The sequence below is a fragment of the Rosa chinensis genome, chromosome 2, assembly GCF_002994745.2.
Source record: "Rosa chinensis cultivar Old Blush chromosome 2, RchiOBHm-V2, whole genome shotgun sequence".
Taxonomy (NCBI): domain Eukaryota; kingdom Viridiplantae; phylum Streptophyta; class Magnoliopsida; order Rosales; family Rosaceae; genus Rosa; species Rosa chinensis.
Window position 1 is genome coordinate 79,927,890 of NC_037089.1, and position 69,733 is coordinate 79,997,622.

The 69,733-nt window shown below is 37.3% G+C and overlaps 8 protein-coding genes and 1 long non-coding RNA gene across 13 annotated transcripts in view; 3 read left to right on the forward strand and 6 right to left on the reverse strand.

Annotated features, from left to right (window-relative positions):
- Window positions 1-729, reverse strand: part of LOC112184031 (collagen alpha-2(IV) chain) — a 1,648-nt gene extending 919 nt beyond the window's left edge. For 2 of the 3 annotated variants that reach the window (XM_040513834.1, XM_024322327.2), the window contains exons 1-2: window positions 501-729; window positions 1-371 (exon numbers count right to left, since the gene is read on the reverse strand). The exon at window positions 1-371 is cut by the window's left edge. In XM_040513834.1, the coding sequence (XP_040369768.1) occupies window positions 1-371; window positions 501-666 (537 nt within the window). In that variant the 5' untranslated portion in view covers window positions 667-729. The remainder of the gene's footprint in view (window positions 372-500) is intronic. The other variant, XM_024322330.2, reaches the window with a different exon arrangement.
- Window positions 730-2,861: 2,132 nt separating this feature from the next.
- On the reverse strand, window positions 2,862-9,722 carry LOC112189340 (AUGMIN subunit 5). The gene is made up of 10 exons (XM_024328649.2): window positions 8,850-9,722; window positions 7,839-8,381; window positions 7,347-7,482; window positions 6,919-7,077; window positions 6,485-6,694; window positions 5,920-6,105; window positions 5,399-5,558; window positions 4,495-4,690; window positions 4,097-4,229; window positions 2,862-3,468 (listed from the first exon to the last, which is right to left on the reverse strand). Exons 1-10 carry the CDS (start codon window positions 9,362-9,364, stop codon window positions 3,340-3,342), a joined length of 2,367 nt encoding a protein of 788 aa, XP_024184417.1. The 5' UTR covers window positions 9,365-9,722; the 3' UTR covers window positions 2,862-3,339.
- Window positions 9,723-22,540: 12,818 nt separating this feature from the next.
- LOC121051500 lies at window positions 22,541-25,129 on the forward strand. Its single transcript, XR_005805901.1, has 2 exons — window positions 22,541-22,769; window positions 24,720-25,129. It is a non-coding gene; the product is annotated as an uncharacterized LOC121051500 (long non-coding RNA).
- A 9,018-nt stretch (window positions 25,130-34,147) lies between these two features.
- LOC112190716 (E3 ubiquitin-protein ligase At3g02290) lies at window positions 34,148-37,702 on the forward strand. The gene is made up of 5 exons (XM_024330189.2): window positions 34,148-34,467; window positions 35,226-35,582; window positions 35,773-36,199; window positions 36,568-36,677; window positions 37,303-37,702. Exons 2-5 carry the CDS (start codon window positions 35,463-35,465, stop codon window positions 37,327-37,329), a joined length of 684 nt encoding a protein of 227 aa, XP_024185957.1. The 5' UTR covers window positions 34,148-34,467; window positions 35,226-35,462; the 3' UTR covers window positions 37,330-37,702.
- Window positions 37,703-37,916: 214 nt separating this feature from the next.
- Window positions 37,917-40,099, reverse strand: LOC112190718 (uncharacterized protein YwbO). Its single transcript, XM_040513473.1, has 7 exons — window positions 39,719-40,099; window positions 39,318-39,615; window positions 39,160-39,209; window positions 38,892-39,017; window positions 38,717-38,801; window positions 38,338-38,391; window positions 37,917-38,240 (listed from the first exon to the last, which is right to left on the reverse strand). The coding sequence occupies exons 2-7, from the start codon at window positions 39,585-39,587 to the stop codon at window positions 38,163-38,165; spliced, it is 663 nt and encodes a 220-aa protein (XP_040369407.1). The 5' UTR covers window positions 39,588-39,615; window positions 39,719-40,099; the 3' UTR covers window positions 37,917-38,162.
- A 132-nt stretch (window positions 40,100-40,231) lies between these two features.
- Window positions 40,232-42,742, reverse strand: LOC112190717 (uncharacterized protein YwbO). 2 transcript variants are annotated; one of them, XM_024330191.2, is made up of 8 exons: window positions 42,599-42,742; window positions 42,264-42,414; window positions 42,040-42,162; window positions 41,898-41,941; window positions 41,616-41,741; window positions 40,885-40,969; window positions 40,633-40,689; window positions 40,232-40,543 (listed from the first exon to the last, which is right to left on the reverse strand). In XM_024330191.2, the coding sequence occupies exons 2-8, from the start codon at window positions 42,408-42,410 to the stop codon at window positions 40,463-40,465; spliced, it is 663 nt and encodes a 220-aa protein (XP_024185959.1). In that variant the 5' UTR covers window positions 42,411-42,414; window positions 42,599-42,742; the 3' UTR covers window positions 40,232-40,462. The 2 variants fall into 2 exon arrangements, with proteins under 2 accessions (XP_024185959.1, XP_024185960.1); XM_024330192.2 differs by having other exon boundaries at window positions 42,529-42,666.
- An 856-nt stretch (window positions 42,743-43,598) lies between these two features.
- LOC112190714 (RCC1 and BTB domain-containing protein 1) lies at window positions 43,599-47,337 on the forward strand. The gene is made up of 8 exons (XM_024330187.2): window positions 43,599-44,100; window positions 44,326-44,519; window positions 44,607-44,654; window positions 45,128-45,200; window positions 45,477-45,648; window positions 46,199-46,630; window positions 46,707-46,898; window positions 47,016-47,337. Exons 1-8 carry the CDS (start codon window positions 43,848-43,850, stop codon window positions 47,080-47,082), a joined length of 1,431 nt encoding a protein of 476 aa, XP_024185955.1. The 5' UTR covers window positions 43,599-43,847; the 3' UTR covers window positions 47,083-47,337.
- A 118-nt stretch (window positions 47,338-47,455) lies between these two features.
- Window positions 47,456-52,184, reverse strand: LOC112190715 (agamous-like MADS-box protein FUL-L). The gene is made up of 8 exons (XM_024330188.2): window positions 51,743-52,184; window positions 49,612-49,693; window positions 48,658-48,722; window positions 48,414-48,513; window positions 48,241-48,282; window positions 48,119-48,160; window positions 47,890-48,020; window positions 47,456-47,783 (listed from the first exon to the last, which is right to left on the reverse strand). The coding sequence occupies exons 1-8, from the start codon at window positions 51,925-51,927 to the stop codon at window positions 47,657-47,659; spliced, it is 774 nt and encodes a 257-aa protein (XP_024185956.1). The 5' UTR covers window positions 51,928-52,184; the 3' UTR covers window positions 47,456-47,656.
- Window positions 52,185-67,487: 15,303 nt separating this feature from the next.
- Window positions 67,488-69,733, reverse strand: part of LOC112185975 (agamous-like MADS-box protein MADS2) — a 4,532-nt gene continuing 2,286 nt past the window's right edge. The window contains exons 2-8 of one of the 2 annotated variants that reach the window (XM_024324321.2): window positions 69,179-69,257; window positions 68,943-69,007; window positions 68,693-68,792; window positions 68,541-68,582; window positions 68,419-68,460; window positions 67,952-68,097; window positions 67,488-67,855 (exon numbers count right to left, since the gene is read on the reverse strand). In XM_024324321.2, coding sequence (XP_024180089.1) covers window positions 67,765-67,855; window positions 67,952-68,097; window positions 68,419-68,460; window positions 68,541-68,582; window positions 68,693-68,792; window positions 68,943-69,007; window positions 69,179-69,257 — 565 coding nt within the window. In that variant the 3' untranslated portion in view covers window positions 67,488-67,764. The remainder of the gene's footprint in view (window positions 67,856-67,951; window positions 68,098-68,418; window positions 68,461-68,540; window positions 68,583-68,692; window positions 68,793-68,942; window positions 69,008-69,178; window positions 69,258-69,733) is intronic. The other variant, XM_024324322.2, reaches the window with a different exon arrangement.

Consider the following 69,733-nt stretch of genomic DNA (forward strand, 5'->3'; position numbering starts at 1 on the left):
AAGTCCAATTCCCAATATGTCTTGTTGTTGAATTGGTGAGGAAAATGGCAGCTTGTTGGAGCTTGATTTTTGGTTACATAGGTTGCCTTGCTTTAGGGGCTTGAAGGCAAAAAACCCAGCTGAGAAAATGTGTGTTCCTTGCTTCCTGGACTTGAGGGGAAGCGAAGATGAGGCTGCTGTTGAGGCCACAGCACAGTGGGGTTCACTGCTGCTGATTAGGTTCACAGAACACCCTTCAATTTCCTTCACATGTTTGCTTACTGAGAAAGGCAAGTGGACTTTGAACACTCCTTGGTTATCTGTTTTCACTTGTGCTTGAAAACTTGGTTTCGACGAACTCTCATCTTTGCACTCCACACCAACAGAGGCCCCTGTATAAAAATAAACCCACAATTTTTAGTACATGTTAAGGAGCTCGTGTTCTAGTATTATTAATATGCTATCATGCACATAAACAGTTTGGGTGATTAAACATATATTGAAAATTTTGAAAAGGTCACCAGAAATGAAGTGGCTAGTTTTCGCGAACCCGTCTTGGAAGCATGTATCACAGTATACTTTGCCTATAACAACGGCAGATTGAACCTTCTCCTCATGGTTACCCTCTGAAGGAGTGATAAATGCTAGACTAATAATGAGAAGGAATATGGTTAGAAACCAAGACATTATAGAATATTGTACTCTCTTCCTCCTAAGAAACTCTATGGCTTCCAAGTCTGTAAGAATGAGTTGATAGAGGTTGGCTTTTATATTAGTTGCTGAGACTCAAGTGGATAGTCTGATATATAGATATATTATATACCCTTTGGTTTCTTATGGTTGATGGGAGGTTTTTAACATAAGCTTTTACGGAGTTTGTCACTTTGTTGGTGTAAGAATGCCAAAAGGAATACTCGGGGTCCTGTTGGTTCACGAGACAAGTATAGCAACCCACAATCTCGAGCGCGCCTGAAGTGATGCAGCTAGCTATACTTGTTAACTGTTCTTAACAACAAGTTGAAGGTGCATGTTGCTGTATACACGTGACTACTTATATAGGGATATAGTTCAAACCAACACCAGTTTAACAAGTTTGATTGTTATCTGCAATAATCAAAAGTTTACAATTAAGTTCCATTTGTTTTAGAGCATGTCATTTGAGGATGGGATCTTGTTATGACCTAATGTGATAATAATACCAATTTCAAGGCTATAACAATTAGCATTGATTATTTGACTGGGGCCGTTATCCATCTATAATGGTTGCATCAAAACCGTCGATAATGTATGTCAAACGAAAACCCTCCTGTTCAGCTTCATCCTACGTGTAATAATATAAACGTAAAGAGAGAAACGTATAGTTACAACCTAGCCCAAACCAACAATAGAAATGAGAAAGGGCCATTCAAGTACTCTAGAAACTATCTAGCTTTATTTTTATTATTTTGGCCAAAACAAACTTATCATAATATCCTTTTCATTTTGGACCTAAGATCAATTTGATCCTTGCTCTTCCAATTTCATCACAAACATTCATGCACTCTCAATATTATGGCATCTCTTATTGATGTGAACTGTTAGGCCTTGAACGACACTCCCATGTGTCGGTCTTGCATCAAGATTGTCTGTTCATATATTCTACTTTTTAACAATTATAATTGTGAGGATAAGTAATGGTTGTTAGAACAATAATCCATGGAACGACACCTATTTTGGGTCCATAGTCCATTCTCCATTATACAGTTTGAGTTTTTAATATTTTATAAGCTTTTACAATTCATGAAGGGATGGTTTTGTCTACTTCGATCTTTTTCTTACATGATTTCACGGACCAGAGTAAGCCCCTGCTACTAGGGTGTTCTTCATGTCCGCTGTTGAATTACCTACCTGTGGATAAGATGTCCCATCTCAACCACTAAGATAAGATTCTCTATTGAAAATTCTTTTACACATAGGTGCAAGTGAACCAACAAATTCAGCAGATCTCAGTTGTTGATATTTATAGATAACATATTTTTTAATAAAAAAAATATATACTTAATATCATTCAATCGTTTATTTCTGTTAATACAAATGCACGTCGGTGCACTAAATACTCTATCTCAATTAAATATTAGATTTTAATTTTTTGTTTTTGCTGGTGGTAACTGGTAAATTGATAGTATGTCATGCCACCACACATGCAGCGTGATCTTCTTGCCACGATTTATAAAATTTGATTCAACTTTACATTGCTTCGATTTGTAAAATCTAGCCGACATGGTGGACCGCCTTATCGTCGTCTGGCTAGATGGAGAATTAACACGTCATTAATGTTGTTGCGCATAAAAGTTTAAGACCCCCCCCTTAATCTCAACCTTTCAATATAAGAAAAATTATCTAAACATGAGTGATTACGAAGTCTGTGGTGTTAGGTGAACATTTCCTGTTTCATAAAAGTAGTATAATTAACTGGATTGGAATGCCTGTCTCCTAGTATCTAGAGGAATAAATTCTTTTATTATAGATTCAAAGACAAAGAAGGCAAATTAATCACTACCACCTAGATAATAATTTTTTTTAATATAGATTCAAGGACAAAGAAGGCAAATTAATCACTACCACCTAGATAGTAACTTTTTTTAATATAGATTCAAAGATAAAGAAGGCAAATTAATCACTACCACCTAGATTATGCTCTCAAGCCGTTAATATTCAGTCGGTGAGGCCGTTAATATTCAGTCGGTGAGCCGTGATCTGTTAGTTAGCTAGCCCTAACTAGCTAACACTGTGGAGGTCACGGGTTCAAACCTCACTAATACCAAGAATGAGATGAGCTGGGGAGTTACATTGTCCAAGAAAAAAAAAACTGTTAATATTTAATTTTGGCAAAAAAAGAAAAATAAAAAAGCTGGTAATAATTAATTTTGGCAAAAGAAAAAAAAATCTGTTCATATTTACCAAGGACAAAATTTGAAGTATTTCTATCAACAATGGCGGCTGTCATCAAGCAGCTGCCCTTTGATTCAAATGAAAGTACAAATGAAACCAGTATAGTAACACTACCCACCATGAGAATACCCACTAGAAACCAAGCTACAAAGTTATGATACAAAGCTACAGAGCAACTAAGACCCAGAGGACCCAGACCTGTTCCTTCCGCCGGGGCTACCCTCCTCCTCTTCCCCAAGTCCAATGATGGCTGTGGTGATCTCAGTGTATGGCTCCGTTGCACTCCTAACTGTACAGTATAGATGTTACTTTCAGACAGGGCTACGGTTTACAAGGTTATTTATAGTGTCGCTAAGTGGCACAATTGAGAAAGGAAGACGGGGAGGAGGTCCAAAACACGTCTTGCTTCATTGAGTGTTCAAAGAATGTTCACAAGTGCTCCTGATCATAAAATGCAAGAAGCTGCTTCACATGATTGTGCCAAGCAGCGACATTTAATCCATCAACTAGGACCCAGTCAACAACAGTTGCCGCTGGTTGCTCCCACCATTCATCAAGCTGCACAGACATTGCAGTTCAGAAAATTAAAACGGTTAAAACCAAAAGAACTTTCAAGGATTTAGTCTTCAATGAAGGTGGCAAGATGATAAAGCTCCTATAAAGCTACTACTATACAACCAAACTACCAACCATATAACCCTTAAAGCCTTGCCATTTAGATAGGGCACATGGTAGTGGGGAACACCAATCACAACAAATAACGAACTCGAAGATCCAGGACAACTGGATGTGTGCATGGGCTGTATGTTCAGAGGCACACTATATTCTGGCTATGGTTCAGTATGTGTAGTAAGCATTGTCCCTAGTGTCACCAGGTAAATAATTTGCAGCGTGATTGCTTAAACACTAGCATTCAACTCATGTAAAATATAATGCGGGCAACACAAACTAGAAGCAAAAAGCTTGAGTTACAGATTTTATGGAAAGTAATATCTAGACATATGAATCCACCCCAACCTCCTAACCTGCAAATAAATGAAAATCTCAGTTCCATTTGTTATTTATCCAGTATTGGCATATCAACATCTGTAAAAGATGATAGACTAACTCCACCAAAATTCACATGCATGCAGGTATAGATATGCAATGTAATGACAGAAATTTAGGGTTCAGGGTAGTCTCTTACCAATCCTCTAACATAATTGCAGTCTTCCAAGCACTTCTGAGCATTCAAAATTGCAGTCTTAAGTTCTGGCAACCATTTCTCTGTGACAGTTCTCTCTTGCTCAGCAGCCAAATTTAAACAAAAACTCGTTTTCCTGCAGGGTACGTGTGTAATTATGTAAAACGTTTATTCATAGATATTATCATACATGTCGGTGTGCTTCAAAAAACAAAGAAAAAAACTGCAGAGAACAAATTTTTGTTTTGTAAAACATCTATATTCATGGATATTACATAACATCACCGACTTGGAAGGTTTAACATGTAAAATAAAATCAGAGCAATAAATCCTGAGTATTGACAGGAGATAAAGAGCAAGATGCCAATTGGCAGTTAAAACAAGGCCATGTGTAGTTTTACCTATCATATTCTTGTTGAGCTCTATAGGCATGGTTCAACAACACATGACCACTTTCAACAAGGTCCTGTCGTGTATGGACCAAATTGATTGCCTTTGCTAAGTCCTCCAACACGCTAGCCTCAGAACCACGAAGTTTCAAACAGAACTCCAGCGACTCTAACACTGATGCTAAAGCAGCATCTGAACCCTCCAGACCTGTTTATCCAGTAAAATTAGTCTGTGTAAAAGATGACAAAATGGAAAACACCCATTAAGCTGGCATACAATGTCATCCAAAAATATATCCTAAAGAAAACAACAAATGAAGTAAAACAAAATATGTCATGATAGAATGCATGCCTTAGAAGTATCTAAACTCATGCACCAAGTGTGTTTTACTAGACATCCTTGAAACTAAAGAGCAATATCCAAAACCATGCCCATACGATAATCAAAATTATCTTTTTATTTCCAAACCAAAACTCCTTGAGACCTAAGCTTCAGGAATGAGTATGTGCTGAGGACCATTTCTGTTCATGAGATAAGCATCCGCACCCACGCAGGGATGAAAGAACCAATTACAATGTTCTACTGGAGTTTGAGATTCAACAAAATAAGAGTTTTTGAGGCAGCAATGTATTAGCACCTCAATACCGATCAGCAGAAAACCAAATCAGTAAGTGGACTCTGCTAATCATTGATAAACTATTGCTTTTGGTTTTACTTTTTTCCTTCAAACTGTAATGGCAAGCCCTTATGAACACAACCAAAAGTTGAAGGCAAATGTGTTTTTTTATAGAGAGAAACCTTCTAACAGAAACTGGCCAAATGGATAGAATGTTAATTCTTCCATAACCAAGCATATTACAGATAGGCCTCTAATCTCATGCTCCTCATGTTGTCACAGATGAAATGAAGACTCACCACCAGGATACTGAAGGGCGGCTGATACACGACATATAGATGGTATTGCTGATGGATCCCTAGCACCTGCTTTTGCAGTTAATATAGCTGCATTCTTTTCTGCAGCAGCAACAGCTTCAGGTCCAGTCGAGCCGTTTGCACCCATTGACTCCAATAGTGCCTGAAACAAAAATTCATGAAGGGTTGAGTACACAGAGGACTGCATATGGACTGATTAAATCAAGGGCACTCAGGAAAGTGCACATGGAATCAAGAAAAACATAGTTTTATACTTTCTAGCCAGAAGAATCAGAAAAACTTATTGATAATCAAGATCCTAGATTATAGCATTCATATAAGTTCAAGCCATGGTCAGACTACCCTTAGTCCCTACTAAATGTAAAGACTTAAACCAATTCTCTGACTGAAGATGATAAACAGATCCATCAATATAACAATCAAATCACCAATTTAAAATCAACCTAAAGCATAGAGGTACTTAATCATGACACAGCATCCAATACTAATGCAGATAGACGAACCTGTGGAGTTGCTGGAAGCATGTAGAGACTATTATCAGGACTTTGATCAAAAGCAGATACTTCTTTTTCAATAAGATCTTTTGCATTATTTGAAAGATCCATAACTATTGTGCATGCTGGAATAATAGTGCTTGATGCATACTCCCTTGCAGCTAATGGCTGCTGATTCCAGAAGGCGGCAGCATCCTACACATTGTCGAAATCACATTAGAAATTAATTTTAAGAAAGAACTATGTAACTGGATATACATTTGTATGTGTCTTCTGCAGAATAAAATACCTCATGGCACATACATATAACCATAAATAGGGTCTTTGGCCATCATAATATCATGGTGCAAAAACAGGCACTGTCACAGTTCATTATATGAAACATACTCCACCAACTAGTTTGGGTGATAATAAAATTGTATTTGAATGACCCCATTTTAAAATTTAAATGATACCCAAGAACCATCAGGTGGAACATACAAATTTTCATGGAATGATCAAAGAAGGTCTTCATAATCAGATTATATGTAGATCATGAAGTTTTACAGGCAGTATTGAAGCTCAAAGACCTTACCATGTTAACTTTTAGTAGAGCAGTATATATGGTTTCCAGTTCAGATCTGCGGGAATCAAATTCTTCAATCTTTTTCCACTTCTTTTTCAATGAATCTTCAGCTTCTTTTCTTTCTGCACATAATTTATTCAGGCGCTGTATTTCAGACATTAGCGTATTCAAGCTAGCCCTCAAGCCAGCAACTTCTCTTTCCTTGGCCCAAACCTCCAACTACACAGAGAAAAGGGAAGAATGAAACACACCAGATGATACTGTTGAGCCAGACCAAAGAGTTCTGCTAGTTGAAGCAATAAAAACCATAGCTACAGAATTGAGTTTTACAACATTCAATATTGTTCCAAGGATCAAGACTGAGCCTCTCAACAATGGTCAATGGCACTGTTTCTTCCCAAACCATGGTAAGTTTACTTCAAAAGATATCCAATGAAATTTACCTCAAGTTGCCTAAGACTGCCTACATTCTGTGATATGCCTGAAGAAACTCCATCACTATTTCCATGCAAACGCTTTATAAGATTTTGACACAGACTCCTAGCTTCTGCAGCTTTGTTCAGTGCATCTTCAGTAGCCAAAAATTGCTGAACATGGGCTTTCTGTAAACAACATATGGCAATAAATAAACTTAAACCTACCGAAATTATGCAGATTGACCACAATAAAAGCACAAAATGTAGGGTCAAAATCAAGTCCAACCATTCTTACATTTAAACAGTATGATCTTCTATGGCATTGGGGTTTAGCCCAACTATTTTAAAGATTAAAACCAAAACAAGGCAACAAAATAAAATAACCAGTTCTTGTAGAAAGCCTTAAGAAAAATCTAACGATGATGTAAAGGCTACTATCTTGAAAAGAATATAACCTGTCTTTCAAGAAGCTGAGTTCCTCTTGATGGTGCGTCAACTCCTATCTTTCCATTACCATAAAGTTGATAGTGTAAAGGTGAACTCACATCAGGAGAAGAAACATCTATAACTTGGTTGTTTTCGTACTTGTACCTGATTAGGCAATTTAAGAATTATTAGTCAAGGGTATGACCACAGAAACAAGGCGACTTAGATGTAAACTGTCAAGGAAGCTAATCCCTATGAGAGTAGTTTTGACTATATTATCAAGGGCATATGGAGAATCCAAAAAATTTAGACATAAAAATGATCAAATGAAAAAGATACCATGCAATTGTTATCTAAATCAAGCAGCAGAAAGCATTATGCAAAGAAACTCTTAAAAGAACAACCAAGAAGGATGAGCGCATGTGAACAAGAAGTAGAAGCCCACGCAAACATAGATAGCAAATAAGAATGGTGAGATGCCAGATGAAACAAATTCCGAGTATTGACAAGAAAGTGTTTACCTTAAAGTTTCTGCATCAGCTCTTACATCTATTTTTTCTATTTCTCTGGAAATTAGAGATTTCAATCGTGATGTGTATGACGTAATTGCCTGCAGCAACTGAGGAGGACTCTTCAGGCCATTCAGAATTGCACCTCTGACCTCCTCAGGTAATTCCCCATCAAATTCAAATCCTAACTTGGCTGCTTCTAACTGAGGACTTAAATGAATACCACTTCCTTCATATGCAGGAAAGGAATTGCGAATCTTTTCAATCATATGTGCTGCAAGAGATTCACAGGCCTTCCGTATGTTTCTTTCCCGAGTGGTTTCAATAAGAAGCACATCATCTGCAGCTTTACTGCCCCTAAGTGTTGAATAAACAGCCTCCTTTTCACTGTTGGAACTAAAGCTATTAACCAATTCAAGAGACGAGTCCAGACTTAACCTTTGAGAATCCCTGGCTTGATTAACATAATAACAGAGACGTTTATGATACTCTGCAAATATTTTTTCCGCTTCCTCACACTGTAGATAGTATGCGTCCAACATCACCTGCTTATGCCTGCATTATGAACAAGTATAACAGAGTTTCTATTACTCTTCTCAAGATACTGATATATCATTTGCAGTTTATGAAAACAAATGCCTATATATCCACCTAGCAATTCATCCCAGACTTACAAAGAGGAGTGATAGCATTTTCTCGCAATGTAGGATGATCTATACTAAATTGATAGCATTCTGAAGCAACAAAGAGGAATGACATTTTAACATTTCAATGAAAATGCAGGTCTATGAGGTATACAGAGACATTAATGACCCATAAATTTTACTGCTTTAACACTCCTGATAGTCGTTTTATTATCATCACAATAACACTGTTAGTTAAATTGATGAAGCAACAATTCAGCCACCACTCTAACACTTCACACAGTTCAGTTCATTCCAGTATATGATGATCACTAACTACAAGATCATAACCAATTCTTACTCTAAAACAAAACAAACTAAACTTCCCAGAAAGCCATACCTCTTCTTTGATCTTTCATCAAGCATCCTCTTCCTCTCGGCCTCGGCCCTCGAAACCTCCAGCATTCTAGCCTTCAAATCCTTCCTCTGCCTCTTGACAATATTCCTCAACTTGTCCACCTCCTTCTCCGCCGCCTCCCTCTCCTGCAGCGCCGCCTCCCTGACCTCCGCCGCACTCGAACTCTCCCCAGCCTTCTCCTTCCTCCTCCCCCCTTTACTCCTCCCCTCCTCCTTCCCCAACTTCACCAACGACGCGCCGCCGCTGTCGCCGTGCACCGTTATATTCCTCCGAATATTCTTCACAGTACTCTCCGACTTGACGCGCGTGATCAAGAAGTTCCAAATGGGTATCATGTTCCCCCTGCAAATCTTCCTCACGGCGTCGATTGACGGCAATTGGGATTTGCTGGAGGCGGCGCCGCCGTAAGGGCCCAAGGGTCGGTACCCCATTTCCTTCTGAAGCCACTCCAGTATGGCCTCCGGCTGAGCCGCAGAGCTCGACGACGAGCCCTGCATTGTAAAGTCTGGGTCTTTGAGCTTGGTTGTGAGAAATTGAGAGGCTTTGGGATCCCTTCAAAACCCTAATTTGGGTGCATTGGTGAAACGCCGTCGTCTGGACTGAGACTGGAACTGGGTTAAGGGGTGGTCAATGCCGGTGGTATGAGAGAAATGAGTGCTGGTGTTGGTGAATTGGGTGATGTCTCTGTGTGTGTGTGGAAGATTAGGGTTTTTGGAATTGGGGGAAATTGGAGAGACGGAGCAGATCTGGAAGAAATGGCCGGCGAAGGATTATGATGCAATTTGAAAATTATATAACGGTAATTGGCACGCAACCGAAACGACTATAAAGTTTGTTCTTTTTCGCTTGAAACGACAACCAGTATTGTACAGTGTATCTCGGCCCTATTTTCATTTTTTAAATACAAGCTTTAGATCACTGTGATTTTCTTTTTTTCTTACTAGGGTAAATTAAGGTGACATTATAAAATGACGCATCCAATCAAATGGGCTACAACAATATTAAGTCATGAAAGAATACCTTAAAGTAAATATCTTAAAGCAATCTAACATAATGCAACTCTTGAGTAAAGTTGTTGCAACCAACTTCACTAATCTGCCCACTAACACCAATTACTATCTACACCCATTAGTTAATTATAGGGGCTGTGACCACTTACCCAATTTTTGGCTAAAAATTGCCCACTTACTCCACCAAAAGTTTTTTAACCTCATTTACCTAATCTAACAGTGTTTGACAGTATTACCCTTATTTTAATTAACAAATTAAACTTATATCTCTCTCTCCCCACCCTTATCGATTTCACTCTCTCTCTTTCTCTCTCTTTCTCTAACCTCGTCTCAGGCTCTCTCTCTCTCTCTCTCTCTCTCTCTGAGCCACCATGCCCACCACTCCACCGTCGATGTCGAGCTCCACCATCGCCGCTCCGTCCCACCGTCGGACCACCAGAGGATGACCCCATCTAACTCCACGATCCCAACCCCTCTGGGCGTCGCCGGTTTTGTTCGTCAGATGTCCGGGAAGCTCTCCACGCCGGAATCGGGTCTGGGCTTCCCTTGCAGGTCTCGGATGACGTCAAAACGAAGACATTATTTGGGGGCAGTAATGTGTCTACTGCCCCCCACTAAACCATTAAAACTTGCACCAGTTAAGTGAAGGGTTCTGACTTCGTATGAAGACATTATTTGGGGGCAATAATGTGTCTACTGCCCCCCAATAATCTGTCAATGATAGTTAAGTGAAGGGTTCTGACTTAAAACGAAGACATTATTTGGGGGCAGTAATGTGTCTACTGCCCCCACTAAACCATTAAAACTTGCACCAGTTAAGTGAAGGGTTCTGACTTCGTATGAAGACATTATTTGGGGGCAGTAATGTGTCTACTGCCCCCACTAAACCATTAAAACTTGCACCAGATTCAAGGATTCACAATGTATTGCACTTTATCACAAACAAATCAACAAGAGATGATTACTGTCTCCTAAGAAAGACATTATTGGGTGGCACTAATGTGTCTACTGCCCCCAATAGACCATCAAACATTACACCGCTTCCTATGTTTCACATATTATAGAAGTTATTCACACTCAAAACAACAGATACTGTCTAAAAACCCACATTTTGAGGGTCAATATTCTGTCTACTGCCCCCCACTAGACTGACACAAACCAAACAATTTTTTTCATTTATCGACTACTGCAATTTAACACTACATTTACTTTGGAATAGCAGTTTTCAGTCCGTCAATAAATAAAGCAGTCATCATTGGTCCCTAATACAAAGTCTACTGGGGGGCACTAATGTAACAAATTTTATGGTTATGACTGCACAATAGCAGATAGCAGTTTTCAGTTCGTCGTCGATTCCTTCAGAAGGTCAACCCCGGCCTCGCCGAGTTTCTAAGCGACGAGGACCGTTGGCTTAGCGTCGAGCCTGGCCGAGGAGAGCACGACGACGAGTTTCGGCGCCGCGATGGAGAGAGCAGGCGTCGTGGGCGACCTGCTGGAGGGATGGAGGGAGGGAGAGAGAAATCCGACGTCGTCTGGAGAAAGAGAGAGAGAGAGATCGGTGAGGGTGGAGGAGAGAGAAATCGGTGAGGGGGGAGAGGGCAAAAAAGTCCCCAAAATAAATAAAAAGAAGAAAAAAAGAATTAATTGGGTAAAGGGGAAATAATCCCTTAGAGTGTTTTGGGTAAACGGGGTTAAAAAACAGTTAGTGGAGCAAGTGGGCAAATTTTAAGCTAAAATTGGGTAAATGAGCATTTTCCCTTAATTATAATCTATACCCATCCACATACCAGGACCGCAAGCTAGAACAGAGACAAACTGTGTACTTGCTTTTGTATTAGATCTTAAGGCTTTATATGTGTACTTCAATGCATTACAGGAATGAGATGAATTAGTTTCTTTTGCATTTTACCTTTCTCTTAACAAAGCTCCCAACATCTGGTATCAGAGCCCCTTGATTCATGAGGGGCCTGTATGTGTCATCATCTTCACACACACCTACTCCACCCCCACATGACAACCAATTCACTTTCTTTCAAGCCTCTATAGACCTCTTACAATCCGAACAGGAGGACATTCACACAGCCATAGAGGCCGTCTCCTAGAGCTAGACCAACATGGCTCAACAATTTGCAGCATTCCAGCATTTCCTTATGAACCGTTTGCCGCCCACACAACCAAGCTCCACCACAATCCAACCATATGACTACTCCTGGCAGGTCAGTTACCCGACCTCCAACACCACCACCGGTCCTCGATCACCACCAACTCCTCTCACACAACCACAACTCTCCTTTGGCTCATTTCCACCACTCTCTGAGCCAGGCTCCAGCAACATCCATTCATCCCCTATGACTCCTAGACCACCACCTCTTTCTACCCACTATTCTACACCTCCACTATACTCCACCACCACATTCATCAACACCACCCCATTCCACAATCTCTTTTATTCCACCATACTCTTCCTCTTTCATCCCCACCAGGCTCCAGCTGAAAGTCATGTTGGCTCATTCCAACATGACTTTCAACTGTTCCGGCCTCCAAAGTGGACTTTCCACGGTTCACGGGAGAAGATGTTGTCTGTTTGCTAGCCATGGCTGAGTGATACATCTGAGCTCAACGCATTCCTCTCCACAAGCTTGTCTCATCCATTGCGTCACACTTCAGTCCCGACGCATCCATCTGGATGAATTCCTATGAGCAACGAAATTCCATTTCCTCTTGGGATAGATTCATAGTAGCATTCTTAGAACACTTTGGTGGTGGGAACTCTACTGATTTCAAGGCTACCCTTTCCCACCTCCAACATACCTCGTCGGTCGACAAATATATCAATACATTCACCAAGCTCTCATGTCGAGCACCTGATTGGTCCGACGACCAGCTTTTCTTGATTTTTCTTGGTGGTTTGAAAATGAAGCTCAAGCACGACCTCATCGCCTTGGAACCCACTAGTTTGGCCAAGGCTCAACACTTAGCTAGACTTTTCGAGACACGTTTTCTTGACCTCAGAGCCCATCGGACGTACCGTCTAACTTCATGGTCCCAACGGTCAATGACTATCCCACCCTCATCCACAACCCACACCACTTCCAACCCAAATACCTCTACCTCCAGTTTGCACCCGATAACCTTCACCCACAACTCTGCCACAAATAGTCAGCTGAATCAGCGCACAAGGCCAGATGGCCTCTTTCGCAAATGGACCACCATTAATCAACGAGAGGGCCAATAGAAAGGTTTGTGTTTCAATTGTGATGAACCTTGGTCCAATACCCATACTTGCAAAAAGCCAATCTTGGCTATATTGGAAGGCGCTACAGTGACCTATGATCAGTCTAACGCCGAGTCTCCACCATAGGACCTAAGTGAGCCTCTCGAGTTGCCACTCCACGCCATCTCAAACTCTAAAATCAGTGACATGATGCGCCTCATGGGATTGATCAATAACTTACCAATCTCAGTGTTCATCGATTGCGGCTCGGTGATAAACTTCTTGAATCCAGTCGTGGCTCATAAATTGGGACTTCCAATTACCCCACCGAGAGCACTCAGTTTCAGTACCGCCTCAAGTCACAACGTCACTCCTTCCGGAGAGGTCCACAATGTGACCGTTTGTATGCAAGATTACGGTTTCACTGGCTCCTTCTTACTTTTACCAGTGACAGGTTGCGACTTGGTCCTTGGAGCTCAGTAGCTGGACACACTTAGCTTCACTGGTTGACATTTTCTGGAGAAATTAATGGTTTTTGTCGCTAATGGTCAGAGGCATGTATTGCGTGGTTTGAGTTCCATGTGTACAGAGCTGGAAGATAAGGACATCTTGAACCTTGTCCCAGTGGACTAGTTAGACAATACGACCCAAATCCATGCGCTGGTCCCATCTGACACTCACCCTACCATTTCAACTTTACTGAACACCTATGGTTCTCTTTTTGAATCTCCAGTGGGCCTCCCTCCCTCACGGACCATTCCCAACTTAGGCCCAATCAACGTCCGCTCATATAGATATACCTATTCTTAGAAATCCGAAATTGAGGCCTAAGTTCGTGAGATGTTATCCCAAGGCATTATAAGGCCCAACTGCAACCCATTTTCTTCACCGGTCTTATTGGTTGGCAAGAAGGAAGGTCCATGGCGCTTTTGCGTCAATTATAGGGAGTTGAATGCAATTACGATCAAGGATCATTTTCCGATTCCCGCAGTGGATAAGCTTCTTAATGAGCTCTATGGATCTCGCTATTTCTCTAATCTTGAGCTTCGCTCCAATTACCACCAAATCCGAATGTGTGAAGAAGATATTCCCCAAACGGCCTTTAGAACACTTAAAGGTCACTACGAGTTCATGGTGATGCCTTTTGGTCTTTCCAACGCTCCATTAAATTTTCAAGTCTTGATGAACGTTGTTTTCAAGCCACTTCTAAGGAGGTTTGTCTTGGTCTTCTTTAATGATATTATAATTTACAATCAAGATCTTGATTCCCACTTTGCATATCTTAGAGAGGTCTTTGAGCTTTTGCATGATCATGGCTTAAAAGTTCAATTATCCAAGTGTTCTTTTGTTCAAATTCAAGTTCATTATTTGGGTCATGTGATTTCTGCAAATGGTGTTGTCATGGACCCGGAAAAAGTAGGGGTGGGCACTTGAACCCGGAAAACCGAACCCGACCCGGACCCGTCCCGTAAATTGCCGGGACGGGACGGTTTCAAAACTTAATTTTTCACTGTTTGGGCCCGTCCCGTCCCGTCCCGTTTTAACGGGACGGGTTTCGGTTTGGGTCGCTGGAATCCCTCAACGTCCCGACCCGTCCCGATGTATTAAAACTCATTTTGTTTCTTTGTTTCTGGGTTTGACACTTCGACAGTTTGACCTAGCAGATAAGCAGATAACTTTCGTTGAGTTCGCTAACTTGTTCCTGCCCATGTTGAGTTCGCTAACTTGTTCCTCTCCCATTTGGAGAAAGTCCTTGTGTTTGATTACAAACCCACTATAGTTCGTGTCTGAATCTGAAGAACAAAGGTCCCTTTCATCCTGCATTCCTGCCTATTGCTCTTAATGTAATTGAACTTATTTTCAATGTACACTTCATTCGAGTGTGTTCGATATGCTTTATGAAAATCACAATAATGAAATAGATGGGCTAATATCATTTTGTTGGTTGTGTTTCAATTTTTCACTGTGCTTCTTATTTATGATTTTGATGCTATTGAGTTTGTTTGATATTTGTTATACTCTAATATGGTGGCACTGGTCTAATTGAAGTTACAATATTTTGTGTGGTTCTTGCACTCTTGTGATTTTATTTAATCCAAACTAACTGTAAAGACATTTTCCTATTACATTTTTCATAGTAAAACTTCAGAAAAGGCTTATGTTAAGAATTAAGATCATGACAGTGCAGCTCTACATAGCAAAGATTGTATATCCTAAACCTAATGCAATGCCAATATATGGCTTCGAATCTGTCTTCACGTGCAAGGCTTACATTATAGTTACCAGACCTGACCTCTTTTTGGCTTCCTTGAGAGCAGCAATGGCTTTATTGTATGGCCTGGAACACAAGTTGTATGCATTCTTCAATTGAGGAATATTTGTTTGCTTCAAGTTGTATGGCCTGCCACTTGATTATTTGTTGGCTCGTCTTTGTAGCATTTGAACATGCAAAGTCTACTCTATAGTGTTCTTGGCAAGGCTGTGAAGAAGGGAATTGATCAAAACATGATTTGAACTAGGGGTTGATCAAAACATGATTGTATGGCCGGCGAAGCTCAAGTTGAGTGAAGTTTTTTTTTTCCTTTCGGGATGTCCCGGTCCCATCCCGATCCCGTCCCGGTCCCGTTCGGGTTCGGGATGGTCAGGATCAATTCTCAAAAAGTGCCAAACCGTCCCGTCCGGTCCCGAGATTTATTTCCGGGTCCGGGACCGGGATCACCAGAATTTCGTCCCGTCCCGTCCCATGCCCAGCCCTAGGAAAAAGTCCAGTGCATAATGGATTGGGCCAAACCACAATCTATTAAGGGCCTATGTGGTTTTTTGGGCCTGACTGGGTGCTACCACAAATTCATAAAAAATTATGGCATGATTGCAAAACCTTTAGTAGACATGTTAAAGGCCCATAACTTTTTCTGGACCCCAGAGGCAGATCAGGCTTTTTTTTACAACTCAAGCAGGCCATCACTTCAGCTCTGGTTTTATGGCTGCTAGATTTCGATGCCGCTTTTGACATAGAGACTGACGCCAGCGATGTAGGCATTGGTGCTGTTCTTTCCTAACTTCGGCATCCCATAGCATTTCTCAGCAAGAATCTCTCAACTAAAAACCAAGCCTTGTCTGTCTACGACAAAGAGATGTTGGCCATTCTTTATGCTATAGAGAAATGGAGACACTATCTATTAGGACAAGCATTCAATATCATCACAGACCATCAGACTCTCAAGCATATGCTGGATCAAAGAATCACAACACAAATGGCTTTACAAGCTATTACAGTATAACTGTACAATTCAATACTGTCCTAACTCTCAAAATACAGTAGCTGATACCTTGTCTAGATAAATGGAGTTGTGTAACATTAGGAGCGTTTCTTGCCCCATCTTTGATAACCTTCCGGCAATTAAACTCACCTGCACTAATGATCCAACAACAAGTGTCATCATCACTTCCCTACAAAATCAACAATCCACCAAGAAACACTTTGAACTATGGCAAGGCAGATTTTTTTACAAAGGAAAAGTTTTTGTTCCACTTACATCAGATTGGTGTTGCAAAGTATTGGTTGAGTTCCACTCTTCTCTTCATGCCGGTCACTCGAGCTACCTCAGAACTTACTTACGCTTGGCTAGTAATTTTGCTTGGCCCAGAATACGGAAGGATGTCAAGCAATTTGTAGCACCTTGTGATCAATGCCAATGACATAATTATGAGGCTATCAATCCCTGTGGATTGCTCCAACCACTACCCATTCCCGAAAACGTCTGGGCTGACATCTCCATGGATTTCGTAGAAAGCCTTCCCACTTCTAATGGCAAGAATGCAATCATGGTGGTTGTCGACAGATTGACCAAATCCGACCATTTTCTTGTTGTCTCACACCCATATACAGCTTCTCACATAGCTGACTTCTTTGTGCATGAGATCTTTTGCCTCCATGGCATACCCAGAATCATCACCAATGATTAAGATCCAATCTTTGTCAGCAAATTTTAGGAAGCTTTATTCAATCTTCAAGGAACCAAGCTCTGCCGTAGCTCGGCCTACCACCCACAATCATATGGCCAGATCGAAGTGGTTAATCACTGCCTGGAATACTACCTCCGGTGTTTTGATGCTGATCGACAAACCTAACTCTTGGACAGCCCTTCTTCACTCGGCTGAGTGGTGGTATAACACTACTTTCCATTCAACCATTCACATGATCCCTAATCAAGCTTTGTACGACAAACCACCTCCCTCAATCTCTATGTACCTTCTAGGATCAACTGCAGTTCATAATGTGGATGTGGCACTTCAAAACAGAGAAGAGCTTCTCACCATTCTTTGGTCGAACATGGTCGTTGCCTAGAATTGCATGAAGTAACAAAGTGACGAACACCATATTGAGCGATCCTTCGAGAAGGGCAACTGGGTCTACTTGAAATTGCATCCTTACAGCCAAAAATCGCTGGTGAAGCGCCCTCCCCACAAGCTTGCAACCTGATTCTATGACCTCTTTCAAGTTGACTCCAAAATCGGATTTGTTGCTTACAAGCTGAATCTGTCTCCTCAATCCAAACTCCACACGATTTTCATGTTTCACTCCTGAATTAGAAGATCGGCTACAACTTCTCTGTGCTAGCGACACTCCCTCCAATCGGTGATGACGACGCCATTCAATGGGTGCCTTCTAGAGTCCTCGATATGGCGGTGATCCAAAAACACGGCCGCTGCATCACTAAATGGCTTGTGCAATGGGTTGGGCTTTCTGAGGACGAAGCCACTTAAGAGGAGGCCCATTCCATCATCAACCACTTTCCTCAGTTCAGAGCTTGAAGACAAGCTCATTGTTAGGGGGCGGGCCCTTTGCAACCAACTTCACTAATCAACCCACTAACACCAATTATTATTTGTACGTACCTGACGACACTAAAGGCAAGCGCGCAATTTAACCCTGAAATATCGTTAGTAGTATAAGCAAATAGGGATCGTTCTATTCCGGGGATTGAGGGTACACCTGTCATTGTGAAACAAATAAAGAAAAGTATTATTTACAAAAATAAAATAAAGAATATAAATATATACAATTGTATAAACAAATAAAGAATTAAAATAATAAAGTATTATTTACAAAATAAAATAAAGAATAAATATATACAAGAAAACACAAATAAGGGGGGGGATTAGGATTCTTAAAATTAAAATTAAAATAAATAAAATAAAGAAAATGTAAAAACATATATACAAGGGTGGAACGCAAGGAACAAAGATCAAAATCAATTCCATGTAATCAAATTCGATTCAAACCCTATAATTGTTCTTCCAAGTCATGAGAGAGGAGTTGATCATGTGAAACATTCGAAAGCAAATGATTTCCCATATTTTACTTTTCAATGCTAATTAACCTAAGCGAAAGCACCTAGATTAATCCTATCAAACATGCAATCAAGCCCTAGAAAGCTAGTCAATCATGACATGTTCAACGCATTAGACATAGAGAAAGGCTATCAACTCAAGTGTACAACTTAGTTATGGAAAAGTCCACCTAATTGCAATCCTCTTCAATTAAATTCGATTCTTGTCCAGAACCTTTACTACTTTTGATTCAAGTTACACAAAACGAAAAGTCGATTTCATGTTCTTAAACCTAGCACCAATTACATGCAAATCCTATAAGTGTCGACCCAAATAAGATAAACATATAAAAGTTTTCTGTAAAGCAAATTTAATCGAACAAACTCACATAAGCAACTTTGGAATCACAACATAAGAATCGAAATTCTTTATTTAAACATAGAAATTGGGCTTCAACTTTGCCCTAAACATTATTGTTAACTAGAAACAAGTTCATACGAAATCAAACAAGGAAACCAAAAAGGTTACAAGGAAAAGGAACGAATTACACCGTGAGTGGAGATGGAGATGGAGAGCTAGATGGTTGGATCTTGAATCTTGGAAGCAAGCCTTCAAGGTGGATGATGGAGGATATGATCTTCACGGCTCCTTCTTCTTCTTCTTCCTCTTCTTGCTTGAAAATGCAGAACTTTGCAACTAGAGAATGGAGAAGGAAACTAGAGAATGAAAAAGAAATATGGAGAGGAAATGGAGTGACAAAGAAGATGAGATGGATGAAGGAATGTGTTATGAAATGGTGAATTGGTCTCTATTTATAGGCTTCCAAGCAACACTATTTGGCCTTTAAACAAATCATAATGGGTTAGGTTTGAGCACTTAAACACTTGGTGGATTTGCTAGGTAAGAGCACTTAAACACTTAGTGGATTTGTTAGGTAAGATCACTTTCTCTTCCTTTATTCCTTTAATTTTTATCTCCACTAAGAACTCAGTTTTAGCCTTTGACTTCTTCATATGAAATGTTCCACTATGAGTGTAGATCATTGTGGTAAAATTTCAGAATGTATTGCCATGTGGTTGGGCCGAAAATGCTGCTGGACCTCTTACAGGTCCAGTTTTCCGGTTTTGCTTCTGTAGAGAATTGGGCTGATTGTTTGAAGGCCTTCCACTCATATTTTTCTCTGGCACTCTTCATAAGAAATGATCCTTTGGGTGTCTAGAATGGATCTGGAAGGTTTCAGCTCATTTGAAGTTCATTTGGTCAGGCGGCCGCTCCTTCTTCTTTGCTTGGCTTGGTTTCTCCTAGCCGGAGTAGGAATATGTGTAAAATTGATCTTTTAGTACATTTCCATTTTTCTCCATCATTTCCAGGTAATTATGGACCTAACGCTCATTTCACCTTCATCTACTCCAATGTACCTAAAAATAGAAATTGAATTAAAAATCGATTTAGTTAAGGAATTAACTAAGCAAAATGTGAGGAATTAACTATTAAAATACCGCATTAAAATGCTCCTATCAAATTCCCCCACACTTAGCTTTTGCTAGTCCCTTAGCAAAACAAAACAAAAAAAATCCAAAACAGAACAAAGACTTGACAAAAAGCAAGAAAATGACTCTATTGCTCCTAACTGTTGTCTCAGAGACTCCAAACTCATGGCTTTCACGTTAAACACTTAATCAAAATCACAAAGATAATTCCATGGTTAATAAACCTGTGACATTCATATGACTAAGCAAGATATGGAGAACTTAAGTTATACAGTGAATGATAGCATGTTTCGAACAAGTCCAATCCAAACTCACAGGGCATACTCTCGATTTTTCTCTCAGAAATGGCTATGCTTAAAAGCTTCACACTCAAGTATATGCAAGAGAACAAATTGTAAGGCAACAAACAGCTTGCATATTTCATCAATAAACACATTTTGTGAAGAATTTTTAAAGACCTCATGAAATGACTGAGTGCACAAATGGACCTAAACCATAAGCTCGACTGCGTAACTGACTCCACTAACCAAAGACTGCCCATCTCAAGGATCAAGTCAGCACTTAAAACAGGTTGTAATGGGGCTAAGCTAGGGTTTTCGAAATGAAGATTAAGGATACAAAAAATCCTAAGGACCTAGCAGAGCATATAAGGACCACCTTATGTCATCATTTTTGTAGACCAAATATCATTGTTTTGGGCCAAACCTTCACTCTAACCAACATGGGAATGGACAAAGGCATAATTTTCAACTTTGAGCCTTCTACAAATTTGCAAGTCCAAAACCACACTTCAACATTTTCCCAAGAGTTTTCTTTTCAATTTTTCTTCTCTTTTGCCGCTTTTCTTTCTTTCTTTTTTTTTTTTTTCAAGGCAAAATTTTTTTTTTCTTGGATTTTTCCCACCCCATACTTGTCTTTCATCGTCACCCCTACATACTATGTCATGCTCTACTAAGTCCTTAAGACAAGGGTAGAGATATCCTGTACTAAGCTCATGGTAGGGTAGTGAGGGTGATGAAACAAAGGTTTTCAACGTAGGCTCAAAGGGGTTCATTCTAAGGAGTCCCATGACGGGCACAATTGGGGACACATGCTTGTTTGGCTTTGGTGGTTACCCTAATGCCTTCTATCCTATCCAGGATCAGTGCATATTATGGCATACAAGTTTTGACAGTCACAACAGTCGAGTCACTATGCCAAAAAATGCTTCAGACCATACCCCTCAGACGACAGAAGAGGTTTTTTCTGTTGTCTGATTTTTTTGAACGTCTTCAGACGACAGTTTTAACTATTTCTGTTGTCTAAATAGTATCAAAATCAATACTAGATCCATTTTTTCAAGTTTGTTGTAATTTAGAAAACTCAGACAACAGAATTCTGTTGTCTGAGTAAATAAAGAAATTATTTCTTCTTGTGTGGACAAAAACCTATTTTTGGCTGAACTAAAACTTATCTACCTAGACCCGGCCCCGTGCTTTCCCACACTTGGTGAAAAAAAATCAGAAAACTCATTTTCCATCTCCCAAACCTAGCAGCACCTCTTCTTCGATGTTCTTCCACCCTCGTTGGTCTCTCATATCGGTCTCTCTCCTTCTCGATCTATCTCTCACCTTTTCTTCTGGCCAGATCTGTATGCTTTGGTTCATGATTATTCTTTCTCTCAAACCCTGATTTTCTCCGACATCCCCTCTTTCCCTTTCTTACCTATCTCAATGTCACCCACCGGTTTCGAATAACTTGGTGGCCACTGGGTTGACCTGGATTCAGGGGTTATTCGCTTTGGGTATCTCAATTCAGTCTCGTCTTGTATCGAATCCGATTCAACTTGATGCTTCAAATTCAACAGCCGGGTTTCTCGTGTCGGGCTCGTCCGAGCGGCGTGTGGAAGCACTTGATCGAAGCAGCAGTAGCAACATGTTCCCCTCCACCTCTGTCGCCAATGTCTTATGGTCTTGACAATCTTTTCCTTCTATAAACTTGCAATGTTGGATGTGATTGTTGAAGCTTGGGTATGTGACCCCTTTTTTTTTTTAGTTAGGTGCGAGATGAAGGAAATATTTTGACCAGGGCAGGCTTTACCCTTCCAGGGGTTGATCGATGTTGATGAATGAGATATCGAAGGGGTGAGCATTCCCTTTTTTGTGTTACAGTTTGGCCTCTAGTAGAAATTTTGTTGCTTCTATATAGAGGTAAGCTTCTCTAGATCATATTTGATTATGCCTCTGCATTAATTAATTATGTTCACTAACTTACAAAGTATATCTGAATCAGCAACAATGCATGTCCTGAATGTAACAATATATTTTATTTGGCTTAAAATTTCCTGTAAATCACTCCGCAGATGACTCGCACCAAGGACGTAAACCACAGATAAGAGCTAGCTCTTTAGTAGAGTTTTTTTAGAACAAAAAGGGAGAGATGAGAGAGATAGAGGTGAATTGAAGAGGAAGAAAAACTAAAAAGCATCTAAAATGGTTTTGCTTTAACTTAGTCAAGGAAAAAGAAAATCAAAGGCATATATTGGATTTATGCCTTTTTAGTTTTTTGGGTACATGTATAACATGGTGCAACAAGGTCGTATGAGCCAGCCGATTTTCTCTATTTGGCTCAATCATGATCCAAAATCACCATTGGGAGGTGAAATCGTCTTTGGAGGATATGATTGGAGACACTTTGTGAAAATTCAAACTATTGCAATGATTTGATGAGCTGTGGCATGGTGTATTTATGTCATTGGTTATACTGATTGATCGTTTCCTTTGCAGATGACCCAACACAATGATGGAGCCTTGGTGGTCCTGAAACCTGGAGAGCAAAAATCTATGCAGGAAATCAGTAATCATAACAGAGAGAGGTACTTTTTACATTAAGGCTTCCATGTCTGAACCACTGGACATATAGCACATTGCTCATCTTTTTGGAGATTATGCTCTAATCTGAAGTGGGACTGTTGTCGTTAAGGATAGGCTAATGTGAAACTTATTGGGTGGAACAAGTAGGCAACAAGCATGTTTAGAATGTTGGTTATATGTCTCTAAACATATTTTGGGCAGTAGAGCCTGAGGATCAACTTGAATGAGCAAAAGATCAACATGACATCACTGTTCATCTATAATGTTAGTTGGAGTCTGCACCTTATTCTTGTACAAAAAATTATTAAGTTAATAAGGGTGAAGAAAAGCACGGAGTACAAGTTAGGAGAAGTCATAATATGAACTTGTTGCTGAACAATAAGGCAATGTAGAACAACTAATTTGGTAAGCCCCTTTAGGAAACCAAGTTGAAAGTTGGGGTCAGGAAAATTCTTTGGAATGATCATTGAATGGTTTTAATAGTTCTTGATTACCAGATGACATTTGTTCTTAATAAAGTTTAGTAATAGCCAACTTAATTAAAGGGCTTTAATACTAGCTACTATCTCCTTACCGAAGAGAAATGCCCTTGAAATTGCTGTTCACTTTTAAGTGTAGAATAAATTCACTGTTGGCTTAACATGATGACTCTAATGATGCTTGGAAGATCTATTTGAGTGCTCCTCAACTAATGGTGTTTCTGTTGGCACTAATCACTTGATCAGATTATCTCAGAAAGATCATAGTGTAGGGATGATCATCCAAGTCAACAAAGGTTGGGGATATCAAGAAAGCTTGTGAAAAATTCCATCCTGTTCTTCCAGGAAACTATTTCTTATTAGAATTTACATAGTTCTTAGTAAACATAAAACGTGAAGTACATTGACATCAAGATGAATTTAAAAAAAAAAATACAACAATTGAAAATAGTTCATTTGACATTTTATTTGATGTTTGAAGAGTTAAAGTTGTTCCCTCCACTTTTTTTTTTAAAACCAAGCTTTTTTTTTTCTTTTTCCTTTTTTAAAGACCAAAAGAAGATTCATTTTTTGCATTTCAGTTTTCCTCTTCAGAGTACAGCGGGACATGGAGAGGTGTAATTTTATACAAATGACCTCAGCTTTGTTTTCCATATGATTTTGTAATCTCTATCTCTTCTGTTAAATCTTCCAAAAAAAAAAAAAATCTCCTGTTAATATTTTGTACATTGATGAATTTGCTCCTGTGAAATTCTCAACATGCTTGAAATGGATAGTTCCCTAACCATAAACTAACTTTTAACAATTTATGATATCTCTCACCATAATCACAAATTAATCAATAGTTTCCTCTATATAGGGATGTGTTTCCCAGCTTAGTGAAGTTTGGTCTTTGTTAGAAACATGTATATTTGATTCAAGCATTATCGATCCTAAATCAATTTGTCATGGCAATGTAGATTTAATGTAGATTCTTATAATGTACATCCTGAATTCTTTTTTTTTTCCTTCTATTGTTTCCTCTGTTCATATACTCATGGCATCGATCTTGTGAATATGAAGATCACGGGGATTATTGATTAATTTTGATTCTGACTTTTATGTTTATATCATGTGAATGCCATTTAATTATTTTTACTTTGGTTGATGTGGCCTGCCTTGTTATGGTTATGATATTTTAATTATGAAATTGCACACGTCTAGAGGGCAGACTATGCTACCAAATGTGCTTTAGCTCCCTTATCTGCATTGTTCTTGAAATCGGGTTGGGTGTTTATCTTTTGGTTATGGGTTTATAGCTTTTGACCGAATTAAATGTTTGTTCAGTATATATATGATTGTTTATTGGGTTATAATGGACTTGCTGCATTTGCTTCTTAAATTTAATGAACCTTATTATGTCCAAATCTGAAATATGCCTATAATATGAAATCTGATTGCATCATAATAACTTGCTGCATTTGCTTGTTTCAGTGGGAAAGGAAATCAAATCTTGCTTACACACAGAAGGATATTGATGTGGTTCGAGCTGAATGGGCAAATCATGTTATGAAGTTCTAACTTTGGTTCTGTTTAAGGTAGATGAGTAGCATCAGGAACTGCTTTTGTGCATTTATATATAACTGATGGAAAGTGTTGATGAACCTAAATTATGCATGCAGTTGCTTTGCCTAGCTACTCTTTCTTTACCTTATAGGTTTTTGACTTGGTACAATATTAGGTAAATGATCGAGATCGATAAGATGGTTTTTTGGTTATCTTGATCATTATGTAACTGTTGGCTAGATTTAGAGTTGGAACTATGGATTGTATTTTGGATGATGTTGATGCAATGAAACGTAGCCATCATTTTCAATGCAGATTTTAGTCCAATTTTATGGTTTTGATGATTGTAAACGAATGATGTTGAAATGGTTGAAAGGCAACATATATATGCAGGTTTCACAATTATGTTGTATCAAGAAAATAGAAACAACATAAATAAATGATCATCTGTTGTATCTACCAAGTTCAAACAACAGAGAAATAGAGTTCAAAGAGCTCTCAGACAACATAAATAGGTGGTTGATATGTTGTTTCTACCAGGTTCAAACAACAGAAAAGTAGAGTTCAAAGAGCTCTCAGACAACAGAAGAAGGTGATTGATATGTTGTTTCTACCACGTTCAAACAACAGAAAAGTAGAGTTCAAATAGCTCTCAGACAACAGAAGTAGGTGTTGATATGTTGTTTCTACCACGTTCAAACAACAGAAAAGTAGAGTTCAAAGAGCTCTCAGACAACAGAAGTAAGTGGTTGATATGTTGTTTCTACCAACTTCAAACAACAGAATTATGTTGTTGCATATGAAATCAGTCAACATATAACTGTCGTTGTTCTTCAAATCAGACGACAGAAGAATCAACTAAGCTTAATATTAGTTCAATCAAACGACAGAAACAACAAAAACTCTGTCATCTTACATTAACTACATCGACAGTTTTTTTTTGAATCCGTTGATGAAGGGAATTTCCAACAACATTAATATGTAGTTGTATGGTGTTTCAGACGACAGATAGACTCCGATTCTTCAATATTAGGTACTTCAGACGACAGATTACTGTCATCTGAGTGCATTATCAACGACGAAGAATATCTGTCGTCTGAATGGCTTAGAGACGGCAGCCACCTAGACAACAGATTTTTACTTCATCAGACGACAGATATAATCTGTCGTCTGAAGGCTTTTTTGGCATAGTGAGTTCTAGTATTCTCTAGTCCATTAAAATCTATGGCACATGATCATTGGATTTCCAAAGAATGATGAGGTTTTGCAAATACAGCCAAGAAATTCTAGAATTATCAATAAGCACTCGAAAAGAAAGTATTTTAGCTCAACAGCTCACTTGGGTCAAATGAATCAGACTTAATCCTAGCATGCTTAATGAACCAAGTTACAATCCTATCTCAAATCTTCATACAAGCATCACAATGTCGATTAACCACAGAATTCAATTAAGTTCTATTTTGATTATGAAAACCTTCAGCCATGAATTCGGAGACATGTTCATCCTAGACGTTAGAAGCATCCTAAGACTCAAACACACAAAAACACTCTAAAACCAACATTTTTTTTTTTTTTACAATTTAATTTAATTTCAACACTTAGGTACGGGAACAGGGAGTCTCGATGTGCAATGGGACTGAAACAGCTACCCTTTTTCAAGACTATGTTTAATCCAATATACCTTAGTGTATCACAACATCAATTAAAAACATAATAAAAACACAATCCAACATCAACTATTTTTCATTTTTTTTTAAATTTTTTTTTTTTTTTTTTTTTTTATATACTAACTACTAAAACTAACTACTAAAAACACAATAAAGCAATAATCATTCCCCCATACTTAATTCATGCATTGTCCTCAATGTATAAACAAATATAAATCATGCAAAGCATAAATCAAGCATAGAAGAGAAAGTTAACACAACGAAACCTAAAACAACTTAAAATTCATGAAAATAAAATAGAAGGAAGAGTTCAAGAAAGCAAATCTGCGTTTGAAGTCTCCTCCACAGCTACAGTTGAAATGGGTTGCCTCCCATGCAGCGCTTAATGTTTAAAGTCTTTCAGCCTAGACTTGTACCTCCATTTACTCATTTGGAGGAGCGGTATGCGGGCGAGTGGCAGCCCTCTTGCTGGTTTCAGCCTTCGGAGGCGGGTCCTCATGTTGTGATGCAGTAGCGTCCTTGCGAGGAAACCCAGGAGGATAACTCTGCAAGTTATTGACTTCCTGAGCAAGCTTGTTTATTGCAGTGTGACAGCGGATCAAAGAGCAGTTCATCTCAGAGATGTAATCGATCATGCAATTGACTCTCCAATCTGTCACCATAATACCATCGCGGAGAGAGGAACGCAAATCATCAATCGAATCCGACAAGCTTTCCAGGGTGGCCATAGGCCGAGGAGCACGAGCAGCTGGTGAGGAAGAAGACTCTCCGGGATGCAGTCTGGGAGAGCGACGAGGCAGAGGAGGGGGACTGCGGGTACGCTCACGGATAGGACGATGGTCCCATGGACGAGTAAGTCCAGCTCTAGTGGCCGCTTGACGACCTTCTTCTTCCAAAGAGAGAACACGGCGTTGATTGACGCCCCTGCGAGGGGTAACCCTGGTTCGAGCCATGAGGAAGTAGAAGGAATTTGAAACTGCACGCTTAGACAAACCTTAGTAAAATCTGGAGGAGACAAAAAAGGATGTATATGTAAAGCACAAAATAGGGTAGAAATCTCAACAGGCACACGGTTTTAACAAAGCTTCTCCGGGAAGGAGAAGAGTTATGATAGTTCACGGCCCAAGAAACTCCCCCACGTGTAAATATTCCTTTCTTTTCCTGGATTTATGGCATGCTTTCGGCTATAGCTTGTCTGTCACGGATCCTCGAGATTCGTCTGATTCCCCCACGCGTCCTTTCTTTTCCTTGATTCACGGCAATTAAACCTGCTTTCGGCTGTAGCTTATCTGTCACAGCTCCTCGAGATCAGTTTGGTTCCCCCACGTGTCCTTCACGAGCCAACAGCTTTTCCGTGTTTTCGGGTGACTTTAATCCAACGCGTAGATTTAATCTCAGAGATCGTCGATCCAACGGTGGAGATCTGCTCACTCGTTCTATAAATAGGTGCATTCTGAGCGACTGTTCACTCCAAAAGAAAATTCTTCCGAGTTCCAGTCTTTCTCTCTCAACCCTTCAGCCTTTCTTTCGAAACTCAAATTCTTTCTTCATCAACATGGAACCACAAACTCTGCAACTAATGGAGCAACAGACCCAGCAACAAATCGAGGATGGAGGAAACAACCAAGCAGCCGGGACTAATAACCGGTGGGCTCCCACACCGCCTCAACTAAGAATCCTCAAGGGCCTTTACTATGATAAGGGTTTTAAGTACCCAACTTCAGAGCAGATTCAAGAGATCTGCCTCCATCTGAAACAGTATGGGCAGATCGAGGACAAAAACGTCTTCTTTTGGTTCCAGAACCTCAAGGCTCGTGAGAGGCAGAAGTTGAAGGAATTTCGGAACGTTCCGGTTGGTGGATCTCTCGATCTCAATTTTGGATCCACTAGTTCTACTGATGATGGTAGATCCATTAATCTAAACTTTGGGTCACGTGTCGGCTATGGTGTTGATGGATCGATCATGGAACAACGAGGAGAATATCACCAGGAGATTGAAACCCTTCCACTATTCCCCATGCATGGTGAGGACATCTTGGGCAACATGAAGACTACTTCCGAGGGAGGTGGCGGTTATGGCGGTGGCTCTCACATTTCCCTTGAGCTCAGTCTCAACTCCTACAGAGATGCAGACATGGCTTAGTATTATTATTATTATTATTTTTTTTTTTTTTTTTTTTAATTTTTTTTTTGTAAATAGCTGAATTTAATAAGACTAAATGAATGCAAATTTTTTTTATATATATATTTTTTTATTTTATTTTTTATTTTTTTATATAAAGGACTCAAAAATAAAAGACAAATATATATATAGGACTCAAAATGAAAGACAAAAATATAAATCTCTTCCCCCACACTTAAATATTGCATTATCCTCAATGTAATCAATTAAAAGCATGCAATGTAATAAGTAAGCATAGATAGAAGACATTTACGAAAACAAATCCTAAAATAAAAACTAAAGAGAAAAATTGAAAAATAAAAAGAAATAGGGAAAGAGGAAGCAAATCTGATTTGCATGGGTTGCCTCCCAAGTAGCGCTTGTATTTTACGTCTTGCAGCCAGACGGTACCTACATTAAATTAAGTTAGTAACTATAATTAACAAAGAAATACAAAATAAAAACAAGTATAACTATTAATTACAAACTACAAGTAAAATTAACAAGTATATTGTACAAAAGACACAAGTTAAGTACAAGTGAGTATAAAACGTGAAAAGTATTTTTACAAGTATTAAAGTGTGAAACAACAAAATAATTTACACGTATAGAGTATTCACAAGTATTTCTTTTATTATAAACATTATTGATATCGAATCAAATTCCAAGCGGTAAATCAAGTGGACGTGCGGCCCAAGTATAGTCGCCTAGACACAAACTCCCTTTCAAATCGTTTGGGCAACCTTACTGAAATGGCCAGGTGGGGGAGGACGAACACGAGAGGAAAAATCCATTTTGGCATGAGCTACTCCCACATTGTGGTTTACGCCCATTTGCAAGCACTTCTGGATTCAAAAACCCGTCATGAACGTTGTCCCCTTCCTAGACACCATTTCAAATAGGCTTTCTTACTAAGATGAGAAAGTTCATAAGTGTGAAGACAGTTCAACAAGTGTTAATAAAGGCCGCCCTCAACCTCAAGGGACCTAGCTAGGTACCAATAAGGGGTTTAGGCCAATATTAACAAAAGAGACTTCACCTATTCCTCTCAATTTACAACCTACAATTAAAATTCGTGTTCAAAAATATAAATAACATCCTAGTTAATTTAAACTAAGTTTCAAACAATTTTTAAACAACAAATATATACAATAAATGACACAATTTAACAAGTGATTTTTCAATCCCCGGCAACGGCGCCAAAAATTGACGACACTAAAGGCAAGCGCGCAATTTAACCCTGAAATATCGTTAGTAGTATAAGCAAATAGGGATCGTTCTATTCCGGGGATTGAGGGTACACCTGTCATTGTGAAACAAATAAAGAAAAGTATTATTTACAAAAATAAAATAAAGAATATAAATATATACAATTGTATAAACAAATAAAGAATTAAAATAATAAAGTATTATTTACAAAATAAAATAAAGAATAAATATATACAAGAAAACACAAATAAGGGGGGGATTAGGATTCTTAAAATTAAAATTAAAATAAATAAAATAAAGAAAATGTAAAAACATATATACAAGGGTGGAACGCAAGGAACAAAGATCAAAATCAATTCCATGTAATCAAATTCGATTCAAACCCTATAATTGTTCTTCCAAGTCATGAGAGAGGAGTTGATCATGTGAAACATTCGAAAGCAAATGATTTCCCATATTTTACTTTTCAATGCTAATTAACCTAAGCGAAAGCACCTAGATTAATCCTATCAAACATGCAATCAAGCCCTAGAAAGCTAGTCAATCATGACATGTTCAACGCATTAGACATAGAGAAAGGCTATCAACTCAAGTGTACAACTTAGTTATGGAAAAGTCCACCTAATTGCAATCCTCTTCAATTAAATTCGATTCTTGTCCAGAACCTTTACTACTTTTGATTCAAGTTACACAAAACGAAAAGTCGATTTCATGTTCTTAAACCTAGCACCAATTACATGCAAATCCTATAAGTGTCGACCCAAATAAGATAAACATATAAAAGTTTTCTGTAAAGCAAATTTAATCGAACAAACTCACATAAGCAACTTTGGAATCACAACATAAGAATCGAAATTCTTTATTTAAACATAGAAATTGGGCTTCAACTTTGCCCTAAACATTATTGTTAACTAGAAACAAGTTCATACGAAATCAAACAAGGAAACCAAAAAGGTTACAAGGAAAAGGAACGAATTACACCGTGAGTGGAGATGGAGATGGAGAGCTAGATGGTTGGATCTTGAATCTTGGAAGCAAGCCTTCAAGGTGGATGATGGAGGATATGACGATTTTTGTCCAAAACCTTTACTACTTTGATTCAAGTTTACACAAAACGAAAAGTCGATTTCATGTTCTTAAACCTAGCACCAATTACATGCAAATCCTATAAGTGTCGACCCAAATAAGATAAACATATAAAAGTTTTCTATCAAGCAAATTCAATCGAACAATCACACATAAGCAACTTTGGAATCACAACATAAGAATCGAAATTCTTTATTCAATCATAAAATTTCAGAATATAAACCTTGTTCAAACATAAATGTTAACTAAAAACAATTCTCACGAAACTAAGCAAGATTACAAAGAAAGAGGTTGAATTACACCGTGAGATGGAGATGGGGATGAAGGATGAAACGTTATGGATTCTTGAATCTCGAAAGCAAGCTTCAAGGTGGAGGATGGATGATGATGCTCACGGCTCCTTCTTCTTCTTCTTCTCCCTTGCTTGAAACGTTGAATGCACTAGAGGATGGAGAGAAAAATGGAAAGGAAATGGAGAGACAAAGAAGATGAGATGGATGAAGGAATGTGTTATGAAATGGTGAATTGGTCTCTATTTATAGGCTTCCAAGCAACACTATTTGGCCTTTAAACAAATCATAATGGGTTAGGTTTGAGCACTTAAACACTTGGTGGATTTGCTAGGTAAGAGCACTTAAACACTTAGTGGATTTGTTAGGTAAGATCACTTTCTCTTCCTTTATTCCTTTAATTTTTATCTCCACTAAGAACTCAGTTTTAGCCTTTGACTTCTTCATATGAAATGTTCCACTATGAGTGTAGATCATTGTGGTAAAATTTCAGAATGTATTGCCATGTGGTTGGGCCGAAAATGCTGCTGGACCTCTTACAGGTCCAGTTTTCCGGTTTTGCTTCTGTAGAGAATTGGGCTGATTGTTTGAAGGCCTTCCACTCATATTTTTCTCTGGCACTCTTCATAAGAAATGATCCTTTGGGTGTCTAGAATGGATCTGGAAGGTTTCAGCTCATTTGAAGTTCATTTGGTCAGGCGGCCGCTCCTTCTTCTTTGCTTGGCTTGGTTTCTCCTAGCCGGAGTAGGAATATGTGTAAAATTGATCTTTTAGTACATTTCCATTTTTCTCCATCATTTCCAGGTAATTATGGACCTAACGCTCATTTCACCTTCATCTACTCCAATGTACCTAAAAATAGAAATTGAATTAAAAATCGATTTAGTTAAGGAATTAACTAAGCAAAATGTGAGGAATTAACTATTAAAATACCGCATTAAAATGCTCCTATCAGTACCCATTAGTGAATTGTTATCTATGTCCATCCAAGTACCAAGACCACAAGCTAGAATAGAGACAAACTATGTACTTGCTTTTGTATCATATCTCAAGGCTTTATATGTGTACTTCATTCCCCATTGCTAGGTATCAAAGGAATGAGATGAATTAGTTTCTTTTGCATTTTACCTTGCTCTTAACAAAGCTCCCAACAGAAGTTTATACTAACCAATTAATCTGACATTACTAGGGAAAAATGGGAACACAATTGAGACTCTTCCTCAATTTATTTATGTTCCCAAATAATCACCCTACCTAGAGAGGGCTTATTTGGGCTCAACTGAGAGAAAAAATAAAAATAAAAATAAGAGGCCCAACAATGCAGCTAGATGCATTCTAAGGCATTAAAGATATAACTTGAATCAAATAGAGACCCGAGTACAAAACCTTAAGCCCAAAAAGCAACAGCAAGGGGTCCAAGTGCTAGGAAGAGCCAACGCCCAAGGCCGTAATCCTCACCTCATGAGAACTCAAGTAGGAAACCAAGGCTCCATCCTGGAGAAAAATAGCCACACCGCTGCCATGAGAAAAGCCTAAGAGAGAGCTCACAAAGTGAGAGAACCTTTTTTTTTTTTTTTGAAAAGAGGGTTGGTGCGGCTGCCCTCAAGCCTTAATTAATGAAAGCATAGAATACAAAGGAGGGACATAGACCCTGAACCTTTTTTTTATATAACAATTAGTTATTCATAGATTACTGTGACTTCATCAATTATCAATTTTTTATATATCTCATCGGTAATTAAGAATTTCTGGTTATATATTAATAAAAGAATCTTGTTCATTCTGTCTTAACTTTTTTTGTTTTTTAAAGGCATGTATCAAATGAAATCGAATGTTAAGAGCCACGGAGAACATTTGTGTCGATTGAAAATGTTATGATGGAAGTAAACTAACTTTTGTTGTAAATAGATTAATCTATGTGAAATAATTAAGAGCAAAGAAAAGGAAAGAAATTGGTGCTTGTAATGGTGGTTTGACAATTTCATTTTATGATTGTTTTGTCTCAACTACAATGAGGATGATATTATATGAAGCAATGTATCAAACTTGTGGCGAGTTGTGTCTCTAGTTAACTAAACTATTCAAGGCCGACACTTTGATCAGAAGCGAGTATCATTCTTGTTAAGAACCCTATAAAAAAGATAATGGCCGCCTCCTCCAACCTACCAACTGAATGGTGCTTGCACCACACCATGCTCATAAAGAAGCACCATACCAAAAAGGAAATTGCCATGATGTACCACATCATGTAATTATATCAATTTTGATGAGTTTTTCGTTTTACATTTTCTACTTTATTGTTCTTTTATGTGTAGATTTAACTGAAAGAAATAAATATTAATTTGATGCTTAATTGATCGTAGGTTTAGAGTTTCTTTGAAATCTCAAGTGTTAGGTTTTGACATAATTGTACAGACCTATACAATCATAATTAAAAATTAGAGTCGTAGTATCGCATTGTTGCATCATCACACTATTGGGACTAAAAATAATAGCAAAACTGATTTCATCTTATGAATGTTTTATCATCGAAAAACTTATAGTGCTAAAAAATATTAAAACTCTAGAGCAGAAAATCATTACACAGGTTAATGTTAGGGGTATTTTCTACACAATGGGTTAATTCAATAACTTTCAGCTATAAAATCTCAATTCAAAATATGAGATTATGAAATCACAAATTCCCAATAATTCAAATGGGTGATCTCATACACCCCAACAATTTGAATAAGTGACGAAGACAATTACCATAAAGGCATAAATAAGGCAATCAAAAAAAAAAAATAAAGGTATAAATTTAAGAACATTTCTTGACTAAGATACAAAAGCTCCGGCCACTACAAAAACGAAATCATTACTTTACGTTTTTTTAGAGATATTTGTTTAATTTTTATTCCTTTTGGGATTGGGTCATCATCATGAAAAAGTTAAATTTGCATTCTTTATGATTCACACAATAAATTAGGATGTAGAATGTTCCACTCACTGTTAGGAGAAAGATTAAAGGAGGTGGCTTTAAAATTCCGCGCATTCATAGCCTTCATTGATATCACCCCAAAATCCAAAACCCACAATTGCTGCACCAAAATTCCATTACAAAACCCACCCACCCATTTTTAGTATCTGATTTTCGAATCATCTATATATAATTTTATCCAAAGAATCCAAATTTTTTTTTATACTGGATTTCCGATTCCTGGGTGCCCCTGTCTTTATCCGCCCACCAAGATCAATCTCTATCCTTCTCTCCATTCCACCTAAAGGTACTTTTTTTCTCTATGTTAATCTGGGTTTTGTGCAATTATTGCTTTTTTCTACAGTGTTTTTGATTCTTCTGTTTGTGTCATATTTGATATCTGCAAAAGGGTTTTGTTCTGTTTTGGTGTTAATGGGTGGTCTGATTGCTGCAAAATTTGTTTTTGCAAATTGGGTTTTGGTTTTGAACCTTCTGACTGCTTCAAAATCTGATCTTTTCAAATGGATTGATCTTGTTTACTTGATTTATGTGTGTTCTGGGTTGATCTTTTCAACTTTTAATTTCCTTGAGAAAGGAGAAAAGGATATTTGCATGGATGAGTTTCAATCTGGTGAGACTTCAAATTTATTTCTCTGCGTTTTGTATGTTGGTTATGGCCTTCTTATGAGGAAAGCTATGAAAGATGGTCACTTTTTTTTATCACTAGTGAGACGGTTTCTCTTGGAGATTTTGTTTTGTGAAATTTTATCTTAATCACTTTATCAATTCAATTCTGTCATCTTGCTCTCATTGTTTTAGAAGCATGATCTATGGGAGTCATGGTATCAGAACTGCAGTTAGTTATGTGCCTGCAATCTTTCCCAGGGAATACGACAATGATGATTGAAGTAAATCCCAATTAGCTTAGTTGACATCCATTGCGTCTGTCTTGTGCTTTAGTTAATTTATCTACTGCACTCGGATGACAAGTCTGTAGAGTCTTACCGTTTCTGTTTGTCATTGTGATTCTTTGAAACTTAAACATGACTGTCTCCTATTTTGCAGGTGAGGAATGCAACCTTAAGTTATATCAAAACCACAAAGCCGTCCAGCTTTGTTAGTCAGAAGAGGGAGGGTGCTGGTCCGCGGAGGTAGTCGGACTTCTGCGAGCTTTGTGTCCTCTCTCGTTCTTATCAAAGCACACTTGTGCTCCCAGAGGTTTTCTTAGTGCAAGTGGAGCTTGAATTTTTCGGCATATGAGAGTGTAGAGTTGTTGGGGAGGTGTATTTCGACACTGGCATTATGGGCGCTGTCTGTTGTTGTTTGAATGCTGATGATTTTGAAGATTATGTGAATCCAAACAGTTCTGCATTGAGGAACTGTCCGTGTCTTGGTTGCTTTTTTCAAAACTTTGTAAATGTGGTATGCTTAGTGATCCTTGATAGTGAATTCATAGTCTTATTTTTGTCTCTTTTTCTTTTTAATTTTGAAATACCACACATTTCAAATTCATAATCCGCACGCCATTGTTAAGAGAAATATATGTAGTATTAATTGTGGGGTCTTTATATTTAAGATGGATGTATAATCCTTTATCTTCTGTTATTTGTAGTATTCATCACTGTTCAGAAGAGGGGAACTACAGTCGCTCCCCTCATCCATTCAGGGGGCTGCATCGATGACTTCTGCAGCCTCACTTGATAGCTCTTTATCTGACATGTATCGCTCTCCTCCAAGGCCCTTGCCTTATGATGCTGACCCCAGATACATCCGTTTGCAGCGGGATGGATTGGTTTCTAGGCGTGAGAAAGGCACTAGTCATTCTCATGAGGAGACTGAACCTCTAAGAAGTGATACTGATGCAGATTCAGAATGTTTGAGTACAGGAGACAAATGGAATGGATCTACTTGTGAAGATGGATCAAAAGAACATCATTCCAGGTCCTCGATGAAGTTGTCATCTGCAAAAGCAACAACCGGATTTGGGATCATTTATACATCTTCAGAAGAAGAGGATGTATGCCCAACATGTCTTGAAGGTATTTTTCCTTTGTATTTTTTATATTAGTGTTTCTTCTTCTTTCTCAATCTATAAGAAAAGAACTTGCCCCCATTGGATGTTCAGCATTTTCCGATGGCTACTTCCACCACACTTTTGCTCATATCAATGATGAACCAATCCTGTTTGGACTTGGTTTGTATGTTTGTTTGCTGAGTTGAATCAAATTAACTGTATGTGTAAAGGGAGGGTGAGGTCTTGGCATTGATGTCAGATGCTAGTTTTATTAGGATAGAGTACTTTTGCACTTCTGATGTTTCCTGCAATTTTGATTGGTTTATAATTCTGGAAAGTATACTGTTGTTTTGTATGACTTCTCACTTGTTTACCATTTGCCTCTGTATGCAGAATATACTCCAGAAAACCCCAAAATAATGACAAAATGCTCTCATCATTATCATCTCGCTTGTATATATGAGTGGATGGAGAGAAGTGAAAGTTGTCCTGTTTGTGGCAAGGTAACATTACCAATGTTTTTCCTTAAGCAGACTTTGTTCATACTCATGAGTCATGATAATATTTCAGCAGTCATAGTTTCTAGTAGGCATGCATCTCTATTATATTGTTATAATATATTTCTGGGATTTCTTAATTTCCCAGATATATCTTATATGGCCAAATAGTTTCTCAGTTGTAGTTTAGTGTTATTTTGTTATATAATAGGGAAATTCCTTTGCCATAACATATGTGAAGGTTAAATTTAAAAATTGTAACTATATAGTTCTGTCCTGGAGTAGATCTTTCTTTGTCTCACCAACACAATACTTGAGCTGCAAGATCAAGCAATTTGGTTTTATATTGTTTAATATCTATGATTTTTGCTCAATCAAGGTACAATCAAGCAGGCAGATTCACTTGGGAATTGAAAGTTTTACACTACTGTGCTTTGTCTTGAAACTCTACCGATGTTCTGTAGTGTAGAGGGATGGATGTTGCATACCTTAATATCAACTTTAGAAACTAAAAATGCTATTTAAAGCTATATTTCTAGGATTTCTTTTGATATCAAGATAGGAACAAAAAATGTCTTTATTCATGAATGTGTAGAGTCTAAACTGTGGAATTATCGTTTGGCTTTTGTAGGTCATGGCATTCGATGAAACGACTTAATCTTGATTGACGCGTCGTCGATGAATCCAGCAACATCAGGAAGATAGATACTAAAGAAAGTGATGCCACTGTGAATACCGCATGTTAAAAAAAATAGTGTCATCGATAGTACATATAAACTTAATTTCTGATAACCAATGTTGTAAGTGCAGTTTATCCAAATGTTTTTTTCCTTTGGAAAATTTTCTTTTGGAAGAAAAAATGTGATAGTTCTTGCAAGTTTACGTGCATTTGGCAAAAGTCATCTAAGTATAGCATTGCACCAGTAGAGAGAAAACTTTCTGTACAGCTTATCTATGTTACCAGTGTTCTTTCTTTGGGTGTTATTTTGCTGGTTGGTCTTTCAGCCTTTTATATAGATGGAATTTACTCATCGACTCCCTCAAACCCCGTTTAAGTTGATGTAAGGTTTTGCTCAGCAAAGGCTTGTTTCAGAGTTTTGTCAATCATTTCAGTCATTGTGATCTGGGTTATTTTTCACGTAAGCTCTGCGGTTACACTCATGTCCTCTACTTCAGTTTGCAATGAAGTCCAAATTCATAACGTTCTATGCAACAGATTTAATATTGTACTCATCTACTGTACCATAAAAGGGGTGGTTAATATGAACAATGTTCTCTTACAAAATTTCTGTTTAATATTCTTGTCAGAGTGACTATATATCAAGGTCATATATGCAGACCTAATTTACAATTTGGTTATACAACAAATGTACACTTAATATACAACAGATGACTTTCTAGCAAAGTTATGTTTACATGTACACAATTACGTATTTCCAGGGCTCCATCACCATTAGAGATGGAGATTGAAGGCTTCCAGATGAGGTTGTATCATTTTGTGGCTGCTTCGAAAGCTCTCATGAACACCTCAGACGGCTGAGCACCGACGCAGTCCACCTTTCCATTAAACTGCGAAGGTAATAATTAACAGTTAAGGGATCTAAGTAATTCGTTATTCGTTAATGCAACAAAGCTCAAGTCCTAAATATGAAGTTGCATCACGCACCACGTAATATGGGACTTGTTTTGTTCTCGAGTACTTCTTAATATCTTCAGTGACCTTCAGTGTGTCAGAAGAACAATGTATCAAACCCACAGTTTGAATCAGTAGCTTAACGCCTTAACAGTTCGATCATATAGTTGCTTCTTTTCTCTTTTTAGGTCCATTTTGGTTTGCGGAATGGAAATGACTCAATTTTTCAAGCAAAAGGAAAAACAAACCCAAGAAGACAGAAGGGTTTAAATTTCCTTCTTTTCGATTTTTCTCAAACTTACTATCGCGTAAGAAGCGAAAACTCTCGTCCCATTCCCACGCCTCTAATCCACAAACCAAACAAGGGCTTAATAGAAACATTAAAGGAATTAATCAATGAAGAAAAAGATACCTCATTGAGCCCATTGTTAGGATCTTCAAGAAACTCTGCTGCCCCTTCTATACCAATCTTACCAGCACATTCCAGAAGATATTCCCTACATATATACAAATTGCAAATGCTTGTGCCTCTTAATCAGATCTAACAAATCACTAATTACAAGTTTACAACCATTATCAACTATTACCTGTCTGCAATGTCCTTTTCCTCTGTGAAGTACCCAAGCAGTATCTCATCCACAAGATCATGTTGCATATCATGATCCTGTTCCCCAGCAAAATATACTAGCCTGTGATAATCTAGAGGATCTCCCCTGTAAATTTGCAACACCAAAACTGTTGTTTTAAGCAAAAACAAAAATGATAAGCAAGGCGAAAAATGAGAAAAATTCTACGGCACACTGGAATGTGACATATAATGAAGGTCTTCGAAAATGAATCATGTATTACACTTACATGATTCCAGAAAGTTTGTATTCAAGCGCATCGTAGGTGGTTCTCAAAATCTGCAAATTGTGAAAGGGGAAATAGTGAATAATCTTGGACATAAACTTGTAGCAAATGACATTAGGATATACACATGCATGGAAACGATAGAATTAATGATTTAATACATCTCCTATACGCATTTCCACTACTTCTGATATATGAGTGCTGCCATGCTTATCCTCAGAATGCTTTTTCTTATCAATGCCTTCTTTAGGGATATCAGGATAAAGTTGAAATGGATGCCACCGGAGCTCAAACACGTACAGAGGGTCAGCCTCCTCTAGAGCTTTGTCAAGATTTTTCTTGCCTATAAAGCACCACGGGCATACCGGATCCGAAATGATGTCGACTGTGCAAGGCTTTTTCGGAACTCGGAAGGGATGATTTGCAGCCATATTTGTTCATGCAATGCTTTGTGTGAAACTGGTACGTACTCAAACAATCAGAGCCACCAAACCAAACCACAAATGAATCTGAAATGGCAGGATTATTGAATGGTTTTTGCTCCTGTTTCATAACAGCTTACCACTTGGAGAAGAGAGAAGCCAATTCCATGTGTAGTGAGGTACGGATACTTTAACGGACGTACATTTGCTTCTACGTTTACACCATTTTTATATTTTTTATTTTTTGGAAGTACGGAATTACGGATGCCTCACATTTGTTTGAATAACTATACATCATAAATTCATAGCCCAATACTAAACCCTAAGTTAACCCTTTAGAGAACAAATATTTCAATAGCTTAATTATGAACCAAGGAACTTCTTAAGAAGAAGCTTTTGGTAATCTAGGAATTGGTGTCGGCCAGAATGGTACCACCAATGGCAAGAAGCGTTATCTCCCTTAATTCGACTCCCCTAAAAAATCGTCGACTACTTTCTTGTATCAACTCTGAAGGTTGTAGATGGCAATCGTCGAAATTTGGGGATACTCTACTGTATGTTCCTTTGTCACCATTCATTGTTTCTTGTATAATTATACATACAATTAGGTGACATATATAGTAGGTAAAACAAAGAGAGGTCCAAGAGAATAATAACAAAAACTATATCTGGATGGGAAAATGCAAATCTGGGAACTTCAGTATATATGAGACAGTAAATCAATACCACACATGATCACCTAATCAATGATCCTTACGACTCACACTCTGAAAACATAAGAAACAAGACTGTTTCACTGCTATTAATCACTTAGCATACGTATTTCTGAGGTTGCATTCTTATTGGAGATCATAGAGAGTAATGCTTGTTGATGTGCGGCCGTATCACTTTGTTACTACTTCAAAAGCTTTCAAGAAAATCTCAGGCGGTTGAGCACCACTCAATGCTTGCTTTCCATTATTAATCTGCCAAAAGAACCAGAAAATCATTATTTAATAGATTGATTTGTGAAATGAATCAAACATTCAAACCAGAGTTGAATGTCATCACCCACCACGAAATGTGGGACTCCGTTTATGCTGCCCGAGTACTTATTAAGGTCTTCTTTAACCTTCAATTTATCACAATAAGCAAAGTCAGTCTATTTGGGTTGCCAATAATGAAACAGAATCAGTGCTCACAATCTGAATCAGTAAGCTCAACAGTTCCACTCTGATCCTAAAATTCCAATGCTCCAAATGTTTGCCTTCGTTTAACACGTTAACTTGGAAAAATAGCAACATGAAAGAATCAGTGAAGTATGAACCTCATTTAGGCCATGGTTGGGGTCCTCAAGAAACTCTGCTGCTCCTTCTACACCAACCTTCCTGGCACATTCCAGAAGATATTCCCTATATCCAAATTGCAAATTTTTGTGCCTCATAATTCAATTTAGGAAGGTAATAGCATTGATTTGCATAATCTTAGGAGGAATGAGGAAATACAATTTTTCTATTTAAAAAGATATATATACATGCTTTGAAATTGCTTCTTTACCTTGTAATCTTTAGGGAAGGATGTATCATATTATGACTGCACTATCATTTTAGTTTACCCCTGATCTGAAAGATATATACCTACTAGGGTGATCATCACAATAGGTTCTGTTTTTATGGATCAAACTAAGTAGGAACAATTACTTAAATGACTGCTATGGAAAATCAGAAAATTAATCAATCTTGCCATGAACCCTCCAAATGGCTTCCCTCCTGCTTTTCTATTATTCAAGTTTTCTGGTGCAGAGCAACCAATTCTCTACATAAGATTTGGTACTGTATACAGCAGACTGATAAAATTCTCATATGAGTTATGTTATTGTTAATTGAAAAGGCAGTTGTAGATCATACCACATGAGATTTTCATAAAGTCATAATTTCTGTCCTCATTTTAGAGTGGCTGTGGTTTACATATAACACATTTCCACAAACTCCATCTACACAACCTTAAAGCCAGCATATTTATAAAGCTCATGACCAAGTAACCCAGTAGCTTAATTACCTGTCCCCAATGTACTTTGCCTGTGTGAAGTACCCGAGAAAGAGCTCACCAACAAGATCATGTTGCTTCGCAAGATCCTGCTGCCCGGCAAAGTAGATAAGCCTGTGACTGTCTAGAGTATTTCCCCTGTACATATTCGACACACATGTTAATCAAGATATCACCTAACAAAACACATTCATTTCCACACTTTCCACAACATGAACTTCTTGTTCACCGTTTCCACAATCAACACGAAAACTAAAAAAACAACATAAGATCAAAATCATTCTTCACACGTACGTGAGTCCAGACAGGTCATATTCGAGGCCATGGCTTCTGAAAATCTGCAATTGTCAATACAAAATAGTGAATGCATAGCATATAGCATATATGCGCTTAGTGTTAAATTGACATGGTTCATACACACAACTACAGCGAATACCTCTGACATCCTATTGCCCATTTTTGCAGACATATCAGACCCAAATTTTTGCTCATAGTACTTACTCTTATCAAGACCTTCTTTAGGGGCATTAGGATTAAGCTGATATGGGTGCCATCTAATCTGCAAACATTAAGGATCTAGAAATGAGCAACAACAACATCATCATCATCATGCACAATAATAAGGGCAAGAATGATCAGAGAGTAAAGATAAAAGAGTACCCTAAAGTCATATCGACCGTTGGATGCCTCCACAGCCTTGTCGAGATTCCTCTTGCCCACAAAGCACCATGGGCACACAGTATCCGAAATTATATCAATTTCGACGAGCTTCTTCGCAGGTTTGGTTCCAGCTGATCCTTCAGCCATGTTTCTGCAAGAAAATTACACTAAAAATGAGATTGGTGCGCAGACAATTCCCGGAAACTACAAAATCATAGAACTGAATCCACAATTCATGTATCAGAGACATGGTTTCTGGATATACATAGGTACAAAGATTGATGAAACGAATGAAAGTAAGAGGCTTTGATGGTAAAGGTTGCTGATTTGCTTGCCTGTTTGTGTGTGAGAGTATGAAAGTTGAGACTTGGAGCTCCGATAGAAGGGAACCAAACACAGTGACTTCAACGTTTTCGAATATGTTCCACGTTTTCGAGTTCTTATGGTCTCTGCTTCATCACCTAACAAGTACCACAAAAGTCAAAACGAAAGGTGCATTGCATCACACCATTTTTTTTTTTTTTTTTGTGTGAAATAACCTACCAATTTTATGGAATTTTGGAATTGGAGAAAGTCGTCCGTCTGTTACATCAAACTATACTTTTATGCTAAAAATGTCCATGTTTTTTACAGTTTACCTTCTATTGTGCTCTCATTAATCCGTCATATCATCTACCTACTAGAAAGGTCTGTTTTAATTAAAGATTTGTCCTTTTACTCGTAATTTTTTTAGTCATACATAGGTATTTCAAAATCGACCGACCAACAAAGCATGTAACTTAATAAATCAACCAATTATATTGACACTTCATTTTTTTTTATTAATATTGAAGTATGTCAAACTTCTTCTTTTTAATAAGAAATACGACAATTACAACCGATAAATGTAAGAACTACATCGTAATAAAAATTAATGAAATAATAGGAGATGTAACGAGATATTGGCAAATAAATATAATAAGAACATAACTGAATGTAATAAAATATATAAAGATACACCACATATAAGAAATTACTAATGATATGACCGAGTGACCGACCGTCGAGTAGACGGAAATCTTCTATAAATGTGAAGATTTGATCGTAGAAAATTGTCTTATCACTAGACTAAGCATTAAGTTCAAATGATGTTTACATTGTCCTCAGATAGTTAACCATAAATAAAACTTTTTATTTATTTATTTAAGAAAATCCAAGATCCGATTACCACAATCACGTAGGCCTTCAAAGCCGAACCCGATCCGACCCGGCTCCCTTGTCCCAGTATCTCGGAACACAGTAACGATTAACGGCCAAATCTAATATCAGTTTGTCGTCTCACATTGACTGACTCAGCTGAATCAAAATCACCCCCAGCCCCCAACTCTACATTTCCTCCCCCTCCCAAAATTCCCTCCGCTCTTCCATCTCTAGATCCTCTCCTCTCCTCTCCTTCATTCGTTCGTGTATGAAGGAGAGAAGAGACCCAATCAAACCCACCTCCACCGTCCCTTCAATCCCACTCCTTCCTTCCTTGCCAACCAAGTTTAAATCTTTCCCTCTCCTTCGAATTGGGTTCGATTAATTTATTATTGGTTTGTTAACATGGATATCGAGGAACTATTGGGCCGAAACCGACCGGCGCCAATCAAGGCGAGGAGTGCGATTTACGTCTGGGGATATAACCAGTCCGGCCAGACTGGTCGGCAGGGGAGAGAGCGCCAGTTGAGGATCCCGAAGCAGCTCCCGCCGGAGCTCTTTGGTTGCCCCGCCGGAGCTAATTCGCGCTGGCTGGACATTGCTTGCGGCCGCGAGCATACCGCAGCTGTAGCTTCAGATGGGTCTCTCTTCACTTGGGGTAATGCTTTTTTTTTTTTCTTTCTTTTTTTTCTTGTTTTCGATTTTTGTGGTTTTGGTTTTTTCCATTTGTGAATTCAATCAAATTGTGTGTAGTGGGAATGGAGTGATCGAATGAATTTAGTTGTTGGTAATAGAAATATAGAATGAATCCCCTTTTTTGGGTTTGGGAATGGATGATAGGTATAGGGTTAAGTAAAGGTTTGGTTGGTGTTGACTTGATCAGGGGCTAATGAATTTGGTCAATTGGGAGATGGAACTGAGGAGAGAAGTAAACATCCAAAGAAAGTGAAGCAATTGGAGACGGAGTTTGTGAAGTCTGTATCTTGTGGAGCGCATTGTACAGCTGCCATTGCAGAGCCTCGCGAGAATGATGGAACCATGTCGGCAAGTAGGCTTTGGATTTGGGGGCAAAATCAGGTTTGATATTTTGAAAAAAAAATTCCTACTTTCATCAACTTGTGGCATGTTATGATTTATCCAAATTTTCCCTACTTCTCATTGTAGGGTTCAAATCTGCCGCGTTTATTTTGGGGGGCCTTTGCTCCAAACACGGTATGTTGTGATTCTTCCTTTCATTGTCTTTCCATCCTTTTAGAGATGAGTGGTGTTCAGCTTTAACGTTATGGTATTTAGAGAGACAGTTCATTAACAAAGAAAATGATAGATATCAAAACTGTTGAGCTCGTTGGGCTTCAATTCTGCTACTGAGTTAATCAACCTTGATTAATTGTCATTAGCTGGACTGTTTGATCTAAGTCTGACTAGGCCTTCCTGCCGCAGCAAACAATGCGTTTATTAAGTTGGACAACTGGGCTAGGATTATAACTGCAAAATGCACAAGAGGATAGAGAAAAATTGTATTTGTACGGAATACTTCATTGGAGGAACATTCTCTCATGGAGCGCTTTTATGTTACTTCTAATGTATGAGCTAAGTAGTGCAAGCATAGGGGTCTTCCATGAACTCAAATATACATTTCATTTATTACTTAGTCATAACATTACTTATTGAAAGGATCATAACAGGCTATCCGTCAAGTATCTTGTGGAGCAGCTCATGTGATGGCTTTATCAGAGGATGGCCTGCTACAAGCTTGGGGTAACTGCTTTTCTTTAATCATTTTCCATGTGGTCCCTTATAAATCATTCCAACTCCAAACAAATTTTTTGTCTTATAAAATTCATTGGAAGCATCTTCTACTTCTAGGAGTAGAAGCTAGACGTGGTTATGTCATTGCAATTTTGCGATAAATACTTTTTTTTCAAAATGGAAGATAGATCCCTTAAAAGAAAATATAAGCAGAAAACTGAAGCTCATGCTCTTGTTTCCCACCTCTAATTTATCAGAATTTAATTAATATTCTGGATACAACAGGATACAATGAATTTGGCCAGCTTGGCAGAGGCGTTACATGTGAAGGATTACAAAGGGCTCGTATAATAAATGCTTATGCAAAGTTCCTTGATGAAGCCCCTGAGCTTGTGAAGATTACCCAAGTGTCATGTGGGGAGTACCACACAGCAGCTCTATCTGAAGATGGCGAGGTGTAAGTGATCTGAATAGCTTATTAGTTGGAGATTAAGTCCTACATTTTAGCTCGAGAATTCAGGTTATCCGCATGGCATTTAAGTCAGCAGATTTACAGATATCTTCATCTAGGAATCTCCCATCTTAAGAGGAGGAACAGGATGATTTTTAATGGATTCATTCTAATTTGCATCTGCTGCTATTGATTCCTCTAGATTATTCTGGTTTTTTTATGTATAATGTTGGTTCATATCCTCAGCAGTAGTTTTAGCAGCTGAAGGAACAATGATATGGCTGTCATTCTTGATATATAAAATTGTGATGCCTAGAAGGTTTTTATGTTGGTTTTTTACTAAACAACAGAAAGATCCTCCAAATAAAAGAGGTTACTCTTATATTGAATCATTCATATATGTTATGAGATGATATAACACTAGCACAATCCACATGTATAATATAGTTTTCCCAGAATAAGTTATTAATGTAGTTTATATTCATCACTTTTTATTTACTTTTAGGGTCTATACAAATTTCTTCCTTACAATAATTTGTATTTGGCCCTCACACAGGTATACTTGGGGGTTGGGAAGCATGGGGCAACTTGGTCATTGTTCTCTTCAATCTGCTGATAAAGAGTTATTGCCAAGGAGAGTGGTCGCACTTGATGCAATCTTCATGAAGGACGTGGCATGTGGCGGTGTGCATACATGTGCTGTGACTCAGAAGGGAGCTCTTTATGCTTGGGGTGGCAGTCGAGCAGGACAATTAGGCCTTGGCCCTGAAACTGGATTCTTTTCATGTAAGCCTAATGAGTCTGCAAGCTTTTTCCGAAATATTCCTGCTTTGGTTATTCCACTTGGTGTGCAGCTCATTGCATGTGGACATTCCCATACACTTATTTCTACAAGGGAAGGAAGGATTCATGGATGGGGCTACAATAGCTATGGTCAGGCATCTAATGAGAAATCTACTTATGCTTGGTATCCATCTCCAGTTGATTGGTACGGCCCATAGAGTTCTAAAGCAGGTTTTCATATCCATCTTTGTTTTGTACATTAATTGAAGTGCAAATTGCAGGTGTGTTGGGGCAGTTCAAAAACTTGCAGCTGGTGGGGGACATTCAGCTGTGTTGACCGATGCATGTTCCTTGAAGGAATTGTGCGAATTTAGGCTTGCAGATAGTGTGACTCCGACCAATGCTTCTATTATTGAGGACATTGCGTCTAGAACAGATTCAGATAATTTAGTACGCCTATGTGAAAGATTGAGGTACTGAGCAATAATTTTGCAGCATTCTCCCCAGTGGATTAGAATTGCATCCTATTTGTTCTTTACTTTACTTTCGTCTTTGAGGAAGATGACCATTTTAGTTTCCATTTGATGCAGGCAGCACATGCTTGATGGTGGCGACTACGAATTTGAAGATGATGAGCCAAATAGTTATAGGAAGTGAGGAAACAATGGGATCAACTTATGAGATAGTTAACCATTATGTCAATTTGTATCTATTGATCACTTCATTTACAATCTAGTTAGAAAGTAAGTAACAAAAGTTGTTGTAATAACATTGTAAAGTGGCCATTTCTTGTAATCTTGTATGTATTTATGTCAAGACGTCGCATTGGGATGTACTTGTTTCTGTAATTACTCATTAGTTATATGAAAACTTTGAACCTGAACTTAGCATGTACGAACAGGTGCTTCACAATCTATGTTTTAAATGTTTTGGTTTTTGGGTAATTCCGCAGTTTGTTCCTGGTAGAAATTTCAACAACTTCTGTTATGAGGCCAGCATGAGGTAGGGCAGATCAAGATGGTACAGTACCTCAAAATTTGAACAAAACATGGTTAGATTATTGCAATTTCATTTTGCAAGAAACATTCTTGTTCTTATTCCTTTACATGGTACAGAGTAGAGACTAGAGAGGTAAATTAAATCTAGTGATGCCTTGATGAATCTTGCAGTTGATGAACATCCCAAATTAAACAATAGGATATATATATATTTCTGATGTAATCTGCATGCATCATTTATTCAAATGGCGAACCATCCATGGTGGCATGAGTGTGTTACTGGCAGGCCGAGTTTGAGCGCTTCCCTGATGATCCTCAGCATCTTCATCCATTGCGTCTCCTCTTCCCTGGAAAGCCCCACTGCATTTTCATACTTACTGTCAGTACTCGACTGTGTTAATGCTAATTACGAACTGTATTTCAAGAAATATGTACATAAACATAGTATGAATGTGTACATATGTACCCAATAGTTAGAGAAGAGAGTAGGGCTGGTGGTGATGTAGCTTGCAGTGGCGGCATTAAGACGAGGGTTGAGGGGTTTGGCTGCTGATTATTATTAGGTTCTTCCTGCAGAAGCTTTTCATTCTCCTTCAGCTGTAGGTTAATTTACATTTGTAATATATTAGATGCACTATTCATATGTAACAATTATCTATAAACCCGGCCAATTCGCTTGCCCTAATTAATTTTACCTTCTTTGCTAGCGAGTTGTTTTGCTCTTGCAGTGTCCTGTGCTGAAAGTGTCGACACTACTAATGTGAGAAGACGTTCATTAAAATAAGAAGCATATATATGCACTTAATGCAGAACATACCTTTTTCTGCATCTCTGAAATGGATTCATGCATTACTTGGTTCTGAACAAAGCCACAGACAACTACGATATGAGTATTATAAATGGATTAATTGGAAATCATATTAGCTTGAAAGTTTATCGAACCAAGCTAAATAAGATCAATAAAAGGGAGCTACAGTTAACATGATTCACCTTTCTTGCTCGCACGCGCTTAAGAGCTGTATCAATCTGTTGCTCCAAACTTTGAAGCTCCCTCAAGCTTAAGGGGTCTAAATCCTCTCCCGTGTAATTCCTAGAGAATTAATCAAAGTAGTGATCATCAGAGTTAATGGAACGGAACTCCATGATCATCCTAACTTGTTGCATGTTCATCCATGTAGATATTCTTTTAGGAAAAAATAAATAAATAAATAAATTACAGTATAAACACACGTACCTTATTTTCCTTTGTAAGATTTCAATCCTTGCCGTAAGCTTGGGAAATTCCATGGACCAGTTTCCCTATATACGCAACCACCATACAACAAAGGCTTATTAATTTCTTAAATCAGTTCATGGCATCAATAACTTCACATAAACAAAAATTGCATGACTAAAATGTTATTTTAGGACGAGGACATTCCACACTCCTACGTACCCCTCAGAATTAGGAGCTCCTAGAGGTTTAATTATTTGAATTTTTTTTTATCTCTTTCTTAATTTTAACTAATTATGAACTTATTTCAGAGTCCATCGAAGATACTCATGTGAAGATTTCAGCAAATGAGAGTACATATTCTTGTGCCAAAATTCAAAACTCACATCAACAGAACTCAAGAAATTATGAGTTCTTGTTACTGAACGTACTAGGTCCAATGAGTCCCTTAAAGATCGGAAAGTTTGGGGTTCAAAATCTTTACTGGTTTAACTTAAACCAAGCTTGCTACAAGGCACAACTATATATTGAATCAATAAGACTACTGCAAAAACATCTCAGGGTCCATTATGTTGGAGAAATTACTTATCTAAAGTCTTTAATACTAAGCAAAATACTGTAGCTAGAAATTAAAACCATGAAGACAAATTAATGGTTAGGTATAAACTTTTATGCACTCTTAAGCAAATGGTTAGGTATAAACTTTATGCATTCTTAACTACATTATACTCGAGCAATGTAACAATGATCATCCCCATATTTGAAACAAAAAGACAAATTAATGGAGCCTTAGATCCTTATTTTAAAAGAAAATTAACGTGCAATAAAATTGAAATAATTTACCTAATGAATCCATGCCAAGCCATCATTTAAGGCGCGCGCGCCCACACACACAAATATACACATATTTATACACATGCACATACACACTAGCACCAGCTATCTAGCTAGGCTGGGTAGGAATGCATAGAATACCTGTGATTCAGAAGCAGGAACGCCCATGCTCTGCCTTTCTGCATACGAGTATTGTTCATATCGCTCCAGGATCCCCTCCATGCTTAATTTTCCGAAAGAAAAAAGGTCAGAACCGCAAGCTAATAATGACATTATTCTGAACTAGAAGTGTGAGAATGAATACGATTCATAAACTTATATCGCTCATAATTAACAAGTTAGAAATTGCTCTTATATAGGATCGATCATGATGATGCAGTATATATATACTAGCTGATATTGAGCTACTTTAAATATCACAATCAAAACATCAAAATTTATTAGGAATTAAGGCTTGAGATATTATGATCGAGGTATATATTAGGTACATCAAACATGCATTAATGTATAATTGTGTTACACAACGGAGTATACCTCCGATTAAGTTGTTAGGAAATAAACAATGATTTTATCAAAGCTAGATAGGAGTAACTCAAAGAAAAGTGAACTTCTTGAACATGCATGCATGGTCTGGTGAACAATGTGGGTGGATTAGGAAAGTTTCGAATCAAGTGGAATTTGGAAGGATAGAGTGAGAGAATTACTAAATAAAATTCTAATTCTATCAAGTTTGGTGAAGAAATTTGATCTTCATCCTTTTTGTCCACATGCATTTCAGTTTTATTTTCTATTTGAACTTAAAGCCTTGTCTAATCCTGTGGATAAGAAATATGTCGTACCATAGCGTAGTCAATACCTAGTTAGATGTGTACTTCATTTTTTTCAGACAAATGTGCACTAGGCAAGATTAGTGTCTAGAATTTAGACGAAGGTACAAAATTAATGGAGATTTTTAGTCTAAGTTATCAAACCTAACTATTGGATCGTAAACCCTAATGTTGTTAAAACAAGAATGATTGATAAAAATTTCAGATTGATAACTAACCTAGAACACACTACTATTCATCAAATGAGTTACGAGGTAGGTGGATTTAGTTATTTTAAATTAAAATCTGAATATTGTAGGGGGATAATTCAAATCATGTGAAAAAGAATGCATGTAACTAGTTTTCTTATGTAGTTGGGTAGACTAGTTTTGGTATTAATTCAGGAACCCAGTCATATTCCACGATCAATTCAAATCCTTTCTTCTAGTTAAATATCATGCTTTTGACCAAATGTTCTCCAAAAATTTGTGAAATCTCAACCTCCATAGAATACTAGTTTGGAAAACCCAATTAACGATGCTTAGCTTCCTTTATTTTCCTTGCACCTTTCCAAAACCTAGCTATATCATTGGAGCAGAAAATAAGGATGCACAACCAAAACTATTGGAAATATACATATATCTAAGAAAAAATACTGTTATACAATCATGACACATTTCTCAAGAACCTTGTCCTCCCTGGTCCAACAGCTGCAAACAAATTTATTATTTAAACAATAACAAGTGCTACTAAATTTATAGATATCAAGTACAAGCATCCCATTTTGACCACAAAAAAAAAAAAAAGTACAAGCATCCCATGCTCATGGACTATTGCTTGGACTTGGACTATATATATATATATATATATATATATATATATATATATATATATCCCTTTTCTTTCTTTTGAGTTTTGAGTCTTCTATTTGATACATAAACATCCCTTTTGGGAACAGTATACGCTATGCAAGTAGTAGTTAACCGCCTTGTTAAAATCTTCATGTATATATATATATATACCCACTACGTCCGATGATCTGTACCCTAGCTCGATACTGCACTGTCAATACTGTAGGAAATTTCTGGACTACTAATAATTGAAAACAACATTCCATTCAAAAATAATAATTTAAAACAACATCTGACCAAAAAAAACAAATTTAAAACAAGAAAAGAAAAAAATAATAATAACATCTGAACTGCACGGGTACTTCTGAGTTGTGACCCAAAGCCGGAAGTGGTTCCGTGCAATCTCCATCTCCACAGTTAAGTAACTGGCAGACGACTAAGTTGAAGTATACTAGCTTATATCCGTTTTGTTTAAGACTAGCCACTAGCTTTATATTCATATTTCGATATAAGCTTGCTAGCTCAAGCCAGTTAGAAGGAGTAGAAATTGAATCTGTGCAACACGAGCAATACAGACACAGTCTAAAACTAAATACTAATGAAGCATATATGTACCTGGAATCGGTAGCGTACTCAAAGAGCTTGCCTTTGGTGGAGAAGACAATCAAAGCTACCTCAGCATCACACAGAACTGAGATCTCATGAGCTTTCTTGAGCAATCCTGTCCTTCGCTTCGAGAATGTTACTTGTCTGCTGATCTTGTTCTCGATCCGCTTCAGCTGAACCTTGCCTCTTCCCATTTTTGAGGAATTGAGCTAACTTTCTTTCGAATTTAACAAAAGAAAGGGGGCTGTAAACGGATATCGATCAGTTCCAAAAGAGAAATTGATCACCAGAATGGCAAAAAACTGGAAAACCCTAGTTTGGTTCGTTCAGGAAGAGAAGATGAAAGGGGAAAGGAGGATGATGGTGCGGTTCTTGTGTACCTAGTAATGGCAGTGTTAATGAGGCTTTCTTTGGGTATCTTTCTAGTTTTGTGTTTGGGTGGAGTTTTTGGAAACAAAGGCTCATGTATATGGGAAAAGAAACTAGGAGAGAGAGAGAGAGCGCTAGGCTGGTATTCGTAAACAGGGTAGTTTTGTGGATATGCGTTGTCGAGTTTCCATTGGCTTGAAGGTGAAAAACTGTTGTTCGTGTCTCGATTTAGTCACACCGGATAACAGACAGGTCCGTACATTACCATGTCTGATTTATAAAAATATTAATTTTATATAACAAAAAGCATAGCCTCCTCCTCGCGGGACCAGGGTAAGGAGCAAATCGCTGACGGCGTCTTCCCTCACTAATTCTCATACAAAAGAGCAACCGATGTGTCAATATTCTAAACATCGCAGGAAAATAAGCAGGCGGTGGTGGTAAAAGGGGCCTAGCGCCTAGGCACTTGGACAGGATTTAAGCAAACATTTAGGTGGGCTGTTTATTTATTTTAATGTTGTCATACAACATATAAATAAGTATAATATTAAATTCAAAAATTATACTTAAGTGCAATGACGTGCAGTTACGGCAGTATTAATAGACGACTAGATAACATTAAACATATTTTTTTGTTATTAAAAAAAAATCTCTATAAATATTTATGACTGAAATCGGCTGAATCCATTAGTTTACTTACACTATCGGTATATAGAATAATTTTTGAATACTTATTAGTATAGTTAATTGTAAACATACAAAGAAAGTTAAGCATATATGAGCAACTTCAGCAGAAGTGTCAAAAGGCTGGTGGAGCTCTTAATAGATATAATTGGCATATATATATATATATATATATACACACACACACGGAGCTGTTCGAGAACGGACGTCCGCAACTTAGAAAAAGTGCAGACGTCGCTGCTCCTGCCTCGATCGAGCGGCCATGGCGCTGCGCGGCTTGCCGGAGGGAGGTCAGGGGTCGTGCGGAGGGGTCTGCGGTCGGGTGGAGTTGCCGGCGACAGGTTTTGAAGTGCTGCACAGAACCTGCAGTTGCAAGTGAGGTGGCTGCCCAGAAACCAGCAAGTCCGACCTCCTCCGACCTCGAATGGTGTCCAGAACGGTCTGGGACGCCTTCGGCCTCCCTCCTGCAAGCCCCGCGCCGCCGTCGCCTCCTGGAAGCCGCCTGCTGCGTCGACGTCCGTACTTTAGCCACAGTGCGGAGGGGTCTTGCGGCTTGCCAGGAGTCTGACCGACCGGTCTGCAGTCGGTGGAGTCGCCGGCGACTTGGTTGCATCGCTGCCCAGAAACCTACAGTTGCAGGTGAGGTTGATGCCTAGAAACCTGCAACTCCGACCTCGAACGCTGCCCAGAAATGTCCGCCAAGCCCCTGAGCCGCCGTCGCAGCCTGGAAAGCCGCCGCTGTGTCGCCGTCAGCACTTTAGCAAAGTGCGGACCTCCGCTTTGGAACGGGCCTCTATTTATATATATATATATATATATATATATATATATATATATATTAGTTGTTTGGACTTTGGTTTATCTTCAACTATATTCATGGTTTGGTTTTTTTTTTTGCATTTTTATTCTTTATAAGGGGTTTTTGGTCTCAAGTCTCCCCCTTTTGATGTTTGATCTCTCTTTCATTTAATAAATTTTTCTTTTGTCAAAAAATATATATATATAAATTTCACTTCCCATATTTTAACCTATGGGTTGGACCGTTGGAGGGTAAGTATAAGTGTATAACTAAATTGTCAATTGCCATGTCATCTCTCATATTTAAATTTACCCCATAAATTTTTTAACTCTAATGAGTATTTATAAATAGAAAGTTATTTTTAAGTATCTAACAAAAAAATATAGTATTCTGAATAGTTTCTTAAACTCAGCCCGCCTATTCACCATCAAGATAGCTGACTACTGCTTAGCTTCTAAGGGGATTTTAAGAACATTGTTCATAGTGGATGACATCATAAATAATAATTTATTTATAGGCACAACAATAAGAGTTATTGCATAATAAATATCATATTGTACTATTGGATCACAACACATAGACTAAGGCCTCGTTTGGTTGCCAGAAAGGAAATTAGTTTCTTGGTCTTTCTCATGAATATGGGAAAGTAAACTTCTCACTAGTTTCCCTATAAATGTTTGGAAACGCCAGGAAAGTAATCGGAAAATGTATTTTACTTTCCTTTCTGATGTTTGGTTTGTGCATGAATAGGAAAGTATGTAACATCAATTTTCCAATAATATCCTTATTATTAAAAATAAACAATTCAAGATTAAAAAGTTTCTTAGATAATTTGGTAATAACAACATTAAAATAATCTTTAGAGTAAGCAATTAATGTATGGAAAGTATGAGGTAAAATGAATTCCATGGGGTGTGGAATGATCCATTTTCTTCCATATATTTCCCTTCATGCAAAAAAGTTGTTCATTTCTTTGGGTGTACCAAACACAAGAAAAAATAAACTTTCCTTTCCCAACCTTTATGTTTTGCCAACCAAACGAGGGCTAAAGGTAAAATATCTTAGACACATTTTTGGAGTTGGCCTAAATGATGAGCAGGATTTGAGAATTTGGTTAAAATTAGACTAAATCAGGGTTTTTCACTTTATGAAACCCAAACACTTTTGAAAAATATGGAACTAAAATTTCCACACTTGTTTCAACATGTCTAGTGAGATAATATATAAAAAACCGGATCAGGGTTGGTCAACTGCATCTCATATTGTGCTCTTCAAAAGCATAAGTGCATATCATGTGCGCACGAAGGCCAAAACCTAAACTTGGTTAGATGAAATAACTGTAACAGGTAAACAACCCCTCCCCCGCCTATGTTTACCACCGGCCAATGATATGTTATCATGGAGAACTCGACCTATCAATGACCCCTCGTACAGCCATGCCGACCAAGCCAACTCCAACCCAGAGAAGGGAAGACATAGAGTGATAGACATGAACAATCCAAGCTGACACTGAAGAATCTAACCATCACCTGCTCGAATTGGTTTGACGACCGGAGAACCCGGCCACTCTAATCTTAACAAGAGGCAGCCCCACTACAATAAATCCCCACAACACCACTTGTACTAGCCGGAATAATAACTTGGGAGAATTCATACAACTCAACTATGGGATAACCTAAAACAGTATATCAGACAAAGGAGCGCCATAAAATGTTTGTAAAATTAAAATTTTGTAAATTGGCATACGAAATTTTATTGCTGTTTGCTATTTCAACTGATGAGAAATAAGTTATGTCAAATCAAATTTTGAATGTTTACCCTTCAAAGGTATGGTCAAATTGTCCAGTACCATTTGATCTAGTGACATAATTTTTCCTTTATGAGTGGAGGTTGTAAGTTCTATTCACGAAAACTAGTTATAACATTCGAGTTGTTTATCTAATAAAAACGAGTTGTTTATCTAATAAAAAAGAAAGAAAAGGTATGGTCAAATTAATAAAAGAAAGTAAAATGATGAGGCATGGACCACTTACGAGTTGGGTAGCTAGGGGGTTTGGCATGTAATAACTTTATCTAATTACTAGTTTTTTCTCTTTTATCTAAACAAAGTTTTAGAGTGGTTTTATTTATTTATTTTAGATTTGAGAAGAAATGCAGACATTTTCCACTTCTTCTATAAGTATGTATTTGAAAGTGGCAACACATCTAGTTAATAATGATGAGTTCTTGTTTCCTGATTTTCATATTAAGATGTGTAGTGTCATTTTTAACTCTCTCGTATTTATATTTCATTTAATTGTATCTCATATGAATAAAATTTTATGTTCGCCTATAAAAAAAAATTTATACAGATTCATATATCTTTGGAACATATATACGGCCTATCATATTTACATTATTGTATGTTGAAGAAAATTTCTTTAATTAAAATGATAAATATATATATATATATATATATATATCTATTGCTATAAAATCGTAAAGAATTGGCATAATGTTGTGGTCCAGATTCTGATGCTGCAATGTAGCACAAAGACATATAATTTATGTTGGTACAATGAATATAAGAATTAGGTTTCAACATGCCCACTAGGGATGTCATTCTAGTTCGAGTATTGAACATATCGGCATATGGCTGACCTGCATATCTACAAACTCAAACCCGATTTAATAAAAAATTATTTCAGAAAAGTAAAACCCAAACTCTTATTGTCTTTGCATAACTTGTTCACTTGACCATTTGTTTTCATGTTGGATGACCTTTTTCGATTTATATAAATGAGTTGCGCTTAATGGATATTCCATTTTAGGCTACATGGAATCAAGTAATCATTACCATAGTTATGTACTATGTGTATTAGAAGGCAGAAAAAGGCCACACAACCATATACATATTTGAAATAGTTGAACTTAAATTCACGTTCTTTCGCAGAAGTACGTTTTTCATGTTTAATTTTAAGGTTGATCTTTAAATTTTAATTTTAAGGCAGAAAAAGGCCACGTAACCATATACTGATTTTCAGGTTGTGATCTTTAAATTTAAATTTGTTTTCAATGGGTTGGTGTCGTTCATAAGGATACAAATTTTTTTCATTCTTTTTCTGTTGGTTCTACAAGTTATCACTTTGGTTAATCATAAGTTGGTATAGTTTGAATTTTATATCGAAGGTGCTAATATGATTATGTTAAACCTATGATGTTAGAGAGTAACAGTAGTACGATTAAGGAAGATTATCAACAAATGAAATGTTTAATAAAAAAAATTTAAAATTGAAAACAAGAATAGTAATTTTTTGAATTAAAGAGTTCATAATATTAATATGACTCTGAATCATGGGCAAAGAATAGTACAAAGAAAACTACTATATTTAGATAATGATAGCTCAGAGTAGTCTATGTTAAAAAAAATCTTCTCACCTCGTACGCAATCTATTTTATGTGACTATAAACACCAAACACGCCATTGTGGTACGTTTAAACCAAATACTTCTACAAAGACTCCTAGAGGAGCTTCTACTAACATAGACAAGACAAACTCAATCGAACTAAACGTGGTTTGTCACCAAACTAACGACCAGAAAGAAACAAACATATTAAAAATAAAAAATAAAAATGAAAAAAAATATATTGAAAAAGGCAACAGCTAAGCATGGCCCAAAGGAGGGCCAGGTCCTATGTCCAGCAGTAGGCCCATCCTGACCCTACCTACGGATCCTTCAGAAGCACCCAAGTCTGCCATCAAAGACCCGAGGAGCTCCTCCATCCCACCACGACACAATCAACCGCGTCGCCGCTGCCTTCCTGAACATCCCTATCCATGCGTGCCTGACGCCGAGCCAACAGTGCCCTCACCTTCACTTGCCTCAGAGCACTTCACTTGCCTCAGAGCAGCCGAAGCAGAATCAAAATGGAACACCACCTTCCAACCTCCAAACTGAGCCATACCCAAAAACCCAGCCATAGGAGTCATCATCCATAGTAAATCACCTGTCCGGCAACGGCAAACGACAACATCACGGCCAAGGCAGACACTGCCGCCGGCCATAACCGGACGATTCTCTAATGAAACGACGAGGCGGCTAGGGTTCAAAGATGAGCAACGCAGCTTCCCCGCAAAAGATAGCTTCTTAGGTTGTTTTCACATTGTTAAATAATCTATAAATATAATATTAGCACAAACCGAGAATAGTAATTGATAACCATAAACTCAAAATATTGATGTAAAGAGGAGGGAGTATTTAGAGCACCGCCGTGCACTTGCACAGTTGCACCAACACAAATAAATTGTTAGATTGCATTAAATACACTTTTTGTTTATTAAAAATAAAGTTGATAATAAATATCAAGAGTTAAGATTATTTTATAAGTGTCGGGTCACTTGCACAGTCGGTGCATAGAATAATTTCCAAAGAGAAAAAGCTATAATTGAGTAATACGGATAAAAAATGGAATCACTGTGATTAATGAAGTTAAAAAAAAATTTGAAATTTGATAATGGTAAAATAGCTGAAGGGTAGATTATGTATACAAAATTTGAACAAAAAATATTAAGGTTTGCCGATGTGAATTTGGTATATATTGATAAAAAATTATGCGTGGGTTTTCACTAAGACATCACTAGAGAATTGAATTGCTCTATAAATTTATTTTGTGATGGTTTTCAGTCGCATTAGCTCGATTAACCTAACAGAAAAATACATTACCTCGAGCTCTAGTCCTTTCCAATAATACAACCGTCCTCTTGCATTATACGATATAGGCCAGGGACCATTTTGGGTACAAATTAGATCACCAGCTAGACATGTAGAAATTGGTGACAAATAGTATACCTGAGCGTGGACTTGTGGACGATTGGTTACCAATGCGGTTCTTTGGTGCTTATGAAGAGAAAGTAGCTAGGGCTCCTCTTTAATTGTAGGCGCGACCTTAATATCTTCGCAGATTCTGGAGAAACTAGCTAGGGATGGATCACTTCACTACTAGAGTACTAGCTAGCTAGGCCAGCTCTCAGTCTCTCACTGTGTGTGTGTGAGAGAGCCCTAATTTATACCAGAAACCACGAATTCCTTATTAATCGAGGCTCCCTATTTACAAGGGGGTTCCTTTCCAAGAAAGTTGTCGACTTGCCGACCTATACATATATGTATTTACTTGATTTGTACGTTTCGGGATGCATCCACCTCTTAATGATCATTGAACTGCCTCAATTCTTTGTAAATTTGCAACAGTCATTTACTTTTTCCCATCTGTACGTGTTTTAGATAAGATTTCAGAATTATTGTTCTGCAAATGTAAGCTAGATGTTAATGTGTTTTATCACTTTATGAGTCCAGCGAGTAATGCAGTTATGAATGTCACGGAATTAGTAACGATTGCATTCGCGTATGTTTTTGTTATTTATCCTAGATACGATCGATTGTTCCTCCATAAATTTATTATTGTACGTTTAAATATCATTGTGAAAAAAAAAGATTTCTCATTGTGAAATATTTATATTCAAATTTTGCGAATCGATTAGGGTGTTTGTTTTGGGTTAAAAAGAAAGAGAAATTGTCCAAAACAACAAAAATACGTGTAATGGAATATATTAAAGCTGGACGCGTCTATATTTTAATGCAAATTGTATTAATTTAATGATTTCATGTTGTTAACACAAAAAAAAAAAAAAATTACTTCGTTAATCTCATTTCAAAATTAACCACCCACGGTTCAAGTACTATAATTTTATTTTATTTTAAGAATATCATGTCGATATATATTAATACTCAGGCCATAAAAAACCATTACATATCCTCCCTCTACCGTCTCTGGGTAGATAAAGAGTTTGTGGAAAACCACAGCGATACATAGATTATGTCTGATCATTTGACGGTACCCATGCTCACTTATTTAAGCGAGCCTACAAACTATGAAAATAACATAGTAAATAAGCAAGCCTGAAGATAAAACTTATAGTAACCTAAACACAAAGGAAATAGAGTTCCCTAAACAAAGGAAATTATTGAAAAGGACAAACTACAGCTTAACAGCCTCAAGAAAGAAGCCCAACTCAGGCCCAAATAAAGAATGGCTTGACCCAAGCCCACGGACCATCTGCAGTCTCACTGGTCGATCACCGCAACCGACGCCAGACGCTGCCATTGCGAAATCGACGCTAGTCCTCGCCTCTGCCACCTTACACCAGATCTCGCCACCTCAATTCACCTCCAGACCTTGCTGCCTCAAACGAAGGCGAAACCCGGCCGAGCCACGCCGAAACCAGTCCGATCTAGTACGCTGCCGCCACCGTCCCGCCCCACCAGCAAGTCCCCGATCGTGGAGATGCTTCGACGACGAGACTTGCTTTGCATCTCCGCCCACTGAGCTCGCCGACCCACGTCTGCTGCTTGTTGCCAAATCCATCCCATCCAAAGCCCGAGTCAAAACCCCTCTCCAAGTAGCTCTCAAGCCTCTAGTATTTCAGTTCTTGTCGACAGCAGCCTCTAGCTGGCGAGGCAAGCCACTGCCGCCCCTGAGCACCGCCGGATAAGAAGAAAATTTGCAAACCCTAGACCAAAGTGGCTAAGGTGGTAAATAGGGTTTTTTTTTTGTATTTTATTTTATTATTTTTATTTTTTTCAGGAAAACGGTACTGAGGTTTATTAAGAAAATTAGGAAGAGCTGCAGTCTTACTGCATAATGTCAAGAATGCAGCTCGGCATATGGCCAAACCACATCTCTCCTTGTGTAGACTCATAGACAATATTATCCAATTCATCTATGTGCTACTCTATTACAAGAATGTGGAGCAATATCTTCTTGTGGTCCAAATATATATATGGTTTTGATGACTATGATAAGCATGGTCCCGGTAGCACTATAACTATGTTATCATAAACATTTTCGATTACAACAAGAAGATATAATATATGAAAAAGTGACCAGCTAGCTAGCTAACCCTAATGGATGAAATGTTAAATCCAACCTCGTAAGTCTATCTATCTACTATCTAGCACTGGACCATTTCTTTTCTCATAATTCAAGATCGACATAAATGGAGAATTACGGTAAAGCATAGCTCGAGCTATAGCTACAACTAGATCAGTCCCACTTTTTTTGTTGCAAATAATAGAGTTTTTATCACCAACAATGTCTAAATTTTTTTGTACCGGACAGAATGATACTTAACTTTCAAAAGTGATCAAAATGATACCTAAGGTGCATGTGAGGTGGTTTTTTGGGGTTATAATAGTATATTCACATCAAAGCTAGCTTTTAGTAGTCGGGCAATCACAAGTCAAGAAGACTTAAGCTTGGATAGTTAGGCTGTAGATGATTAGATGCAATATGCAAATTGCAAAAGAATGGGGAAGAACGAGAATAGAAAAAGAGAAAGAAAGAGAAAGAATTAGAGGATAATATTATCATTTCTAATTAAAAATTGAGTAAAATGTTGTATATACCCTCAGTTTAATAGAGATGTGACGGAAAATGGACGGAGGTATGAAGTTGATCAATTTTTATAAGTCTTAGTAACTCTTTGATCACTTTTGAAAGTCAGGTATCATTTTATCCGGTGCAATAAAGTTTGACCCTAATGGTGATAAAAACATCATATAATATACACCTAGTAGTCTACGGCTTCATATACTTAGTCTTGATTGTTCAATATTCTCCATTTCGACTGGCCTCTTCATAAACTAAAAATGTAGAAATTTCACATAAACGCCCGTATCACATGTTAGACATTTCGTGTCATAATTTGATCCCCAAAATGCTACTAAAACGGGGAATACAATTTGATCCTCAACATTATTGTAGAAATTAATACCCTGTGCTACAATTTATTACGTCCCGTATGAAGTGACGGGTGACCTAGAGATCTTTAATACGTACAGCTTCTTTCCAGCTTCTTTCCATTAACGCTGCTTGTAAGTTTATTAATATGCTACGTAGGTGTTATTGCCCTTCTGCAAATGTTAGCTTGTTTGCTTTCTGGTTTGTATATATTTCACTGTACCTGTATAGCAGAATGTTTCTATATCAAAGCTAAGGTTTGCTAATACATGTGCTCATGAAGAAGCTAGCTAGCTGTGTTAACAGGTAATGCACATGCAATAATATGAGCTAGCTCAGGCCAGCTTCATGAACCCTTCGATCGAGCTGAATCATAGCTTAAACGCATACAGCAAGCCTTCCGAATATTGGTTACGTCCCATCAAGTTAGGGGCGGAGCTAGTTGAGGGTCTGCAGTGGCCGTGGCACCCCCTTTGATTTCTACTGTATGGTATAATTATAAGTATGATTGTTGGGTCTATAATAAGAAAAAATTCCAGTTCTTGCTTCTTGGCACCCCCACCCTGGTAATTGTTTGAACACTTATGGTTAGGGAAGTGGACTGAATACGTGGCAAAATTTTATTTTTAGTTTCCTACAAATACAATAAAAAAATATTTCTTATTAGTAACAACTAGAACAAAACACACCCGATTAGTGTGAATAATTATTCTTCATCCAAATGAGGAGATTCTCTACCACTCATCCAAACTAACGACTCAATTACTCTAGTTTCAAGTTGAAGAGATTCTCTACTACTCATCCAAATGATTCGGCATCAGTTTCAAATTCATGGAGAATTTGGACTCTCATCCAATATATTCTTCACTAGCTGATTACTTTCAACACGTCACTTTTGATCATGTTTTTTTATGAAGCAGATATAGTTTCTAATTTCTTTGCAAGTTTAGGCCAGTATTCGCAAAATTGTATTTAGTTTACAAATCATTCTCATTCTATAATACTTTTATTTGTTTTTGATGCTCACTCTAAAGAATCTTCTCTTTAATGTATTTTATTTTTAAAATCAAAAACAGCTAATTCTAATAAGCTACACATACTAATTTAGATCTAAAGAAAAAGGTACGATAGAAGGCACATAACATATATAGGTACCTAAATAATTTGATAGGTTTCCATGATATAGCATGGTCCTATATATTAGCAACTAGAATAACATGTTCTGTTTAATATTTTGGCAGATGCATCACATGTGAACTCAAAAACCTCTGTACGTATATCCATCTATTATAAATACGTGAGCTAGCTAGTCTTCAAAAACCATATTGATGATAACGAAGCATTAAGGTGAACTACAACTAAGAGGCTACATATAATGGGAATGGAAATGAAGGGAATGATTCCGGTGTATGAGATTTTCAGCGTTTACTAACACATATAGATATGAGAATGATTCCAATATATGAGATTCATACATTTACTAACATATATATGTATTTGAATGAGTGTGGGTCACACCTCATTATCAGTAACCGATTACTGAATATGGGGGAATTTGATAAACAAGGGGGGACATGGGTTTAGGAATCATTCCCATCCAGATTTTTTTCTTCTCCCATTTGAGTTATCTCCGATTCATGACTTATTTCATTCAAATTGTCTCCAATTCATAACTTTTTTCATTTTAAGTAAGTAAATGTGTCACAGAAGTAGAGACTAAAATAAAAAGGGATCAAACTTATGATATTGTGATGGATGTTATGAATCAATAGATACCATCCTGTTTTAAGTCATTTTCGAGATCAAGCCGCTAGCCAGGGGCGGATCCAGCCATGTTTCGGTTAGGCTCAAGCCCTACCGAGATTTTTGGGCCGGAAAAAAAAACTAAGTCTATATATCTGTGTTTTTTTTTTTTTTGAAGTCTCTTTCCCTTTCTCAAGCCCCATCACCGATTCTTCTCGTCTTCTTCTACTCCTCTTCGACTCCGAGATCCAGGCCTCCAGGCTCCAACAGTAAACTAAAGCTCCAGGTTTCTTCTTTTCTTCATCTCCTCGTCTCCGTCTTCGACCCTCGATGCGTTGATGGCATGATCAGTGACTCCACCGACTACTGCTCCAGGTCTCTTGCTTATTCTCCTCCTCCTTTGGCTCTGTCTTTGGCCCTTGATGGCTTGATCAGTGAGTCCACCGAAATACCTAATCATCGATGTTAAATAAGTATTCTGATAACCAATTCATAAAACCCAAATTGAAATTGTTAAAGCTAATTAGCTAAACCCTTTTTGATTTATGACCTTCTGGGTACTGGGTTGTTTTTTGGTATCTGAAATTGTGTAAACGTGAATTTGTGGGTTTGTTGAATTTTTGTGTGTGTAAACGTGAATTTGATTTCTGGGTTGAGTTTGCTGAATTTGTGTGTAAACTTGAATGGAGTTCATGGATGTTGCTGATGTGCAAAGCCATTTTTTTTTTCATTTGTTAAGAAATTCAAGCCCCACCAAGGTTGAATTCCTGGATCCGCCCCTGCCGCTAGCTACTTGTTGATCGCGGTCCCTAGCGTAGCCTAACTCGTGTTTACCATGCTGAGAAATTTCTAGTTTCCATAACTGGCATAGTATCAACCGTACCCTTCTATCTCTGAAGTAGCTAGAACGATTCATGTATTAACTACTACCTGCATTATAGTTACTAGCTCGAGTATCGAGTAGTACGTACTGCATGAGGCAGCAGCTTAATTACAACTTTTTTTTTTTTGGTGCCGTAATAATTCAGCAGAGTATATAGATCTAGATCTAATTTATTGGTTATCTGCAGATATCTAGTAAAATGATAAATGCGTAAAGAGATCCATAATTTCTGTCAGCTTTGTAATATTTCGTATGCTGCTGAAGAGACGAACACATATTAATGCAAATACAAGTTGACAGGTTTTACTTTTTTATTTTTTAAATTACATGCTCTTTCATTCAAGTTTGCAAAGGAAAGTAGTAATAATAAGCTACCAATTATATTTTAGTAGGGCATGATTTCACGCATCCTAGCAGGGTCTCATGGCGTCTTTGCACCCGTTGGAAGAATTACGTGAAGTCCCTTCACCAATTGCAGGTTCATATCTCTCATATATATATGGAAGGAAATCGCGTGGCTGACAAGCTTGCAAATTATATATGGTGCCATGAATATTGGTACACATTGGTGGAATTTAATCCCACAATTTTTAATTAGTTCTTTCGGTCATGATTTTTCTGCTAGAACAGATTACCAATTTGATTAAAAAGTTTGTTACTTTCTTGTTAGTCCCCTACCTTATGTACTTTGGCCTTTCGGCCACCATTTATTAATAAATTTTTTAGCGAGAGACGGGCGGTGGACCCCCGATTGTAGTGGTTCATTTCGGGGTTATGTGGGTGCTTCGGCACCCCTTTCAAATCATTGCAGAGGGGCAAATATCGTCTAATTCTGGTTAGTTAAAAAAAAATAACAATTATATTTTGAAACAACTAAAACTATAAATTAGATAAGAAAAAAAAAACACATAAATCAACATGAACAAATAAATTCTGAACCTTGCAGAAATCTTATTGAAAAATAAGATAACCTTAACTTTTCAAACACAGAATCACATACCTCAGATCGTACTGTAGAGTTAACTTCATTTTGAATTAGAATTTCATATTCTTCGACTAACATCTCTCTCTCTCTTCTTTGACCAAAAGGAATTAAAAATTATATAAAAAAATGTCTGCACTGGCTTTAATGACCCGGATGGATTTTCTGGACTTCCGCAGGGTAAATAGGATTGCGGGCCTTGCACCTGGAAAATATGTGGCTGCAATTGTATATTTGGGTAATTTGGTTTTAGTCATACTACATTTTCTTCATTAAGGTTGGAGGTAGCAACTCAGATTTGATAAAGGAATTCCCGGTCAATTGAGAGATTTCATAGGCCAAAGGGGAACTTGAAAATTAAAACAAGGCCTCAATTTTTCTAATTCAAAGATTGTGAGTGCATATTATCTCTTTAAAAAGTTGGTTCTATTTGAGTAATTGACAAACTCAGTGGTGTGTTATTATAATGATAATAGACAGTTAGATGATTTCCAATTTCGTTGAGTTTTTGTTGATTTAATATCCAGAAGCAAAAAAAAGGCAACTGAGGAAGCCCCTTATGGGAGAATTCTTGGGTACCTTGGTGTTTGCCATACCCTCATTTTGTTAAATATTTTAGACTATTTGATTAGTAATATATCCAATGGTTCAAAATATTTAACAAATTGGTAACTTGTTTAGCCCTTGGCCTTTCTAATTATGCTACTCATTTTCAATAAGCAAAAATGTTAACACAAACTACTAATTGAATTGAAAACAATAAAGATAGTGAAAACAATAAAACCAATTAATATTTAATTATCAATTGACAATTATGATTTTTCCTTTTTCAAAAAAAATTAAAAGAACCTTCTATCCTAAGTTCACCGAATTACTATTAGTTAAATAGTCTATATTACTAATTATTTTTATTATTAGTGAATTAATGTTTGATTAATGCTTGTTATTAATGGACAATTACACAATTGAAAATTATGTTTTTTCCTTATTAAAAACAAAACCTTAGGGTTTAGGGTTTAGGGTTTAGGTTTGCAAAACCTTAGGGTTTAAGTTTGCAAAATTAGTATTAGTTAAGTAGTCTTTATTACCAATTAATTATATCATTAGTACGTAGTTTCCTTAACCAGATATAATTCTTTTTACATGCATTTTATGACAACCACAACAATTAGTGTAAAAATAAATAATATATTTTTTTTAAATGTAGTCAAATGAGAACATACTTTAGGACTTATTTACTCAAATGAGAATCTACTTTACTCTAATGAGAACCTATTACAATTACCACTTTTAGGACTTAATTACTCAAATGAGAACCGACTTTACTCTAACGAAGACCTTATTTACTCTAATGAGGATTTTTTTTTCTAATTACCACATGTGTCCCCAGAGTGGTAAATATTATATAAAATAGAACATGTATGAGAAATGTTAATGTCCATAGCTTTACCTGTTCTCATTTGTGTAATAAAGTTCTCCCTTGCGTAATGAAAGTAATATATTGTGTAATATCCATCGTCGAATTAGTAATTACTCTTAATCGACGTAATTTACCACAAATTCCAACAATTGACAAAAAAATGAAAAGTTTTGTTCTAATTATAGTAATTACTCCACCTAAACTAATGTACTAATTTATGGACAATTTAACAAGTATGACAACAAATTTGTTGTCAGAGTGGTAAATCTTTATGTTTTTATCATTAATGAAATGATTACTACAATGGCTACACATTTTACCCCAATCACAACAATTGATGTAAAAGCGGTAACTTTTGTCCTATTTATAGTAATTACTCAACCTAAACTAATGTACTAATTTATGGACAATTTAACAAGTGCAACAACAAATTTGTTGTCAAAGGGGTAAATCGTTATATTTTTATCATTAATGGAATAATTACTCAATGACTACATATTTTACCATAACTCGCAACTATTGGTGTAAAAGCGGTAACTTTTGTTCTGATTGTAGTAATTACTTCAAAAACTATACCATTTACAAGATTACCAACCATTTTACAATTTTGACAACATTTGTGTTGTGAACATGGTAAAATTAAAATTAGACCAAAAGATATGTAAAAACTCAGTATTGTAAGGAGTTTCTCCACTTGATAATCAAGGTTCTAAATTTGATAAAAGTTGTCCAAATCTGATATTTACATCTTTAACCACTCAATTACAAGAACCACAACAACTGTTGTCATAAGTCGTAATTGTAGTTCAACTATGTGTAATTTATTATTTTGACAATACTTGTTACATGATTTTTAACAATATTACATATCAAGAAAGAGTGTGTTGTTAATATGGTAAATTTTATTTTTAAAAATGACACATGTCGATATTTAATTGGGTAACCTGTTGACCAGTTCAGTAGGTTTCCACTATATTAATTTACTAAAAGTAAAAAAAAATAAAAAAAATAAGGGTATGGCATATATCAAGGTATCCAAGACGACCCCACAAATTATGATCATCATATGCATTTTTTCATATATAACAGTTAAAAGCATTCTCAGTAAACTGGTCTTTTGGCCATTGAGGATGAGGATAGTGATAAGCATATTGAAATAGGATTTATACAAATAATGCAACCACAGTTCATGAATGCCGTTTTGTAGAAGTGATGAATTAAAAGGGCTGTAAGGCTTTCCAAGGCAAAACCCTTGTGAACAAGTTCAGTGAAACAGGGACTTATTATGATGATGCTAGATTTTTAACAATGATCACTAATATTTAGGCCATAGCAGATCTGCTAGGCTGCTGCTGCTATCTCAAATTCTCAATTCTCAGAGCATCCAACCAGGAATGAAACCATTGACTGGTTGAGTAGGGGCTGGTGTGGCTGCAGTCATATGCTGTGACCCCACAGCGTTGTACCTGTAAGTAAATAATTGGCACTTAATTACTTTGGTAAATATATAATTGGACCAAGTTGATGCAGTGTAACTTTTCTAACGATGATTTATTATTTACCCTATTTGCAAGGTGGGATTGCAATCTAAAGGCTGGAACATAAGACCCTGGGTTTGAGCATGTTGAGTTCCATATAGCATAGTCTGGTGAGCATGACCACGTTCCCATGTTTGTCTAAGTTGAGTTCCTGAATTAATTTCATCCAACTGCAATATCAACAGGTAAACGTAAGAGCAGATTCTCTATTCGGGGTTGTTTTTTCAAAAATTGATCATTGTTTCAATGAGAGTTAATTATATATTATTCTCGGCCAACTCTCAAAGAAGTCATTCTCAATTTCAAAGTTCAATGATCTATTAACATTTTATTTGTAGACTCTAAACACTCACAAATGAAAAGCAAAGGAGTTTAAAATAACGTTTCAAGAGTGGTAACATTTCTCACTAATTATTAGTATTTTTGCAGAGTGCTAAATAGCAATGGTTGTAAGCGTCAATCAAGTAACAACTACAAAGTTAAGTAGTTACCTTCATTGTCAAATCTCTGTTGGCTTCTATTAGCATATGTTCCTACAATCAAAACAAAATAAGCACATAAAATTGCATGGCCTTGATATCTTCAAAACTTAAAGGCATGCATGTATAGGTACCTTGCTCTGAAGGTCAGAAAGCTGATCGAGCATAGACTGGGTCTGCAACAAACAAAGCAAGATCACAGTGGTAACTCTATAGGTCTAAGAACTATCAATATCTCCATAGGAATTAAATGTATATATAGATGTAAAACTAATACTAGGTTTACCTTTGTAGACCTAACATGCTTCAAGGAGGACTCTAGCTGACGCTCAAGCTGCTCAAGCTCCTTCGTGTTTAATGGGCCCAAGTCTTCTCCAAGAAGGTTTCTACAATACCAATTCAGAAAATAATCGATTCACGACTAATAATAATAATAATAATAACCAGTCTGCTTACTCATAGTTGTATAACTGCTTATATACTACCAATTGATGGGGAGAAAGCTAGTATTGGTAGCAATTTCACAGGGAGATTACCTCTGAGTTCGTTGAAGTGACTCGCATCTAGTTTTCAGTTTCAAGTATTCACGATAGCTGCTCTGCTACATGTGCAATGTAACAGAAAAATATTATAAACAACAAAACGTCAATTATATATTATAACTGATTTATTTTTGTTTATTTCAAACTCATTTCATTTCAAATAACAAGTTTCGAACGTTAAGCCATATACTAGATCCGGAACAAAGAAAACTAGCAAATTTTAGAGCTACCTCAAGTTCCTTGGCAGGTTCGTTGACTTCCATTGCACCATAGCTACATTTTTGGTACCTTTCAAGGGTTTTGAGTATGCTAAATCAAGAAGGAAGAAGAAAAGGAAAAGAAGAAGGTGACCCATTAGCATGCAATAAAAGAAAATACAAGAAGAAACTATAATGTACTCTGACCACTGTGCTGCTTTGCATTTGAATGCACCATCACAATAAAGCTTTTAAAGACATACAATTATATATCCTGATTTATAAAAACATTGACGATTAAGACTAGCTAGCTGGCTTAACTATTGGTTGCTTAGCCAAGGATACAATCATGCGGGTTCTTCTTATAATCAACATAGAAACTTCCATTAATTCAGATTGTCTAAGTAATAGTGCATTTAAGGATGGCTAAAAGTATTGTATAGATTAGAGATCTAAAATGTTAATCAAAAAGTTCTTGAAGATCTGAAAAAATAAAGCTTCTCTCTCAACTCGAATCCTGTTGAACGTACTTATGCTTTTGACAACTCTGTTTTTATTCTTATTATTTATATAAACCATGCAACCAAT

Bases quoted from the DNA above. Each gene is read 5' to 3' on its own strand.
- LOC112189340 (XM_024328649.2), bottom strand. From the start codon at position 9,364: ATGCAGGGCTCGTCGTCGAGCTCTGCGGCTCAGCCGGAGGCCATACTG. The intron at 8,382-8,849 runs GTATGGCTTTCT...TTCATAATGCAG, and splicing joins GATGAAAGATCAAAGAAGAG to GCATAAGCAGGTGATGTTGG. The intron at 6,106-6,484 runs GTAAGGTCTTTG...GACAATGTGTAG, and splicing joins CTCTACTAAAAGTTAACATG to GATGCTGCCGCCTTCTGGAA.
- LOC112190716 (XM_024330189.2), top strand. From the start codon at position 35,463: ATGGGCGCTGTCTGTTGTTGTTTGAATGCTGATGATTTTGAAGATTAT. The intron at 35,583-35,772 runs GTATGCTTAGTG...TGTTATTTGTAG, and splicing joins TTCAAAACTTTGTAAATGTG to TATTCATCACTGTTCAGAAG. The intron at 36,200-36,567 runs GTATTTTTCCTT...CTCTGTATGCAG, and splicing joins ATGCCCAACATGTCTTGAAG to AATATACTCCAGAAAACCCC.
- LOC112190718 (XM_040513473.1), bottom strand. From the start codon at position 39,587: ATGGCTGCAAATCATCCCTTCCGAGTTCCGAAAAAGCCTTGCACAGTC. The intron at 39,210-39,317 runs GTATTAAATCAT...CACAATTTGCAG, and splicing joins TGGAAATGCGTATAGGAGAT to ATTTTGAGAACCACCTACGA. The intron at 38,802-38,891 runs GTAATAGTTGAT...GTATATATGTAG, and splicing joins GAAAAGGACATTGCAGACAG to GGAATATCTTCTGGAATGTG.
- LOC112190717 (XM_024330191.2), bottom strand. From the start codon at position 42,410: ATGGCTGAAGGATCAGCTGGAACCAAACCTGCGAAGAAGCTCGTCGAA. The intron at 42,163-42,263 runs GTACTCTTTTAT...TAATGTTTGCAG, and splicing joins ACGGTCGATATGACTTTAGG to ATTAGATGGCACCCATATCA. The intron at 40,690-40,884 runs GTTCATACTTCA...GATAAATTGAAG, and splicing joins CCAACCATGGCCTAAATGAG to GTTAAAGAAGACCTTAATAA.
- LOC112190714 (XM_024330187.2), top strand. From the start codon at position 43,848: ATGGATATCGAGGAACTATTGGGCCGAAACCGACCGGCGCCAATCAAG. The intron at 44,655-45,127 runs GTATGTTGTGAT...GGATCATAACAG, and splicing joins GGGCCTTTGCTCCAAACACG to GCTATCCGTCAAGTATCTTG. The intron at 45,649-46,198 runs GTAAGTGATCTG...GCCCTCACACAG, and splicing joins CTATCTGAAGATGGCGAGGT to GTATACTTGGGGGTTGGGAA.
- LOC112190715 (XM_024330188.2), bottom strand. From the start codon at position 51,927: ATGGGAAGAGGCAAGGTTCAGCTGAAGCGGATCGAGAACAAGATCAGC. The intron at 49,694-51,742 runs GTACATATATGC...CGGAAAATTAAG, and splicing joins GAGTACGCTACCGATTCCAG to CATGGAGGGGATCCTGGAGC. The intron at 47,784-47,889 runs GTACATATGTAC...ATGAAAATGCAG, and splicing joins CTCTCTTCTCTAACTATTGG to TGGGGCTTTCCAGGGAAGAG.